This window comes from Salmo trutta, chromosome 13 (assembly GCF_901001165.1).
Source record: "Salmo trutta chromosome 13, fSalTru1.1, whole genome shotgun sequence".
Lineage (NCBI taxonomy): Eukaryota > Metazoa > Chordata > Actinopteri > Salmoniformes > Salmonidae > Salmo > Salmo trutta.
Genome location: NC_042969.1, coordinates 42,767,528 through 42,839,616, shown reverse-complemented (window position 1 = coordinate 42,839,616; position 72,089 = coordinate 42,767,528). Strand labels below are relative to the sequence as shown.

General features: G+C 40.2%; 1 protein-coding gene across 3 annotated transcripts; it reads left to right on the top strand.

Annotated features, from left to right (window-relative positions):
• The first annotated feature begins 48,687 nt into the window (after positions 1–48,687).
• LOC115205800 (cysteinyl leukotriene receptor 1) lies at positions 48,688–71,044 on the top strand. 3 transcript variants are annotated; one of them, XM_029772117.1, is made up of 4 exons: positions 48,688–48,848; positions 62,356–62,438; positions 69,770–69,955; positions 70,198–71,044. In XM_029772117.1, the coding sequence occupies exons 2-4, from the start codon at positions 62,358–62,360 to the stop codon at positions 71,029–71,031; spliced, it is 1,101 nt and encodes a 366-aa protein (XP_029627977.1). In that variant the 5' UTR covers positions 48,688–48,848; positions 62,356–62,357; the 3' UTR covers positions 71,032–71,044. The 3 variants fall into 3 exon arrangements, with proteins under 3 accessions (XP_029627977.1, XP_029627976.1, XP_029627975.1); XM_029772116.1 differs by lacking the exon at positions 48,688–48,848 and adding an exon at positions 48,892–49,058; XM_029772115.1 differs by lacking the exon at positions 48,688–48,848 and adding an exon at positions 49,515–49,800.
• Positions 71,045–72,089: the final 1,045 nt, after the last annotated feature.

Genomic DNA, 72,089 nt, shown 5'->3' with positions numbered 1-72,089 from the left:
TAACAGTGAAAAGAAGGTGTTTCCATCAAACAGTTTGCAATAATTTCTCTCACCATAGGAATACATTGCCTATTCCCCTTAATTAAACCTGAAGCCTATGTGGGTTATGAATGCCTTGTGAACCTGTCTTCTATGACAATCCATCAGGCTACTGTGAGGTCTACCTGTGTCGATTCTAAGCTTCCTGGAGCAACCGGAAGTTGTTAAAAACACCCTAAAGGTGTTTTGATATAACCAACCTGCAGATTTTGAAAATCACTCAATTCAACCCTGTGTAAATCAGTCAATTCTTAACGTAAATACTTAAAACTCAGGATTCTGTGAAAGCCTACCCCAATGACAACGTGTGTCGATTCTAAGCTTCCTGGAGCAACCGGAAGTGGTTAAAAACACCCTAAAGGTGTTTTTCTATAACCAGCATGCTGATTGTGAAAATCACTGCATTCAACCCTATGTAGATCTGTCAATAGCACTCAGGATTCTGTAATAGCATACCACAATCAGGATATGTGTTTACTTATAGCTTCCTGTGACAACTGGAAGAGCCTTAAATATGGGTCACAGTGGCTGTTTCGAAGGGTTAAAAAAGTCAGATCATTTCAAAACTTCATATGTGTGACTAGGTAACCCCCATGAACTGTAAATCAGTCATTTATCCCATCAGATTTGCAAAAAAACGAAAACACACACACACACAGCTAGGACATACTGACACAGTGTGGGGCTTAGAGACATACAGTGTCTGCAATAGTTACCTTTGTTCGAACGATCAAAGAACCGTCAGACCTAGAGCTCTGAAACTTTAGAAGCCTGTTCTAGAGGCACGGTGAGTTATGTGGCTCTAGAAGGTTCTATGACCGAGAAACAGCTTTGTACATTTGTAATATGTTCAATTCATTTTGACCATCATGAAAATGGTGACATTAAGAAATGTCCCAGAGTCGCAAGACTAGGTGCATTGAAACCGCCTCGGCCAATAGAGACAGACCCCAACGTTTCTGTCCGATAGCTCATTCAAGGACCCCGTAGCAATGCCCGGAAAAAGTGCATTTTCAGCACCAATTAAGGTCATTGCTCGGGCACCGAATGACCTATCGAGCCGAAACTTGGGATTCGGGGTCGCCTCACATAGGCCTACACATAATATCAGAGCTGGACAAACAGCTAGAACGTAACTACGTGTTTTACATTTTTAGTATGGTTTAATCTGAAGGCACTGTGAATTATGGGCCTGCTCTGATATATGTGATAGTTGGCTTCTAAACGAGTTGGAAAAAGTGGGTTTGGTGTCAGTTGGTATAAGTTTGGTGTCAGAATGATATCTAATTGACTAATGGAGTCCCACTTATCTCATGTCACCATAGAGTGATGTAGAGGAACCATTAGCACTGCCCGGCCATCTCGAGTTCATCAGTCCAGTGAATTTTGCATTTCTGCAGTATTTTTGAGCATGTCAAATTTATGATGGTAAATGCCCATTGAAAAATATTGCAAAAAATTGCAACATATTGTACATTTGCAATATGATTCAATAGTGAAAAACATCACCAAATGGACATGATGAAAACACCACAACGAGCAATGGAAAGGAACCACAGTCACTGCCTGGCCATCCCGAGTTCATCGGGCCAGTAAATTTTGCATTTCTGCAGTATTTTTGAGCATGTCAAATTCGTGATGGTAATGGTCATTTTGGACGTTTTTCAAAAAATTGTTAAAAAACAACAGTGTCCCACCTCTCCCTCATCATACATGACAAAAAGACCATCTAGGTTGATTCATGGCTTAACATAGGGCTATATATCATTTGGGCAGTATAAATGCCATTTGGACATGGTTCACTGACTTTTGGGTTTGGAAACCGACTTCCTATGATCGTACATGGCAAATGGACAAACATCCTGATTTGGCACATTCCATACTTTCATATATGTATAATTGACAAAAAAATAATTGGACATTTCATTTGGACATTTCTTATTGCATTTGGCAAAAAAATAAAAATTGTCACTTTTGACTTCCTATGAAATCATATTGCAAATATTATCGCTTTTTTTACGAGAAAAATGGCATAAAAATAGATTTTAAACAGCGGTTGACATGCTTCGAAGTACGGTAATGAAATATTTAGAAATCTTTTGTCACGAAATGCGCCGTGCGCGTGACCCTTATTTACCATTCGGATAGTGTCTTGAACGCACGAACAAAACGCCGCTGTTGGAACATAACTATGGATTATTTGGGACCAAACCAACATTTGTTATTGAAGTAGAAGTCCTGGGAGTGCATTCTGACGAAGAACAGGAAAGGTAATCAAACTTTTCTAATAGTAAATCGAAGTTTGGTGAAGGCTAAACTTGCTGGGTGTCTAAATAGCTAGCCCTGTGATGCCGAGCTATCTACTTAGAATATTGCAAAATGTGCTTTCACCGAAAATCTATTTTAAAATCGGACATATCGAGTGCATAGAGGAGTTCTGTATCTATAATTCTTAAAATAATTGTTATGCTTTTTGTGAACGTTTATCGTGAGTAATTTAGTAAATTGTTAGTAAATTCGCCGGAAGTTTGCGGGGGGTATGCTAGTTCTGAACGTCACATGCTAATGTAAAAAGCTGGTTTTTGATATAAATATGAACTTGATTGAACAAAACATGCATGTATTGTATAACATAATGTCCTAGGTGTGTCATCTGATGAAGATCATCAAAGGTTAGTGCTGCATTTAGCTGTCTTCTGGGTTTTTGTGACATTATATGCTAGCTTGAAAAATGGGTGTCTGATTATTTCTGGCTGGGTACTCTGCTGACATAATCTAATGTTTTGCTTTCGTTGTAAAGCCTTTTTGAAATCGGACAGTGTGGTTAGATTAACGAGAGTCTTGTCTATAAAATGTTGTAAAATAGTCATATGTTTGAGAAATTGAAGTAATAGCATTTCTAAGGTATTTGAATATCGCGCCACAGGATTCAACTGGCTGTTACGTAGGTGGGATGATTTGGTGCCACCTGCCCTAGAGAGGTTATGTACAAGCAAAAACAACTACAAAAATGATGTCAATAAAATGTCAAAAGTATGTTCATACAGCTCTTATACATGTGTAATTGACAAAAAAATTGAAAGAATTTTGAAAAACGGTCCAGAAAGCACTTTCAGGGGGTGTTGACTTGTGTTACATTTGCAATATGAAAATTCATGGTGGAACGCGCTCGCCATCTATAGGATTTTTGGGGTGTGACACTTGGCATTTGCCATATGAAATTTGCAATATGATTTGGATGAATGTGGACCAAATTGGGTGGTATTGTCCATTGGGTGTATGATTCGTACAGTGCCAATATGTTCCCATTCATTTTTGTCCATTTGGAGGGGGTCTTCCCTTACATACATGATTGAACATGTGTCTACGAATAAGTAAGAATAAGAAAGGGAATACCTTATTAGTACCTTATCAATTTATGATTTGTATCAATGTGGACGAGAGACAGGGGAGCAGGAACAGAGTATTTTTGCCGAGCAATGCAACGAAGCTGGATCATTCTGGCAATGATACCTGCACCATCTACACGCTGAAAAGACTCTTCTCCATTGTATACGATGACCCATTGTTCTGAGACTTCCTTTGACCATTCTAAAGCCCACATGGGGGCATCCTTGCCTTAATGGCCCTGACTTTCCGGTCTAACTCTTCATCTGACATATCAGAATAGTATTCCCTGACAGACATATTGTGTTCTTTCATCCTTCTGTAAAAAAAGATAACCGGTACACTGTAGTGAAATATGATTATATATCGACTATGAAACAAATAGGACATTGCCTGCTTATGAATTGTCATGAAAGAAGTTAGATGAATTCAACTGAAAATAGCGAGAACAGGCGTTCGTAGCTAAATGCTTTTGGTTAGATTGAGAATAATAATTGCATTATTTATCATTCTAGGGTATGTATGTTTGAAATATAATAGAATGTTATGAACCAACACTGAATCATAGAAGCTAACTACTAGCTATGTAAAAGTTGGATGGCAGAACGCCCAGTGCTGCTTACCTGAGATGTCATCATCACACAGTCCTTCTTCGTAGGTGTTGGACTGAAGAACGCCCAGTGCTGTTTACCTGAGATGCCATCACACAGTCCTTCTTCATAGGTGTTGGATGGAAGAACACCCAGTGCTGCTTACCTGATATGCCATCACCACACAGTCCTTCTTCGTAGGTGTTGGACGGAAGAACTCCCAGTGCTGCTTACCTGAGATGCCATCATCACACAGTCCTTCGTCGTAGGTGTCCGCTATGACTTCCTTTGTGTCGTAAAAAGTTGCTTTCAGATCAATTATTTTTGATTGAAAATAAAAAAGTTTTGCTCTTGACAAAAAGACACAAATGTACCTCCATAGCATATAAAAATATGCCTGTGAATAAACACACCTTCATACAAACTTGCTCTGCAGAATTATTGATGCACAACCGAAGATGCTGTCCTAACGAACCACATAACATATCATTACAGCAGTATGTACCGGTATGTTAGTTAGCTACCTAAAGTTAGTAGTTATATATCAAGCTTAGCTAAACGATATAGTCGTTGTGTGTTGTCAATGGACATTCGGGTGCTTTTGTAAATTCGCTCTGGCTATCTACACCGATTTCAGAGCACACTCGTCTGAGTGTACCAGAGTGCAGAATAAAGAATTTACAAGCGCTCAACACCCGTTGAATATGGCCGGTGTCAGTAAACATCAGCAAAAAAAGCATAATTAAATTGTTTCCAGCAGCACAGTTACAGTCCCCAACACAATAGTTAACACAAAAACTATCTAACCAGCTCTGCTAGGGTGAGTAAAATGGTCAGAGTGGTCTCATTTGTGTCTGGAAGTAGCTAGCAAGCTAGCCAATGTTAGCTTTGGTGCTTGACTGCCGTTGTAAGACCAGCACGCTCAAATCAAGTGTGCACTGCAAAAGCGAAACGGTCTGAATTTACAATCTGACAATCTGACAACGCTCTGAATTTATGAGCACAGGCACCCCAGATTGAATTTAAGAGCACACACAAAGTCGAGAAATGTCTAACTAGTCATTTGTTATGCTAACTAGCTAGCAAGCGGTTGCATACAGCAGCAACAGCATCAACTTCTGGTAGAGAAGGCAAAGAGCTTGAACGCTCAACTGAAAGTTTGGTTACACTGCAATTAGGGTGTGGAAATGTTATGCCCCTTAGATATTAATTTAGAATCTTTCAATCCACTGCTCCTGACCGTCACATTGTCCAGCACCATATTTGGACACATCTACTCATTCCAGGATTTTTCTTTATTTTTACTATTTTCTAATAGTGAAGACAGTGCAATATTTTCTGTTCCATCCTAATGGAAACCCAGAGGGTTTTTCATTTTCATGGAATAGGAACACCATAATATTTATCAAATCAAATAAGCAAGTTCCAGTCAAAAGTTTGGACACACCTGCTCATTCCAGGATAAAAAAAAAACTAATTTCTATATTGTAGAATAATAGTGAAGAAATCACAACTATGAAATAACACATACGGAATCAGTTAAGAACAAATTCTTATTTACAAGGACAGTCTACTCCTTCCTCCCCATCTGAGAATAGATTCCAGGTCTCCCGCGTGCCAAACCTGTCTCTGGTAATGCCAATATGGAATATTGAATGCTTCTCAAAGATGCCCTCTGGTGGTCAAACTAGCACTAAGTTGCCTGAACAGAAAAAATGGCTGACAATTAAATAAAATGTCTTTAGACAGTAATTTTCTGCTGTTGTCTTTAGACTTCAGTAATATTCTGCTGTTTTCTTTAGACTCCAGTAATATTCTGCTGTTTTCTTTAGACTCCAGTAATATTCTGCTGTTGTCTTTAGACTCCAGTAATATTCTGCTGTTGGCTTTAGAAAGTAACATTCTGCTGTTGTCTTTAGACTCCAGTAATATTCTGCTGTTGTCTATAGACTCCAGTAATATTCTGCTGTTGTCTTTAGACAGTAATATCCTGCTGTTGTCTTTAGACTCCAGTAATATTCTGCTGTTGCCTTTAGACAGTTATATTCTGCTGTTGTCTTCAGACAGTAATATTCTGCTGTTGTCTTTAGACAGTCATATTCTGATGTTGTCTTCAGACAGTATTATTCTGCTTTTGTCTTTAGACTCCAGTAATATTCTGCTGTTGTCTTTAGACAGTTATATTGTGCTGTTGTCTTCAGACAGTAATATTGTGCTGTTGTCTTCAGACAGTAATATTCTGCTGTTGTCTTTAGACTCCAGTATTATTCTGATGTTGTCTTTAGACAGTTATATTGTGCTGTTGTCTTTAGACTCCAGTAATATTCTGCTGTTGTCTTTAGACTCCAGTAATATTCTGCTGTTGTCTTTAGACTCCAGTAATATTCTGCTGTTGTCTTTAGACTCCAGTAAAATGCTTCTGTTGTCTTCAGACAGTAATATTCTTCTGTTGTCTTTACACAGTAACAATCTGCTGTTTTTAGTGAGTAATATTCTGCTGTTGTCTTTAGACAGTAATATTATGCTGTTGTCTTTAGACAGTAATATTCTGCTGTTTTCTTTAGACTCCAGTAATATTCTGCTGTTGTCTATAGACTCCAGTAATATTCTGCTGTTGTCTTTAGACTCCAGTAATGTTCTACTGTTGTCTTTAGACTCCAGTAATATTCTGCTGTTGTCTTTTTAGTCCAGTAAAATTCTGCTTTTGTCTTTAGACTCCAGTAATACTCTGCTGTTGTCTTTAGACATTAATATTCTGCTGTTGTCTTTAGACTCCAGTAATATTCTGCTGTTGTCTTTAGACTCCAGTAATATTCTGCTGTTTTCTTCAGACAGTCATATTCTGCTGTTGTCTATAGACTCCAGTAATATTCTGCTGTTGTCTTTAGACAGTACTATCCTGCTGTTGTCTTCAGACAGTCATATTCTGCTGTTGTCTTCAGACAGTATTATTCTGATATTGTCTTTAGACTCCAGTAATATGCTGCTGTTGTCTTTAGACAGTTATATTGTGCTGTTGTCTTCAGACAGTAATATTCTGCTGTTGTCTTTAGACTCCAGTATTATTCTGCTGTTGTCTTTAGACAGTTATATTGTGCTGTTGTCTTCAGACTCCAGTAATATTCTGCTGTTGTCTTTAGACAGTAATATTCTGCTGTTGTCTTTAGACTCCAGTAATATTCTGCTGTTGTCTTTAGACTCCAGTAATATTCTGCTATTGTCTTTAGACTCCAGTAATATTCTGCTGTTGTCTTTAGAATCCAGAAATATTCTGCTGTCGTCTTTAGACTCCAGTAATATTCTGCTGTTGTCTTTAGACTCCAGTAATACTCTGCTGTTGTCGTTAGACAGTAATATCCTGCTGTTGTCTTTAGACAGTTATATTCTGCTGTTGTCTTTAGACTCCAGCAATATTCTGCTGTTGTCTTTAGACAGTAATATTCTGCTGTTGTCTTTAGACACCAGTAATATTCTGCTATAGTCTTTAAACTCCAGTAATTTTCTGCTGTTTTCTTTAGACTCCAGTAATATTCTGCTGTTGTCTTTAGAATCCAGTAATATTCTGCTGTTGTCTTTAGACTCCAGTAATGTTCTGCTGTTGTCTTTAGACTCCAGTAATATTCTACTGTTGTCTTTTTAATCCAGTAATATTCTGCTTTTGTCTTTAGACTCCAGTAATATTCTGCTGTTGTCTTTAGACAGTAATATTCTGCTGTTGTCTTAGACTCCAGTAATATTCTTCTGTTGTCTTTAGTCTCCAGTAATACTCTGCTGTTGTCTTTAGACTCCAGTAATACTCTGCTGTTGTCTTTAGACAGATATATTCTGCTGTTGTATTTAGACATTAATATTCTGCTGTTGTCTTTAGACAGTAAAATTCTGCTGTTGTCTTTAGACAGTAACATTCTGCTGTTGTCTTTAGACTCCAGTAATATTCTGCTGTTGCCTTTAGACAGTTATATTCTGCTGTTGTCTTCAGACAGTAATATTCTGCTATTGTCTTTAGACAGTCATATTCTGATGTCTTCAGACAGTATTATTCTGCTTTTGTCTTTAGACTCCAGTAATATTCTGCTGTTGTCTTTAGACAGTTATATTGTGCTGTTGTCTTCAGACAGAAATATTCTGCTGTTGTCTTTAGACTCCAGTATTATTCTGCTGTTGTCTTTAGATAGTTATATTCTGCTGTTGTCTTTAGACTCCAGTAATATTCTGCTGTTGTTTTTAGACTCCAGTAATATTCTGCTGTTGTCTTTAGACTCCAGTAAAATGCTGCTGTTGTCTTCAGACAGTAATATTCTGCTGTTGTCTTTACACAGTAACAATCTGCTGTTTTTAGTCAGTAATATTCTGCTGTTGTCTTTAGACAGTAATATTCTGCTGTTGTCTTTAGACAGTAACATTCTGCTGTTTTCTTTAGACTCCAGTAATATTCTGCTGTTGTATTTAGACTCCAGTAATATTCTGCTGTTGTCTTTAGACAGTAATATTCTGCTGTTGTCTTTAGACTCCAGTAATATGCTGCTGTTGTCTTTAGACAGTTATATTGTGCTGTTGTCTTCAGACAGTAATATTCTGCTGTTGTCTTTAGACTCCAGTATTATTCTGCTGTTGTCTTTAGACAGTTATATTGTGCTGTTGTCTTCAGACTCCAGTAATATTCTGCTGTTGTCTTTAGACAGTAATATTCTGCTGTTGTCTTTAGACTCCAGTAATATTCTGCTGTTGTCTTTAGACTCCAGTAATATTCTGCTGTTGTCTTTAGACTCCAGTAATATTCTGCTGTTGTCTTTAGACTCCAGTAATATTCTGCTGTTGTCTTTAGAACACAGAAATATTCTGCTGTTGTCTTTAGACTCCAATAATATTCTGCTGTTGTCTTTAGACTCCAGTAATACTCTGCTGTTGGCTTTAGACAGTAATATCCTGCTGCTGTCTTTAGACAGTTATATTCTGCTGTTGTCTTTAGACTCCAGCAATATTCTGCTGTTGTCTTTAGACAGTAATATTCTGCTGTTGTCTTTAGACTCCAATGTTATTCTGCTGTTGTCTTTAGACAGTAATATTCTGCTGTTGTCTTTAGACTCCAGTAATATTCTGCTGTTGTCTTTAGACTCCAGTAATTTTCTGCTGTTTTCTTTAGACTCCAGTAATATTCTGCTGTTGTCTTTAGAATCCAGTAATATTCTGCTGTTGTCTTTAGACTCCAGTAATATTCTGCTGTTATCTTTAGACAGTAGTATTCTGCTGTTGTCTTTAGACTCCAGCAATATTCTGCTGTTGTCTTTAGACAGTGATATTCTGCTGTTGTCTTTAGACAGTAATATTCTGCTGTTGTCTTCAGACAGTCATATTCTGCTGTTGTCTTCAGGCAGTCATATTCTGCTGTTTTAGACTCCAGCAACAATCTGCTGTTGTCTTTAGACTCCAGTAATATTCTGCTGTTGTCTTTAGACACCAGTAATATTCTGCTATTGTCTTTAGACTCCAGTAATATTCTGCTGTTGTCTTCAGACAGTAATATTCTGCTGTTGTCTTTAGACAGTCATATTCTGATGTTGTCTTCAGACAGTATTATTCTGCTTTTGTCTTTAGACTCCAGTAATATTCTGCTGTTGTCTTTAGACAGTTATATTGTGCTGTTGTCTTCAGACAGTAATATTGTGCTGTTGTCTTCAGACAGTAATATTCTGCTGTTGTCTTTAGACTCCAGTATTATTCTGATGTTGTCTTTAGACAGTTATATTGTGCTGTTGTCTTTAGACTCCAGTAATATTCTGCTGTTGTCTTTAGACTCCAGTAATATTCTGCTGTTGTCTTTAGACTCCAGTAAAATGCTTCTGTTGTCTTCAGACAGTAATATTCTTCTGTTGTCTTTACACAGTAACAATCTGCTGTTTTTAGTGAGTAATATTCTGCTGTTGTCTTTAGACAGTAATATTATGCTGTTGTCTTTAGACAGTAATATTCTGCTGTTTTCTTTAGACTCCAGTAATATTCTGCTGTTGTCTATAGACTCCAGTAATATTCTGCTGTTGTCTTTAGACTCCAGTAATGTTCTACTGTTGTCTTTAGACTCCAGTAATATTCTGCTGTTGTCTTTTTAGTCCAGTAAAATTCTGCTTTTGTCTTTAGACTCCAGTAATACTCTGCTGTTGTCTTTAGACATTAATATTCTGCTGTTGTCTTTAGACTCCAGTAATATTCTGCTGTTGTCTTTAGACTCCAGTAATATTCTGCTGTTTTCTTCAGACAGTAATATTCTGCTGTTGTCTTTAGACTCCAGTATTATTCTGCTGTTGTCTTTAGACAGTTATATTGTGCTGTTGTCTTCAGACTCCAGTAATATTCTGCTGTTGTCTTTAGACAGTAATATTCTGCTGTTGTCTTTAGACTCCAGTAATATTCTGCTGTTGTCTTTAGACTCCAGTAATATTCTGCTATTGTCTTTAGACTCCAGTAATATTCTGCTGTTGTCTTTAGAATCCAGAAATATTCTGCTGTTGTCTTGAGACAGTCATATTCTACTGTTTTAGACTGCAGCAACATTCTGCTGTTGTCTTTTGACTCCAGTAATATTCTGCTGTTGTCTTTAGACACCAGTAATATTCTGCTATTGTCTTTAGACTCCAGTAATATTCTGCTGTTGTCTTTAGACTCCAGTAATATTCTGCTGTTGTCTTTAGACAGTAATATTCTGCTGTTGTCTTTAGACTCCAGCAATGTTCTGCTGTTGTCTTTTGACAGTACAATTCTGCTGTTGTCTTTAGACAGTAACATTCTGCTGTTGTCTTTAGACAGTAACATTCTGCTGTTGTCTTTAGTCTCCAGTAATATTCTGCTGTTGTCTTTAGACTCCAGTAATATTCTGCTGTTGTCTTTAGACTCCAGAAATGTTCTGCTGTTGTCTTTTTAATCCAGTAATATTCTGCTGTTGTCTTTAGACAGTAATATTCTGCTGTTGTCTTAGACTCCAGTAATATTCTTCTGTTGTCTTTAGACTCCAGTAATGTTCTGCTGTTGTCTTTAGACTCCAGTAATATTCTACTGTTGTCTTTTTAATCCAGTAATATTCTGCTTTTGTCTTTAGACTCCAGTAATATCCTGCTGTTGTCTTTAGACAGTAATATTCTGCTGTTGTCTTAGACTCCAGTAATATTCTTCTGTTGTCTTTAGACTCCAGTAATTTTCTGATGTTGTCTTTAGACTCCAGTAAAATTCTGATGTTGTCTTTAGACTCCAGTAATAATCTGCTGTTGTCTTTAGACTCCAGTAATACTGTGCTGTTGTCTTTAGACAGTTATATTCTGCTGTTGTATTTAGACAGTAATATTCTGCTGTTGTCTTTAGACAGTAAAATTCTGCTGTTGTCTTTAGACAGTAACATTCTGCTGTTGTCTTTAGACTCCAGTAATATTCTGCTGTTGTCTTTAGACTCCAGTAATATTCTGCTGTTGTCTTTAGACTCCAGTAATGTTCTGCTGTTGTCTTTAGACTCCAGTAATATTCTGATGTTGTCTTTAGACTCCATTAATATTATACTGTTGTCTTTTTAATCCAGTAATATTCTGCTGTTGTCTATAGACTCCAGTAATATTCTGCTGTTGTCTTTAGACAGTAATATCCTGCTGTTGTCTTTAGACTCCAGTATTATTCTGCTGTTGTCTTTAGACAGTTATATTGTGCTGTTGTCTTTAGACTCCAGTAATATTCTGCTGTTGTCTTTAGACTCCAGTAATATTCTGCTGTTGTCTTTAGACTCCAGTAATATTCTGCTGTTGTCTTTAGACTCCAGTAATATGCTGCTGTTGTCTTCAGACAGTAATATTCTGCTGTTGTCTTTACACAGTAACAATCTGCTGTTTTTAGTCAGTAATATTCTGCTGTTGTCTTTAGACAGTAATTTTCTGCTGTTGTCTTTAGACAGTAACATTCTGCTGTTTTCTTTAGACTTCAGTAATATTCTGCTGTTGTCTTTAGACTCCAGTAATATTCTGCTGTTGTCTTTAGACTCCAGTAATGTTCTACTGTTGTCTTTAGACTCCAGTAATATTCTGCTGTTGTCTTTTTAGTCCAGTAAAATTCTGCTTTTGTCTTTAGACTTCAGTAGTATTCTGCAGTTGTTTTTAGACAGTAATATTCTTCTGTTGTCTTTAGACTCCAGTAATATTCTTCTGTTGTCTTTAGACTCCAGTAATATTCTGCTGTTGTCTTTAGAATCCAGAAATATTCTGCTGTTGTCTTTAGACTCCAGTAATATTCTGCTGTTGTCTTTAGACTCCAGTAATACTCTGCTGTTGTCTTTAGACAGTAATATTCTGCTGTTGTCTTTAGACTCCAGTAATATTCTGCTGTTGTCTTTAGACTCCAGTAATATTCTGCTGTTGTCTTTAGACAGTAATATTCTGCTGTTGTCTTAGACTCCAGTAATATTCTTCTGTTGTCTTTAGACTCCAGTAATGTTCTGCTGTTGTCTTTAGACTCCAGTAATATTCTGCTGTTGTCTTTAGACAGTAATATTCTGCTGTTGTCTTAGACTCCAGTAATATTCTTCTGTTGTCTTTAGACTCCAGCAATATTCTGATGTTGTCTTTAGACTCCAGTAATACTCTGCTGTTGTCTTTAGACTCCAGTAATACTCTGCTGTTGTCTTTAGACAGTTATATTCTGCTGTTGTATTTAGACAGTAATATTCTGCTGTTGTCTTTAGACAGTAAAATTGTGCTGTTGTCTTTAGACAGTAACATTCTGCTGTTGTCTTTAGACTCCAGTAATATTCTGCTGTTGTCTTTAGACTCCAGTAATATTCTGCTGTTGTCTTTAGACTCCAGTAATGTTCTGCTGTTGTCTTTAGACTCCAGTAATATTCTGATGTTGTCTTTAGACTCCATTAATATTATACTGTTGTCTTTTTAATCCAGTATTATTCTGCTGTTGTCTTTAGACTCCAGTAATATTCTGATGTTGTCTTTAGACAGTAATATCCTGCTGTTGTCTTTAGACTCCAGTAATATTCTGCTGTTGCCTTTAGACAGTTATATTCTGCTGTTGTCTTCAGACAGTAATATTCTGCTGTTGTCTTTAGACAGTCATATTCTGATGTTGTCTTCAGACAGTATTATTCTGCTTTTGTCTTTAGACTCCAGTAATATTCTGCTGTTGTCTTTAGACAGTTATATTGTGCTGTTGTCTTCAGACAGTAATATTGTGCTGTTGTCTTCAGATAGTAATATTCTGCTGTTGTCTTTAGACTCCAGTATTATTCTGCTGTTGTCTTTAGATAGTTATATTCTGCTGTTGTCTTTAGACTCCAGTAATATTCTGCTGTTGTTTTTAGACTCCAGTAATATTCTGCTGTTGTCTTTAGACTCCAGTAAAATGCTGCTGTTGTCTTCAGACAGTAATATTCTGCTGTTGTCTTTACACAGTAACAATCTGCTGTTTTTAGTCAGTAATATTCTGCTGTTGTCTTTAGACAGTAATATTCTGCTGTTGTCTTTAGACAGTAACATTCTGCTGCTTTCTTTAGACTCCAGTAATATTCTGCTGTTGTCTTTAGACTCCAGTAATATTCTGCTGTTGTCTTTAGACTCCAGTAATGTTCTACTGTTGTCTTTAGACTCCAGTAATATTCTGCTGTTGTCTTTTTAGTCCAGTAAAATTCTGCTTTTGTCTTTAGACTCCAGTAATATTCTGCTGTTGTCTTTAGACAGTAATATTCTGCTGTTGTCTTTAGACTCCAGTAATATTCTGCTGTTGTCTTTAGACTCCAGTAATACTCTGCTGTTGTCTTTAGACAGTAATATTCTGCTGTTGTCTTTAGACTCCAGTAATATTCTGCTGTTGTCTTTAGACTCCAGTAATATTCTGCTGTTTTCTTTAGACTCCAGTAATATTCTGCTGTTTTCTTTAGACAGTAATATTCTGCTGTGTCTTTAGTCAGTACTATTCTGCTGTTGTGTATCAACAGGAATATTCTGCTTTTGTCTTTAGAAAGTAACATTCTGCTGTTGTCTTTAGACAGTACTATCCTGCTGTTGTCTTCAGACAGTCATATTCTGCTGTTGTCTTCAGACAGTATTATTCTGATATTGTCTTTAGACTCCAGTAATATGCTGCTGTTGTCTTTAGACAGTTATATTGTGCTGTTGTCTTCAGACAGTAATATTCTGCTGTTGTCTTTAGACTCCAGTATTATTCTGCTGTTGTCTTTAGACAGTTATATTGTGCTGTTGTCTTCAGACTCCAGTAATATTCTGCTGTTGTCTTTAGACAGTAATATTCTGCTGTTGTCTTTAGACTCCAGTAATATTCTGCTGTTGTCTTTAGACTCCAGTAATATTCTGCTGTTGTCTTTAGACTCCAGTAATATTCTGCTGTTGTCTTTAGACTCCAGTAATATTCTGCTGTTGTCTTTAGAATCCAGAAATATTCTGCTGTTGTCTTTAGACTCCAGTAATATTCTGCTGTTGTCTTTAGACTCCAGTAATACTCTGCTGTTGTCTTTAGACAGTAATATCCTGCTGTTGTCTTTAGACAGTAATATTCTGCTGTTGTCTTTAGACTCCAGTAATATTCTGCTGTTGTCTTTAGACTCCAGCAATATTCTGCTGTTGTCTTTAGACAGTAATATTCTGCTATTGTCTTTAGACAGTAATATTCTGCTGTTGTCTTCAGACAGTCATATTCTGCTGTTGTCTTCAGGCAGTCATATTCTGCTGTTTTAGACTCCAGCAACAATCTGCTGTTGTCTTTAGACTCCAGTAATATTCTGCTGTTGTCTTTAGACACCAGTAATATTCTGCTATTGTCTTTAGACTCCAGTAATATTCTGCTGTTGTCTTTAGACAGTAATATTCTGCTGTTGTCATTAGACTCCAGCAATATTCTGCTGTTGTCTTTAGACAGTAATATTCTGCTGTTGTCTTTAGACTCCAATGTTATTCTGCTGTTGTCTTTAGACAGTAATATTCTGCTGTTGTCTTTAGACTGTAATATTCTGCTGTTGTCTTGAGACAGTCATATTCTACTGTTTTAGACTGCAGCAACATTCTGCTGTTGTCTTTTGACTCCAGTAATATTCTGCTGTTTTCTTTAGACACCAGTAATATTCTGCTATTGTCTTTAGACTCCAGTAATATTCTGCTGTTGTCTTTAGACTCCAGTAATATTCTGCTGTTGTCTTTAGACAGTAATATTCTGCTGTTGTCTTTAGACTCCAGCAATATTCTGCTGTTGTCTTTTGACAGTAAAATTCTGCTGTTGTCTTTAGACAGTAACATTCTGCTGTTGTCTTTAGACAGTAACATTCTGCTGTTGTCTTTAGTCTCCAGTAATATTCTGCTGTTGTCTTTAGACTCCAGTAATATTCTGCTGTTGTCTTTAGACTCCAGTAATGTTCTGCTGTTGTCTTTTTAATCCAGTAATATTCTGCTTTTGTCTTTAGACTCCAGTAATATTCTGCTGTTGTCTTTAGACAGTAATATTCTGCTGTTGTCTTAGACTCCAGTAATATTCTTCTGTTGTCTTTAGACTCCAGTAATGTTCTGCTGTTGTCTTTAGACTCCAGTAATATTCTACTGTTGTCTTTTTAATCCAGTAATATTCTGCTTTTGTCTTTAGACTCCAGTAATATTCTGCTGATGTCTTTAGACAGTAATATTCTGCTGTTGTCTTAGACTCCAGTAATATTCTTCTGTTGTCTTTAGACTCCAGTAATATTCTGATGTTGTCTTTAGACTCCAGTAAAATTCTGATGTTGTCTTTAGACTCCAGTAATACTCTGCTGTTGTCTTTAGACTCCAGTAATACTGTGCTGTTGTCTTTAGACAGTTATATTCTGCTGTTGTATTTAGACAGTAATATTCTGCTGTTGTCTTTAGACAGTAAAATTCTGCTGTTGTATTTAGACAGTAACATTCTGCTGTTGTCTTTAGACTCCAGTAATATTCTGCTTTTGTCTTTAGACTCCAGTAATGTTCTGCTGTTGTCTTTAGACTCCAGTAATATTCTGATGTTGTCTTTAGACTCCATTAATATTATACTGTTGTCTTTTTAATCCAGTAATATTCTGCTGTTGTCTATAGACTCCAGTAATATTCTGCTGTTGTCTTTAGACAGTAATATCCTGCTGTTGTCTTTAGACTCCAGTATTATTCTGCTGTTGTCTTTAGACAGTTATATTGTGCTGTTGTCTTTAGACTCCAGTAATATTCTGCTGTTGTCTTTAGACTCCAGTAATATTCTGCTGTTGTCTTTAGACTCCAGTAATATTCTGCTGTTGTCTTTAGACTCCAGTAATATGCTGCTGTTGTCTTCAGACAGTAATATTCTGCTGTTGTCTTTACACAGTAACAATCTGCTGTTTTTAGTCAGTAATATTCTGCTGTTGTCTTTAGACAGTGATTTTCTGCTGTTGTCTTTAGACAGTAACATTCTGCTGTTTTCTTTAGACTTCAGTAATATTCTGCTGTTGTCTTTAGACTCCAGTAATATTCTGCTGTTGTCTTTAGCCTCCAGTAATATTCTGCTGTTGTCTTTTTAGTCCAGTAAAATTCTGCTTTTGTCTTTAGACTTCAGTATTATTCTGCTGTTGTCTTTAGACAGTAATATTCTGCTGTTGTCTTTAGACTCCAGTAATATTCTTCTGTTGTCTTTAGACTCCAGTAATATTCTGCTGTTGTCTTTAGAATCCAGAAATATTCTGCTGTTGTCTTTAGACTCCAGTAATATTCTGCTGTTGTCTTTAGACTCCAGTAATACTCTGCTGTTGTCTTTAGACAGTAATATTCTGCTGTTGTCTTTAGACTCCAGTAATATTCTGCTGTTGTCTTTAGACTCCAGTAATATTCTGCTGTTTTCTTTAGACTCCAGTAATATTCTGCTATTGTCTTTAAACTCCAGTAATTTTCTGCTGTTTTCTTTAGACTCCAGTAATATTCTGCTGTTGTCTTTAGAATCCAGTAATATTCTGCTGTTGTCTTTAGACAGTAATATTCTGCTGTTGTATTTAGACTCCAGCAATATTCTGCTGTTGTCTTTAGACAGTAATATTCTGCTGTTGTCTTTAGACAGTAATATTCTGCTGTTGTCTTCAGACAGTCATATTCTGCTGTTGTCTTCAGGCAGTCATATTCTGCTGTTTTAGACTCCAGCAACAATCTGCTGTTGTCTTTAGACTCCAGTAATATTCTGCTGTTGTCTTTAGACACCAGTAATATTCTGCTATTGTCTTTAGACTCCAGTAATATTCTGCTGTTGTCTTTAGACAGTAATATTCTGCTGTTGTCTTTAGAATCCAGCAATATTCTGCTGTTGTCTTTAGACAGTAATATTCTGCTGTTGTCTTTAGACTCCAATGTTATTCTGCTGTTTTCTTTAGACAGTAATATTCTGCTGTTGTCTTTAGACTGTAATATTCTGCTGTTGTCTTGAGACAGTCATATTCTACTGTTTTAGACTGCAGCAACATTCTGCTGTTGTCTTTTGACTCCAGTAATATTCTGCTGTTGTCTTTAGACACCAGTAATATTCTGCTATTGTCTTTAGACTCCAGTAATATTCTGCTGTTGTCTTTAGACTCCAGTAATATTCTGCTGTTGTCTTTTTAGTCCAGTAAAATTCTGCTTTTGTCTTTAGACTTCAGTAGTATTCTGCTGTTGTCTTTAGACAGTAATATTCTGCTGTTGTCTTTAGACTCCAGTAATATTCTTCTGTTGTCTTTAGACTCCAGTAATATTCTGCTGTTGTCTTTAGAATCCAGAAATATTCTGCTGTTGTCTTTAGACTCCAGTAATATTCTGCTGTTGTCTTTAGACTCCAGTAATACTCTGCTGTTGTCTTTAGACAGTAATATTCTGCTGTTGTCTTTAGACTCCAGTAATATTCTGCTGTTGTCTTTAGACTCCAGTAATATTCTGCTGTTTTCTTTAGACTCCAGTAATATTCTGCTATTGTCTTTAAACTCCAGTAATTTTCTGCTGTTTTCTTTAGACTCCAGTAATATTCTGCTGTTGTCTTTAGAATCCAGTAATATTCTGCTGTTGTCTTTAGACTCCAGTAATATTCTGCTGTTGTCTTTAGACAGTAATATTCTGCTGTTGTATTTAGACTCCAGCAATATTCTGCTGTTGTCTTTAGACAGTAATATTCTGCTGTTGTCTTTAGACAGTAATATTCTGCTGTTGTCTTCAGACAGTCATATTCTGCTGTTGTCTTCAGGCAGTCATATTCTGCTGTTTTAGACTCCAGCAACAATCTGCTGTTGTCTTTACACTCCAGTAATATTCTGCTGTTGTCTTTAGACACCAGTAATATTCTGCTATTGTCTTTAGACTCCAGTAATATTCTGCTGTTGTCTTTAGACAGTAATATTCTGCTGTTGTCTTTAGACTCCAGCAATATTCTGCTGTTGTCTTTAGACAGTAATATTCTGCTGTTGTCTTTAGACTCCAATGTTATTCTGCTGTTTTCTTTAGACAGTAATATTCTGCTGTTGTCTTTAGAATGTAATATTCTGCTGTTGTCTTGAGACAGTCATATTCTACTGTTTTAGACTGCAGCAACATTCTGTTGTTGTCTTTTGACTCCAGTAATATTCTGCTGTTGTCTTTAGACACCAGTAATGTTCTGCTATTGTCTTTAGACTCCAGTAATATTCTGCTGTTGTCTTTAGACTCCAGTAATATTCTGCTGTTGTCTTTAGACAGTAATATTCTGCTGTTGTCTTTAGACTCCAGCAATATTCTGCTGTTGTCTTTTGACAGTAAAATTCTGCTGTTGTCTTTAGACAGTAACATTCTGCTGTTGTCTTTAGTCTCCAGTAATATTCTGCTGTTGTCTTTAGACTCCAGTAATATTCTGCTGTTGTCTTTAGACTCCAGTAATGTTCTGCTGTTGTCTTTTTAATCCAGTAATATTCTGCTTTTGTCTTTAGACTCCAGTAATATTCTGCTGTTGTCTTTAGACAGTAATATTCTGCTGTTGTCTTAGACTCCAGTAATATTCTTCTGTTGTCTTTAGACTCCAGTAATGTTCTGCTGTTGTCTTTAGACTCCAGTAATATTCTACTGTTGTCTTTTTAATCCAGTAATATTCTGCTTTTGTCTTTAGACTCCAGTAATATTCTGCTGTTGTCTTTAGACAGTAATATTCTGCTGTTGTCTTAGACTCCAGTAATATTCTTCTGTTGTCTTTAGACTCCAGTAATATTCTGATGTTGTCTTTAGACTCCAGTAATATTCTGATGTTGTCTTTAGACTCCAGTAATACTCTGCTGTTGTCTTTAGACTCCAGTAATACTCTGCTGTTGTCTTTAGACAGTTATATTCTGCTGTTGTATTTAGACAGTAATATTCTGCTGTTGTCTTTAGACAGAAAAATTCTGCTGTTGTATTTAGACAGTAACATTCTGCTGTTGTCTTTAGACTCCAGTAATGTTCTGCTGTTGTCTTTAGACTCCAGTAATATTCTGATGTTGTTTTTAGACTCCATTAATATTATACTGTTGTCTTTTTAATCCAGTAATATTCTGCTGTTGTCTATAGACTCCAGTAATATTCTGCTGTTGTCTTTAGACAGTAATATCCTGCTGTTGTCTTTAGACTCCAGTATTATTCTGCTGTTGTCTTTAGACAGTTATATTGTGCTGTTGTCTTTAGACTCCAGTAATATTCTGCTGTTGTCTTTAGACTCCAGTAATATGCTGCTGTTGTCTTCAGACAGTAATATTCTGCTGTTGTCTTTACACAGTAACAATCTGCTGTTTTTAGTCAGTAATATTCTGCTGTTGTCTTTAGACAGTGATTTTCTGCTGTTGTCTTTAGACAGTAACATTCTGCTGTTTTCTTTAGACTCCAGTAATATTCTGCTGTTGTCTTTAGACTCCAGTAATGTTCTACTGTTGTCTTTAGACTCCAGTAATATTCTGCTGTTGTCTTTTTAGTCCAGTAAAATTCTGCTTTTGTATTTAGACTTCAGTAGTATTCTGCTATTGTCTTTAGACAGTAATATTCTGCTGTTGTCTTTAGACTCCAGTAATATTCTTCTGTTGTCTTTAGACTCCAGTAATATTCTGCTGTTGTCTTTAGAATCCAGAAATATTCTGCTGTTGTCTTTAGACTCCAGTAATATTCTGCTGTTGTCTTTAGACTCCAGTAATACTCTGCTGTTGTCTTTAGACAGTAATATTCTGCTGTTGTCTTTAGACTCCAGTAATTTTCTGCTGTTGTCTTTAGACTCCAGTAATATTCTGCTGTTTTCTTTAGACTCCAGTAATATTCTGCTGTTTTCTTTAGACAGTAATATTCTGCTGTGTCTTTAGTCAGTACTATTCTGCTGTTGTGTATCAACAGGAATATTCTGCTTTTGTCTTTAGAAAGTAACATTCTGCTGTTGTCTTTAGACTCCAGTAATATTCTGCTGTTGTCTATAGACTCCAGTAATATTCTGCTGTTGTCTTTAGACAGTACTATCCTGCTGTTGTCTTCAGACATTCATATTCTGCTGTTGTCTTCAGAATATTATTCCTGATATGTCCTTTTGACTCAGTAATATGGCTGCTGTTGTCTTTAGACATTTATATTGTGCTGATGTCTTCAACAGTAATATCACTGTTTGTCCTTTAGACGCCAGTATTATTAAGGCTGTTGTCTTAGCATTTATATTTGTGTCTGTTTGTCTTCAGACCCGTAATATTCTGCTGTTGTCTTTAGACGTAATATTCTGCGGTGTCTTAGACAGTTTATATTGTCTGTTGTCTTTAGACTCTTAATATTCTGGCTGTGTCTTTACACAGTGTCATTTGCCTGTTGTCCTTAGACAGTAACATTCTGCTGTTGTCTTTAGACAGTAACATTCTGCTGTGTCTTTAGACTCCAGTAATATTCCTTCTGTTGTCTTTAGACTCCAGTAATATTCTGCTGTTGTCTTAGACAGTAAATTCTGCTGTTGTCTTTAGACTCCAGTAATATTCTGCTGTTGTCTTTTGACAATAATATTCTGCTGTTGTCTTTAGACTCCAGTTATTTTCTTCTGTTGTCTTTAGACTCCAGTAATATTCTGCTGTTGTCTTCTGACTGTAATATTTTGCTGTTGTCATTATACAGTAACATTCTGCTGTTGTCTTTAGACTTCAGTAATATTCTGCTGTTGTCTTTAGACAGTAATATTCTGCTGTTGTCTTTACACAGTGACATTCTGCTGTTGTATTTAGACTCCAGTAATATTCTGCTGTTGTCTTTAGACAGTACTATTCTGCTGTTGTCTTTAGACTCCAGTAATATTCTGCTGTTGTCTTTAGACTCCAGTAATATTCTGCTGTTGTCTTTTGACAATAATATTCTGCTGTTGTCTTTAGACTCCAGTTATTTTCTTCTGTTGTCTTTAGACTCCAGTAATATTCTGCTGTTGTCTTCTGACTGTAATATTTTGCTGTTGTCATTATACAGTAACATTCTGCTGTTGTCTTTAGACAGTAATATTCTGCTGTTGTCTTCATACAGTAATATTCTGCTGTTGCCTTTAGACTCCAGTAATATTCTGCTGTTGTCTTTTGACAATAATATTCTGCTGTTGTCTTTAGACTCCAGTTATTTTCTTCTGTTGTCTTTAGACTCCAGTAATATTCTGCTGTTGTCTTCTGACTGTAATATTTTGCTGTTGTCATTATACAGTAACATTCTGCTGTTGTCTTAAGACAGTAATATTCTGCAGTTGTATTTAGACTCCAGTAATATTCTGCAGTTGTATTTAGACTCCAGTAATATTCTGCTGTTGTCTTTAGACTCCAGTAATATTCTGCTGTTGTCTTTAGACAGAAATATTCTGCTGTTGTCTTTAGACTCCAGTAATATTCTGCTGTTGTCTTTACACAGTAACATTCTGCTGTTGTATTTAGACTCCAGTAATATTCTGCTGTTGTCTTTAGACTCCAGTAATATTCTGCTGTTGTCTTAGACTCCAGTAATATTCTGCTGTTGTCTTTAGACTCCAGTAATATTCTGCTGTTGTCTTCAAACAGTCATATTCTGCTGTTGTCTTTAGACTCCAGTAATATTTTGCTGTTGTCTTTAGACAGAAACATTCTGCTGTTGTATTTTAGACTCCAGTAAAATTCTGCGTTGTCTTTAGACTCAAGTAATTTTCTTCTGTTGTCTTCTGACTGTAATATGTTGCTGTTGTCATTATACAGTAATATTCTGCTGTTGTCTTTAGACTCCAGTAATATTCTGCTGTTGTCTTTAGACAGTAATATTCTGCTGTTGTCTTCATACAGTCATATTCTGCTGTTGTCTTTAGACAGTAATATTCTGCTGTTGTAATCTGACTGTAATATTTTGCTGTTGTCTTTACACAGTAACATTCTGCTGTTGTATTTAGACAGTAACATTCTGCTGTTGTCTTTAGACTCCAGTAATATTCTGCTGTTGTCTTTACACAGTAATATTCTGCTGTTGTCTTTACACAGTGACATTCTGCTGTTGTATTTAGACTCCAGTAATATTCTGCTGTTGTCTTTACACAGTGTCATTCTGCTGTTGTCTTTAGACTCCAGTAATATTCTGCTGTTGTCTTTAGACTCCAGTAATATTCCTTCTGTTGTCTTTAGACTCCAGTAATATTCTGCTGTTGTCTTTAGACTCCAGTAATATTCTGCTTTTGTCTTTAGATTCCAGTAATATTCTGCTGTTGTTTTCAGACTCCAGTAAAATTCTGCTGTTGTCTTTAGACTCCTGTAATATTCTGCTGTTGTCTTTAGACTCCAGTAATATTATGCTGTTGTCTTTAGACTCCAGTAATATTCTGCTGTTGTCTTTAGACAGTAATATTCTGTTGTTGTCTTTGTTGTTGTCTTTAGACTCCAGTAATATCCTGCTATTGGCTTTAGACAGTAATATTCAGCTGTTGTCTTGAGACTCCAGTAACATTCTGCTGTTGTCTTTTGACAGTAATATTCTGCTGTTGTCTTTAGACACCAGTAATATTCTGATGTTGTCTTGAGACAGTAACATTCTGCTGTTGACTTTAGACAGTAATATTCTGCTGTTGTCTTTAGACTCCAGTAATATTCTGCTGTTGTCTTTAGACTCCAGTAATATTCTGCTGTTGTCTTTAGACAGTAATAGTCTGCTGTTGTCTTTAGACTTCAATAGTCTGCTGTTGTCTTTAGACTCCAGTAATATTCTGCCGTTGTCTTTAGACTCCAGTAATATTCTGCTGTTGTCTTTAGACTCCAGTAATATTCTGCTGTTGTCTTTAGACTCCAGTAATATTCTGCTGTTGTCTTTAGACTCCAGTAATATCCTGCTATTGGCTTTAGACAGTAATTTTCAGCTGTTGTCTTTAGACTCCAGTAATATTCTGCTGTTGTCTTTTTAGACTCCAGTAATATTCTGCTGTTGTCTTTAGACAGTAACATTCTGCTGTTGTCTTTAGACAGTAACATTCTGCTGTTGTCTTTAGACAGTAATATTCTGCTGTAGTCTTTAGACAGTAATTTTATGCTGTTGTCTTTAGACAGTAATAATCTGCTGTTGTCTTTAGACTCCAGTAATATTCTGCTGTTGTCTTTAGACTCCAGTAATATTCTGCTTTTGTCTTTTTAGATTCCAGTAATATTCTGCTGTTGTCTTCAGACTCCAGTAAAATTCTGCTGTTGTCTTTAGACTCCAGTAATATTCTGCTGTTGTCTTTAGACTCCAGTAATATTCTGCTGTTGTCTTTAGACTCCAGTAAAATTCTGCTGTTGTCTTAAAACAGTAATATTCTGCTGTTGTCTTTAGACTCCAGCAATATTCTGCTGTTGTCTTTATACAGTAATATTCTGCTGTTGTCTTTAGACAGTCATTTTATGCTGTTGTCTTTAGACTCCAGTAATATTCTGCTGTTGTCTTTAGACTCCAGTAATATTCTGCTGTTGTCTTTAGACTACAGTAATATTCTGCTGTTGTCTTTAGACAGTAATATTACTCTGCTGTTGTCTTTAGACTCCAGTAATATTCTGCTGTTATCTTTAGACTCCAGTAACATTCTGCTGTTGGCTTTAGACAGTAATATTCTGCTGTTGTCTTTAGACTCCAGTAATATCCTGCTATTGGCTTTAGACAGTAATATTCAGCTGTTGTCTTTAGACTCCAGTAATATTCTGCTGTTGTCTTTAGACTCCAGTAATATTCTGCTGTTGTCTTGAGACTCCAGTAACATTCTGCTGTTGTCTTTTCTCAGTAATATTCTGCTGTTGTCTTTAGACATCAGTAATATTCTGATGTTGTCTTGAGACAGTAACATTCCACTGTTGACTTTAGACAGTAATATTCTGCTGTTGTCTTTAGACTCCAGTAATATTCTGCTGTTGTCTTTAGACTCCAGTAATATTCTGCTGTTGTCTTTAGACAGTAATAGTCTGCTGTTGTCTTTAGACTTCAATAGTCTGCTGTTGTCTTTAGACTCCAGTAATATTCTGCCGTTGTCTTTAGACTCCAGTAATATTCTGCTGTTGTCTTTAGACTCCAGTAATATTCTGCTGTTGTCTTTAGACTCCAGTAATATTCTGCTGTTGTCTTTAGACAGTAATATTCTTTTGTTGTCTTTAGACTCCAGTAATATCCTGCTATTGGCTTTAGACAGTAATTTTCAGCTGTTGTCTTTAGACTCCAGTAATATTCTGCTGTTGTCTTTAGACTCCAGTAATATTCTGCTGTTGTCTTGAGACTCCAGTAACATTCTGCTGTTGTCTTTTGACAGTAATATTCTTCTGTTGTCTTTAGACACCAGTAATATTCTGATGTTGTCTTGAGACAGTAACATTCCACTGTTGACTTTAGACAGTAATATTCCGCTGTTGTCTTTAGACTCCAGTAATATTCTGCTGTTGTCTTTGGACTTTGTAATATTCTGCTGTTGTCTTTAGACAGTAACATTCTGCTGTTGTCTTTAGACAGTAACATTCTGCTGTTGTCTTTAGACAGTAACATTCTGCTGTTGTCTTTAGACAGTAATTTTATGCTGTTGTCTTTAGACAGTAATTTTATGCTGTTGTCTTTAGACAGTAATAATCTGCTGTTGTCTTTAGACTCCAGTAATATTCTACTTTTGTCTTTTAGATTCCAGTAATATTCTGCTGTTGTCTTCAGACTCCAGTAAAATTCTGCTGTTGTCTTTAGACTCCAGTAATATTCTGCTGTTGTCGTCTTTAGACTCCAGTAAAATTCTGCTGTTGTCTTAAAACAGTAATATTCTGCTGTTGTCTTTAGACTCCAGCAATATTCTGCTGTTGTCTTTATACAGTAATATTCTGCTGTTGTCTTTAGACAGTCATTTTATGCTGTTGTCTTTAGACTCCAGTAATATTCTGCTGTTGTCTTTAGACTCCAGTAATATTCTGCTGTTGTCTTTAGACTCCAGTAATATTCTGCTGTTGTCTTTAGACAGTAATATTCTGTTGTTTTCTTTAGACTCCAGTAATATCCTGCTATTGGCTTTAGACAGTAATATTACTCTGCTGTTGTCTTTAGACTCCAGTAATATTCTGCTGTTGTCTTTAGACTCCAGTAATATTCTGCTGTTGTCTTTAGACAGTAATATTCTGATGTTGTCTTTAGACTCCAGTAATATCCTGCTATTGGCTTTAGACAGTAATATTACTCTACTGTTGTCTTTAGACTCCAGTAATATTATGCTGTTGTCTTTAGCGTCCAGTAATATTCTGCTGTTGTCTTAAAACAGTAATATTCTGCTGTTGTCTTTAGACTCCAGTAATATTCTGCTGTTGTCTTTAGACTCCAGTAACATTCTGCTGTTGTCTTTAGACCCCAGGAACATTCTGCTGTTGTCTTTAGACTCTAGTAATATTCTGCTGTGGTCTTTAGACTCCAGTAATATTCTGCTGTTGTTTTTGACACCAGTAATATTCTAATGTTGTCTTGAGACAGTAACATTCTGCTGTTGTCTTTAGACTCCAGTAATATTATGCTGTTGTCTTTAGACTCCAGTAATATTCTGCTGTTGTCTTTAAACTCCAGTAAAATTCTGCTGTTGTCTCTAGACTCCAGTAATATTCTACTGTTGTCTTTAGACTCCAGTAATATTATGCTGTTGTCTTTAGCCTCCAGTAATATTCTGCTGTTGTCTTAAAACAGTAATATTCTGCTGTTGTCTTTAGACTCCAGCAATATTCTGCTGTTGTCTTTTTACAGTAATATTCTGCTGTTGTCTTTAGACAGTCATTTTATGCTGTTGTCTTTAGACTCCAGTAATATTCTGCTGTTGTCTTTAGACTCCAGTAATATTCTGCTGTTGTCTTTAGACTCCAGTAATATTATGCTATTGTCTTTAGCCTCCAGTAATATTCTGCTGTTGTCTTAAAACAGTAATATTCTGCTGTTGTCTTTATACAGTAATATTCTGCTGTTGTCTTTAGACAGTAATTTTCAGCGTTTGTCTTAAGACTCCAGTAATATTCTGCTGTTGTCTTTAGACTCCAGTAATATTCTGCTGTTGTCTTTAGACTCCAGTAATATTCTGCTGTTGTCTTAAAACAGTAATATTCTGCTGTTGTCTTTAAACTCCAGTAACATTCTGCTGTTGTCTTTAGACCCCAGTAACATTCTACTGTTGTCTTTAGACCCCAGGAACATTCTTCTGTTGTCTTTAGACTCCAGTAATATTCTGCTGTTGTCTTTAGACTCCAGTAATATTCTGCTGTTGTCTTTAGACTCCAGTAATATTCTGCTGTTGTCTTAAAACTGTAATATTCTGCTGTTGTCTTTAGACTCCAGTAATATTCTGCTGTTGTCTTAAAACAGTAATATTCTGCTGTTGTCTTTAAACTCCAGTAACATTCTGCTGTTGTCTTTAGACCCCAGTAACATTCTACTGTTGTCTTTAGACCCCAGGAACATTCTGCTGTTGTCTTTAGACTCCAGTAATATTCTGCTGTTGTCTTTAGACTCCAGTAATATTCTGCTGTTGTCTTTAGACACCAGTAATATTCTAATGTTGTCTTGAGACAGTAACATTCTGCTGTTGTCTTTAGACTCCAGTAATATTATGCTGTTGTCTTTAGACTCAAGTAATATTCTGCTGTTGTCTTTAAACTCCAGTAACATTCTGCTGTTGTCTCTAGACTCCAGTAATATTCTACTGTTGTCTTTAGACTCCAGTAATATTATGCTGTTGTCTTTAGCCTCCAGTAATATTCTGCTGTTGTCTTAAAACAGTAATATTCTGCTGTTGTCTTTAGACTCCAGCAATATTCTGCTGTTGTCTTTATACAGTAATATTCTGCTGTTGTCTTTAGACAGTCATTTTATGCTGTTGTCTTTAGACTCCAGTAATATTCTGCTGTTGTCTTTAGACTCCAGTAATATTCTGCTGTTGTCTTTAGACTCCAGTAATATTCTGCTGTTGTCTTTAGACAGTAATATTCTGATGTTGTCTATAGACTCCAGTAATATCCTGCTATTGGCTTTAGACAGTAATATTACTCTACTGTTGTCTTTAGACTCCAGTAATATTATGCTGTTGTCTTTAGCCTCCAGTAATATTCTGCTGTTGTCTTAAAACAGTAATATTCTGCTGTTGTCTTTAGACTCCAGCAATATTCTGCTGTTGTCTTTATACAGTAATATTCTGCTGTTGTCTTTAGACAGTAATTTTCAGCGTTTGTCTTAAGACTCCAGTAATATTCTGCTGTTGTCTTTAGACTCCAGTAATATTCTGCTGTTGTCTTTAGACTCCAGTAATATTCTGCTGTTGTCTTAAAACAGTAATATTCTGCTGTTGTCTTTAAACTCCAGTAACATTCTGCTGTTGTCTTTAGACCCCAGTAACATTCTACTGTTGTCTTTAGACCCCAGGAACATTCTGCTGTTGTCTTTAGACTCCAGTAATATTCTGCTGTTGTCTTTAGACTCCAGTAATATTCTGCTGTTGTCTTTAGACTCCAGTAATATTCTGCTGTTGTCTTAAAACTGTAATATTCTGCTGTTGTCTTTAGACTCCAGCAATATTCTGCTGTTGTCTTTAGACAGTCATATTCTGCTGCTGTCTTTAGACAGTAACATTCTGCTGTTGTCTTTAGACAGTAACATTCTGCTGTTGTCTTTAGACAGTAATATTCTGCTGTAGTCTTTAGACAGTAATTTTATGCTGTTGTCTTTAGACAGTAATAATCTGCTGTTGTCTTTAGACTCCAGTAATATTCTGCTGTTGTCTTTAGATTCCAGTAATATTCTGCTGTTGTTTTCAGACTCCAGTAAAATTCTGCTGTTGTCTTTAGACTCCTGTAATATTCTGCTGTTGTCTTTAGACTCCAGTAATATTCTGATGTTGTCTTTAGACTCCAGTAATATTCTGCTGTTGTCTTTAGACAGTAATATTCTGTTGTTGTCTTTAGACTCCAGTAATATCCTGCTATTGGCTTTAGACAGTAATATTACTCTGCTGTTGTCTTTAGACTCCAGTAATTTTCTGCTGTTATCTTTAGACTCCAGTAACATTCTGCTGTTGACTTTAGACAGTAATTTTCAGCTGTTGTCTTTAGACTCCAGTAATATTCTGCTGTTGTCTTTAGACTCCAGTAATATTCTGCTGTTGTCTTTAGACTCCAGTAACATTCTGCTGTTGTCTTTAGACCCCAGTAACATTCTACTGTTGTCTTTAGACCCCAGGAACATTCTGCTGTTGTCTTTAGACTCCAGTAATATTCTGCTGTTGTCTTTAGACTCCAGTAATATTCTGCTGTTGTCTTTAGACACCAGTAATATTCTAATGTTGTCTTGAGACAGTAACATTCTGCTGTTGATTTTAGACAGTAATATTCTGCTGTTGTCTTTAGACTCCAGTAATATTATGCTGTTGTCTTTAGACTCCAGTAATATTCTGCTGTTGTCTTAAAACAGTAATATTCTGCTGTTGTCTTTAAACTCCAGTAACATTCTGCTGTTGTCTTTAGACCCCAGTAACATTCTACTGTTGTCTTTAGACCCCAGGAACATTCTGCTGTTGTCTTTAGACTCCAGTAATATTCTGCTGTTGTCTTTAGACTCAAGTAATATTCTGCTGTTGTCTTTAGACACCAGTAATATTCTAATGTTGTCTTGAGACAGTAACATTCTGCTGTTGTCTTTAGACTCCAGTAATATTATGCTGTTGTCTTTAGACTCCAGTAATATTCTGCTGTTGTCTTTAAACTCCAGTAAAATTCTGCTGTTGTCTCTAGACTCCAGTAATATTCTACTGTTGTCTTTAGACTCCAGTAATATTATGCTGTTGTCTTTAGCCTCCAGTAATATTCTGCTGTTGTCTTAAAACAGTAATATTCTGCTGTTGTCTTTAGACTCCAGCAATATTCTGCTGTTGTCTTTATACAGTAATATTCTGCTGTTGTCTTTAGACAGTCATTTTATGCTGTTGTCTTTAGACTCCAGTAATATTCTGCTGTTGTCTTTAGACTCCAGTAATATTCTGCTGTTGTCTTTAGACTCCAGTAATATTCTGCTGTTGTCTTTAGACAGTAATATTCTGATGTTGTCTTTAGACTCCAGTAATATCCTGCTATTGGCTTTAGACAGTAATATTACTCTACTGTTGTCTTTAGACTCCAGTAATATTATGCTGTTGTCTTTAGCCTCCAGTAATATTCTGCTGTTGTCTTAAAACAGTAATATTCTACTGTTGTCTTTAGACTCCAGCAATATTCTGCTGTTGTCTTTATACAGTAATATTCTGCTGTTGTCTTTAGACAGTAATTTTCAGCGTTTGTCTTAAGACTCCAGTAATATTCTGCTGTTGTCTTTAGACTCCAGTAATATTCTGCTGTTGTCTTTAGACTCCAGTAATATTCTGCTGTTGTCTTAAAACAGTAATATTCTGCTGTTGTCTTTAAACTCCAGTAACATTCTGCTTTTGTCTTTAGACCCCAGTAACATTCTACTGTTGTCTTTAGACCCCAGGAACATTCTGCTGTTGTCTTTAGACTCCAGTAATATTCTGCTGTTGTCTTTAGACTCCAGTAATATTCTGCTGTTGTCTTTAGACTCCAGTAATATTCTGCTGTTGTCTTAAAACTGTAATATTCTGCTGTTGTCTTTAGACTCCAGCAATATTCTGCTGTTGTCTTTAGACAGTCATATTCTGCTGCTGTCTTTAGACAGTAACATTCTGCTGTTGTCTTTAGACAGTAACATTCTGCTGTTGTCTTTAGACAGTAATATTCTGCTGTAGTCTTTAGACAGTAATTTTATGCTGTTGTCTTTAGACAGTAATAATCTGCTGTTGTCTTTAGACTCCAGTAATATTCTGCTGTTGTCTTTAGACTCCAGTAATATTCTGCTTTTGTCTTTAGATTCCAGTAATATTCTGCTGTTGTTTTCAGACTCCAGTAAAATTCTGCTGTTGTCTTTAGACTCCTGTAATATTCTGCTGTTGTCTTTAGACTCCAGTAATATTCTGCTGTTGTCTTTAGACTCCAGTAATATTCTGCTGTTGTCTTTAGACTCCAGTAATATTCTGCTGTTGTCTTTAGACTCCAGTAATATTCTGCTGTTGTCTTTAGACTCCAGTAATATTCTGCTGTTGTCTTTAGACTCCAGTAATATTCTGCTGTTATCTTTAGACTCCAGTAACATTCTGCTGTTGGCTTTAGACAGTAATATTCTGCTGTTGTCTTTAGACTCCAGTAATATCCTGCTATTGGCTTTAGACAGTAATATTCTGCTGTTGTCTTTAGACTCCAGTAATATTCTGCTGTTGTCTTTAGACTCCAGTAATTTTCTGCTGTTGTCTTGAGACTCCAGTAACATTCTGCTGTTGTCTTTTGACAGTAATATTCTGCTGTTGTCTTTACACACCAGTAATATTCTGATGTTGTCTTGAGACAGTAACATTCTGCTGTTGACTTTAGACAGTAATATTCTGCTGTTGTCTTTAGACTCCAGTAATATTCTGCTGATGTCTTTAGACTCCAGTAATATTCTGCTGTTGTCTTTAGACAGTAATAGTCTGCTGTTGTCTTTAGACTTCAATAGTCTGCAGTTGTCTTTAGACTCCAGTAATATTCTGCCGTTGTCTTTAGACTCCAGTAATATTCTGCTATTGTCTTTAGACTCCAGTAATATTCTGCTGTTGTCTTTAGACAGTAATATTCTTTTGTTGTCTTTAGACTCCAGTAATATCCTGCTATTGGCTTTAGACAGTAATATACTGCTGTTGTCTTCAGACAGTAATATTCTTTTGTTGTCTTTAGACTCCAGTAATATCCTGCTATTGGCTTTAGACAGTAATTTTCAGCTGTTGTCTTTAGACTCTATTAATATTCTGCTGTTGTCTTGAGACTCCAGTAACATTCTGCTGTTGTCTTTTGACAGTAATATTCTTCTGTTGTCTTTAGACTCCAGTAATATTCTGCTGTTGTCTTTAGACTCCAGCAATATTCTGCTGTTGTCTTTAGACAGTCATATTCTGCTGCTGTCTTTAGACAGTAATATTCTGCTGCTGTCTTTAGACAGTAATTTTATGCTGTTGTCTTTAGACAGTAATAATCTGCTGTTGTCTTTAGACTCCAGTAATATTCTGCTGTTGTCTTTAGACTCCAGTAATATCCTGCTATTGGCTTTAGACAGTAATTTTCTGCTGTTGTCTTTAGACTCCAGTAATATTCTGCTGTTGTCTTTAGACTCCAGTAATATTCTGCTGTTGTCTTGAGACTCCAGTAATATTCTGCTGTTGTCTTTAGACTTTGTAATATTCTGCTGTTGTCTTTAGACAGTAACATTCTGCTGTTGTCTTTAGACTCCAGAAATATTCTGCTGTTGTCTTGAGCCTCCAGTAACATTCTGCTGTTGTCTTTTGACAGTAATATTCTGCTGTTGTCTTTAGACACCAGTAATATTCTGATGTTGTCTTGAGGCAGTAACATTCTGTAGTTGACTTTAGACAGTAATATTCTGCTGTTGTCTTTAGACTCCAGTAATATTCTGCTGTTGTCTTTGGACTTTGTAATATTCTGCTGTTGTCTTTAGACAGTAACATTCTGCAGTTGTCTTTAGACAGTAATATTCTGCTGTTGTCTTTAGACAGTAATATTCTGCTGTAGTCTTTTGACAGTAATTTTATGCTGTTGTCTTTAGACAGTAATAATCTGCTGTTGTCTTTAGACTCCAGTAATATTCTGCTGTTGTCTTTAGACTCCAGTAATATTCTGCTTTTGTCTTTAGATTCCAGTAATATTCTGCTGTTGTCTTCAGACTCCAGTAATATTCTGCTGTTGTCTTTAGACAGTAATATTCTGCTGCTGTCTTTAGACAGTAATATTCTGCTGTTGTCTTTAGACAGTAATTTTATGCTGTTGTCTTTAGACAGTAATTTTATGCTGTTGTCTTTAGACAGTAATTTTCAGCTGTTGTCTTCAGACTCCAGTAATATTCTGCTGTTGTCTTGAGACTCCAGTAATATTCTTCTGTTGTCTTTTGACAGTAATATTCTGCTGTTGTCTTCAGACTCCAGTAACATTCTGCTGTTGTCTTTAGACACCAGTAATATTCAGATGTTGTCTTTAGACACCAGTAATATTAAGATGTTGTCTTGAGACAGTAACATTCTGCTGTTGACTTTAGACAGTAATATTCTGCTGTTGTCTTTGGACTTTGCAATATTCTGCTGTTGTCTTTAGACTCCAGCAATATTCTACTGTTGTCTTTAGACTCCAGTAATATTCTGCTGTTGTCTTCAGACTCCAGTAATATTCTGCTGTTGTCTTTAGACTCCAGTAGTATTCTGCTGTTGTCTTTAGACAGTAATAATCTGCTGTTGTCTTTAGACTTCAGTAATATTCTGCTGTTGTCTTTTGACAGTAATATTCTGCTGTTGTCTTTAGACACCAGTAATATTCTGCTGTTGTCTTTGGACTTTGTAATATTCTGCTGTTGTCTTCAGACTCCAGTAATATTCTGCTGTTGTCTTTAGACTCCAGTAATATTCTGCTGTTGTCTTGAGACTCCAGTAATATTCTGCTGTTGTCTTTAGACTCCAGTAATATGCTGCTGTTGTCTTTAGACTCCAGCAATATTCTGCTGTTGTCTTTATACAGTAATATTCTGCGGTTGTCTTTAGACAGTCATGTTGTCTTTAGACAGCAATATTCTGCTGTTGTCTTTTCACTCCAGTAATATTCTGCTGTTGTCTTTAGACTCCAGATATATTCTGCTGTTTTCTTTAGACTCCAGTAATATTCTGCTGTTGTCTTCATACAGTCATATTCTACTGTTGTCTTTAGACTCCAGTAATATTCTGCTGTTGTCTTTAGACAGAAATATTCTGCTGTTGTATTTAGACTCCAGGAATTTTCTTCTGTTGTCTTTAGACTCCAGTAATATTCTGCTGTTGTCTTCTGACTGTAATATTTTGCTGTTGTCATTATACAGTAACATTCTGCTGTTGTCTTTAGACTTCAGTAATATTCTGCTGTTGTCTTTAGACAGTAATATTCTGCTGTTGTCTTTACACAGTGACATTCTGCTGTTGTATTTAGACTCCAGTAATATTCTGCTGTTGTCTTTACACAGTGTCATTCTGCTGTTGTCTTTAGACAGTAACATTCTGCTGTTGTCTTTAGACAGTAACATTCTGCTGTTGTCTTTAGACTCCAGTAATATTCCTTCTGTTGTCTTTAGACTCCAGTAATATTCTGCTGTTGTCTTTAGACAGTAACATTCTGCTGTTGTCTTTAGACTCCAGTAATATTCTGCTGTTGTCTTTTGACAATAATATTCTGCTGTTGTCTTTAGACTCCAGTTATTTTCTTCTGTTGTCTTTAGACTCCAGTAATATTCTGCTGTTGTCTTCTGACTGTAATATTTTGCTGTTGTCATTATACAGTAACATTCTGCTGTTGTCTTTAGACTTCAGTAATATTCTGCTGTTGTCTTTAGACAGTAATATTCTGCTGTTGTCTTTACACAGTGACATTCTGCTGTTGTATTTAGACTCCAGTAATATTCTGCTGTTGTCTTTAGACAGTACTATTCTGCTGTTGTCTTTAGACTCCAGTAATATTCTGCTGTTGTCTTTAGACTCCAGTAATATTCTGCTGTTGTCTTTTGACAATAATATTCTGCTGTTGTCTTTAGACTCCAGTTATTTTCTTCTGTTGTCTTTAGACTCCAGTAATATTCTGCTGTTGTCTTCTGACTGTAATATTTTGCTGTTGTCATTATACAGTAACATTCTGCTGTTGTCTTTAGACAGTAATATTCTGCTGTTGTCTTCATACAGTAATATTCTGCTGTTGCCTTTAGACTCCAGTAATATTCTGCTGTTGTCTTTTGACAATAATATTCTGCTGTTGTCTTTAGACTCCAGTTATTTTCTTCTGTTGTCTTTAGACTCCAGTAATATTCTGCTGTTGTCTTCTGACTGTAATATTTTGCTGTTGTCATTATACAGTAACATTCTGCTGTTGTCTTTAGACAGTAATATTCTGCAGTTGTATTTAGACTCCAGTAATATTCTGCAGTTGTATTTAGACTCCAGTAATATTCTGCTGTTGTCTTTAGACTCCAGTAATATTCTGCTGTTGTCTTTAGACAGAAATATTCTGCTGTTGTCTTTAGACTCCAGTAATATTCTGCTGTTGTCTTTACACAGTAACATTCTGCTGTTGTATTTAGACTCCAGTAATATTCTGCTGTTGTCTTTAGACTCCAGTAATATTCTGCTGTTGTCTTAGACTCCAGTAATATTCTGCTGTTGTCTTTAGACTCCAGTAATATTCTGCTGTTGTCTTCAAACAGTCATATTCTGCTGTTGTCTTTAGACTCCAGTAATATTTTGCTGTTGTCTTTAGACAGAAACATTCTGCTGTTGTATTTTAGACTCCAGTAAAATTCTGCGTTGTCTTTAGACTCAAGTAATTTTCTTCTGTTGTCTTCTGACTGTAATATGTTGCTGTTGTCATTATACAGTAATATTCTGCTGTTGTCTTTAGACTCCAGTAATATTCTGCTGTTGTCTTTAGACAGTAATATTCTGCTGTTGTCTTCATACAGTCATATTCTGCTGTTGTCTTTAGACAGTAATATTCTGCTGTTGTAATCTGACTGTAATATTTTGCTGTTGTCTTTACACAGTAACATTCTGCTGTTGTATTTAGACAGTAACATTCTGCTGTTGTCTTTAGACTCCAGTAATATTCTGCTGTTGTCTTTACACAGTAATATTCTGCTGTTGTCTTTACACAGTGACATTCTGCTGTTGTATTTAGACTCCAGTAATATTCTGCTGTTGTCTTTACACAGTGTCATTCTGCTGTTGTCTTTAGACTCCAGTAATATTCTGCTGTTGTCTTTAGACTCCAGTAATATTCCTTCTGTTGTCTTTAGACTCCAGTAATATTCTGCTGTTGTCTTTAGACAGTAATATTCTGCTGTTGTCTTTAGACAGTAATATTCTGCTTTTGTCTTTTTACTCCAGTAATATTCTGCTTTTGTCTTTAGACTCCAGTAATATTCTCCTGTTTTCTTTAGACAGTAATATTCTGCTGTTGTCTTTAGACTCCAGTAATATTCTGCTGTTGTCTTTAGACGACAGCAATATTCTACTGTTGTCTTTAGACTCCAGTAATATTCTGCTGTTGTCTTTAGACAGTAATATTCTGCTGTTGTAATCTGACTGTAATATTTTACTGTTGTCTTTACACAGTAACATTCTGCTGTTTTATTTAGACAGTAACATTCTGCTGTTGTGTTTAGACTCCAGTAATATTCTGCTGTTGTCTTTAGACTCCAGTAATATTCCTGCTGTTGTCTTTAGACTCCAGTAATATTCTGCTGTTGTCTTTAGACAGTAATATTCTGCTGTTGTCTTTAGACTCCAGTAATATTCTTGTCACGTCCTGGCCAGTGTAAGGGTTAATTCGTATTGTAGTTTGGTCAGGACGTGGCAGAGGGTATTTGTTTTATGTGGTTCAGGGTGGTGTGTTTGTTAAAAGGGTGTTTGATTTAGTATTTCTGGGGTTTTGGTTTATGATCTAGGTTTATGTATTTCTATGTGGAGTCTAGTGAGTGTATTTCTATGGTTGATTAATTGGGGTTGGGACTCTCAATTGAAGGCAGGTGTTTTCTCTTTGCCTTTGATTGAGAGTCCCATGTATCGGGGTGTGTTTGTGATTCGTGGGAGATTGTTCTGTGCTTAGCTTTGTGCCTAGCCAGACTGTTTTGTTGTTCGTGGTTTCGTTTTGTTGTTTTGGAATGTTCGTTTTGATTTAATAAAGGTTCAAAATGAACAACCGCATGCCTGCTGCGTTTTGGTCCTCCTTCACCGACGACAAGCGTGACAGAATCTCCCACCTAACCAGGACCAAGCAGCAGAGGAAGGAGCAGAGGCAATTCGAATTGGACAAACGAGAGAGATGGACTTGGGAGGAGATCTTGGAGGGAGAAGGCTCCTACACTTGGGAGGAGATCCAAGCAGGAAAAGATCGCCTTCCATGGAAACAGGTGGTACGCGAGAGAGAGGAAAGGAGTAAGGCTGGTATGGACCGGGAACGTTTCAGAGGGACAAGACTGGCGTTGAAGCACGAGGGGCACCCCCAATAATTTTTTTGGGGGTGCACACGGGTAGTTTGGCTAGGCCTAGGAAGAGCCGGAGGCCAGCTTCTCGTGGTTATATGGAGGAGAGTATGAGGTGGGGAGCGCCATAGTGCGATCCTCAGCGAAACATCTCACCCATACGCACGCACAGTCCGGTGAGCGTTATTCCAGCCCCTCGCAGGTGCCGTGCTAGAGCGGGCATCCAGCCTGGTAGGAGGATGCCTGCGCAGCACATCTGGTCGCCGGTACGCCTCCGAGGACCAGGCTACCCAACTCCCACTCTACGCACGGCTACCATCAGGCCCCTGCACAGCCCAGTCCGCACTGTACAAGCCCCCCGCTCGTACAGGGCTACTAGTTCCATCCAGCCAAGACGGGTTGTGCAGGAGGTAAGATCAAGACCGACTGTGCGCCTCCATAGCCCTGGGTTTCCAGCTCCTGTCTCTCGTGCGGACCCGGAAGTGCGTCAGCCCAGTCCGACTCATCCTGTTCCCGCTCCCCGCACTAGCCTGGAGGTGCGTGTTCCCAATCTGGTACGCCCAGTACCAGCACCACGCACCAGGCTTCAAGTGCGTAAACCCAGCCTCGCCAGTCAACAGTCACCAGAGCCGCCCGCCAGTCAACAGTAGCCAGAGCCGCCCGCCAGTCAACAGTCGCCAGAGCCGCCCGCCAGTCAACAGTCGCCAGAGCCGCCCGCCAGTCAACAGTCGCCAGAGCCGCCCGCCAGTCAACAGTCGCCAGAGCCGCCCGCCAGTCAACAGTCGCCAGAGCCGCCCGCCAGTCAACAGTCGCCAGAGCCGCCGGCCAGTCAACAGTCGCCAGAGCCGCCGGCCAGTCAACAGTCGCCAGAGCCGCCGGCCAGTCAACAGTCGCCAGAGCCGCCCGCCAGTCAACAGTCGCCAGAGCCGCCCGCCAGTCAACAGTCGCCAGAGCCGCCCGCCAGTCAACAGTCGCCAGAGCCGCCCGCCAGTCAACAGTCGCCAGAGCCGCCCGCCAGTCAACAGTCGCCAGAGCCGCCAGACTGCCCCGAGCTGCCAGAGCGGCCAGACTGCCCCGAGCTGCCAGAGCGGCCAGACTGCCCCGAGCTGCCAGAGCGGCCAGACTGCCCCGAGCTGCCAGAGCGGCCAGACTGCCCCGAGCTGCCAGAGCGGCCAGACTGCCCCGAGCTGCCAGAGCGGCCAGACTGCCCCGAGCTGCCAGAGCGGCCAGACTGCCCAGAGCGGCCAGAGCGGCCCGACTGCCCCGACTGCCTGGAACGGCCAGAGCCGGAGCCACCTCCAGATATAGGTGGGTTGGGGAGGGGGGGTGTAGCACAGTGCCGTCGTTGACGGCAGCCACCCTCCCTTCCCTCCCTTTAGTAGGAGGGAAGGGAGGGAAGGGAGGGTGGCTGCCGTTGTCTTTAGACAGTAATATTCTGCTGTTGCCTTTAGAATCCAGTAATGTTCTGCTGTTGTCTTTAGAATCCAGTAATGTTCTGCTGTTGTCTTTAGAATCCAGTAATGTTCTGCTGTTGTTTTCAGACAGTAATATTCTGTAATGGCTGTCTTCGTCGACAGACGAAACAGAGAAGTCATCGTCTGAGAAAGTGGACCAATATGCAGTGGAGTTAGTGTTCATCATTGAAGTGTAATTTACTAAAGAACACTACACAAAACAAGAAAACCGACAGCCAAACAGTCCTGTCAGGTGCAAAACACTTAACAGAAACAATTACCCACAAAACCCCAATGGAAAAACAGGCACTTATGTGTGACTCCCAATCAGCAACAACACTCTACAGCTGTGCCTGATTGGAAGCAACACAGCCAAAATCAACGAAACAAACCAACATAGAAAAATGCACATAGAACGCCCACCCAATGTAACACCCTGGCCTAACCAAAATAATGAACAAAAACCCCTCTCTATGGCCAAGGCGTTACATATTCTGCTGTTGTCTTTAGACAGTAATATTTTGCTGTTGTCTTTAGACAGTAATATTCTGCTGTTGTCTTTAGAGTAATATTCTGTTGTTGTCTTTAGACAGAATATTCTGTGGTTGTCTTTAGACAGAATTTTATGTGGTTGTCTTTAGACAGAATTTTATGTGGTTGTCTTTAGACAGAATTTTATGTGGTTGTCTTTAGACAGAATTTTATGTGGTTGTCTTTAGACAGAATTTTATGTGGTTGTCTTTAGACAGAATTTTATGTGGTTGTCTTTAGACAGAAGTTTCTGTGGTTGTCTTTAGACAGAAGTTTCTGTGGTTGTCTTTAGACAGAAGTTTCTGTGGTTGTCTTTAGACTCCAGTAATATTCTGCTGTTGTCTTTAGACTCCAGTTGTCACGTCCTGGCCAGTATAAGGGTTAATTGTTATTGTAGTTTGGTCAGGACGTGGCAGAGGGTATTTGTTTTATGTGGTTCAGGGTGGTGTGTTAGTTAGGAGGGTGTTTGATTTATTATTTCCGGGTTTTGAGTTATGGTCTATGTTTATGTATTTCTAGGTGTAGTCTAGTGAGTGTGTTTCTATGTTGAGTTAATTGGGGTGGACTTCCAATTGAAGGCAGCTGTTTGGTGTTGCCTTTGATTGGAAGTCCTATATTAGTTGGGTGTGTTTGTCTTGTATTTGTGGGAGATTGTTTTTGCATTGCGTGTTTTGTTAGCCTGCAAAACTGTCATTTGTCGTGCTTATTGTTTTCTTGTTTTTCTGTGTTCAACGTTTGTTACTAAATTAAGAAAATGAATACCAACTCTGCTGCATTTTGGTCCACCTTTTCGGGCGACGATTTCGCTATATCGTCCTCCGACGAAGAAAGACGTGACACAAGTAATATTCTGCTGTTGTCTTTAGACTCCAGTAATATTCTGCTGTTGTCTTTAGACAGAATTTTCTGTTGTCTTTAGACTCCAGGAATTTTCTGCTGTCTTTAGACTCCAGTAATATTCTGCTCTTGTCTTTAGACAGTACTATTATGTTGTTCTCTACTGACTCTGGAAATGTTCAGTTATTGTCTTTTGACTAAAGTAACTTGTTTTGTTGTTTTCTGAAAGTAATATTCTGCAGTTGTTTTTAGACAGTAACATTCTGCTGTGTTCTTTAGAGCCTGACACTCCTCTGCCACTAACATAACACACTGTCTGTCCGTCTGTCGCATCTAAGAAAGTGCTTTGTTGGTTTGTGTGTCCAGCCACAGGAAGTCAGTTAGCAGACAGATATACAGACTCGATCACATGTCTCTTATCTTAACAGCCATCTTTGATGTTTATATAGTTCTGCTCTGTTTGTGGCTCGTTCTGCATTCATTTTTGTCTGCACGTATGTCTTTCTGTTTCTCAATGTAATATGAATCCTGCTCAAGGCTGTTGCTTCCTTTATGGATAGATAGCTCCTCAGTCAATACCATGGAACTCCATTCATTCCACTGTTTAAACATGAAACATGTTAACTTACTAAATGTAATGAAGATGATAACTGTCAGTCCTGTTGGTTCACTCTAATTTGTACTGTACTGTCAACTCTGATGTTTTGTTTATGAATTAGGGGGAGAAAGACTTTAGACTCTCTGAAGTTGAGTACAACAGAACAAATATGTTGTGCTTAAAAGTGTACAGTGGGGGGAAAAAGTATTTGATCCCCTGCTGATTTTGTGTGTTTGCCCACTGACAAAGAAATGATCAGTCTATAATTTTAAAAGTAGGTTTATTTGAACAGTGAGACACAGAATAACAACAAAAATATCCAGATAAACGTACATGTCAAAAATGTTATAAAATGATTTGCATTTTAATGAGGGAAATAAGTATTTGACCACTCTGCAAAACATGACTTAGTACTTGGTGGCAAACCCTTGTTGGCAATCACAGAGGTCAGACATTTCTTGGAGTTGGCCACCAGGTTTGCACACATGTCAGGAGGGATTTTGTCCCACTCCTCTTTGCAGATCTTCTCCAAGTCATTAAGGTTTCGAGGCTGACGTTTGGCAACTCGAATCTTCAGCCCCCTCCACAGATTTTCTATGGGATTAAGGTCTGGAGACTGGCTAGGCCACTCCAGGACCTTAATGTGCTTCTTCTTGAGCCACTCCTTTGTTGCCTTGGCCGTGTGTTTTGGGTCATTGTCATGCTGGAATACCCATCCACGAGCCATTTTCAATGCCCTGGCTGAGAGGTTTTCACCCAAGATTTGACGGTACATGACCCCGTCCATCGTCCCTTTGATGCAGTGAAGTTGTCCTTTCCCCTTAGCAGAAAAACACTGCCAAAGCATAATGTTTCCACCTCCATGTTTGACGGTGGAGATGGTGTTATTGGGGTCATAGGCAGCATTCCTCCTCCAAACACGGCAAGTTGAGTTGATGTCAAAGAGCTCCATTTTGGTCTCATCTGACCACAACGCTTTCACCAGTTGTCCTCTGAGTCATTCAGATGTTCATTGGCAGACTTCAGATGGGCCTGTATATGTATTCTTGAGCAGGGGGACCTTGCCGGCGCTGCAGGATTTCAGTCCTTCACGGCGTAGTGTGTTACCAATTGTTTTCTTGGTGATTATGGTCCCAGCTGCCTTGAGATCATTGACAAGATCCTCCCGTGTAGTTCTGGGCTGATTCCTCACCGTTCTTATGATCATTGTAACTCCACGAGGTGAGATCTTGCATGGAGCCCCAGGCCGAGGGATATTGACAGTTCTTTTGTGTTTCTTCCATTTGCGAATAATCGCACCAAATGTTGTCACCTTGTCACCAAGCTGCTTGGCGATGGACTTGTAGCCCATTCCAGCCTTGTGTAGGTCTACAATCTTGTCCCTGACATCCTTGGAGAGCTCTTTGGTCTTGGCCATGGTGGAGAGTTTGGAATCTGATTGATTGATTGCTTCTGTGGACAGGTGTCTTTTTTACAGGTAACAAGCTGCGGTTAGGAGCACTCCCTTTAAGAGTGTGCTCATAATCTCAGCTCGTTACCTGTATAAAAGACACCTGGGAGCCAGAAATCTTTCTGATTGAGAGGGGGTCAAATACTTATTTCACTTATTAAAATGCATATCAATTTATAACATTTTTGACATGGGTTTTTCTGGATATTTTAGTTGTTATTCTGTCTCTCATTGTTCAAATAAACCTACCATTAAAATTATAGACTGATCCTTTCTTTGTCAGTGGGCAAACGTACAAAATAAGCAGGGGATCAAATACTTTTTCCCCCACTGTATATGATGTGACTATGTGTCTTGCATTAACATGATTCAGATTCATGTCCTCAATGTGGAAATTCATTTTCCAGCAATTACAATACTTACAGATTAAATCAAATATTAAAAAACAACATCACAATGCTTACAGAAGAAATCAAATATTAAAAAACATCACAATACTTACAGATGAAACCAAATATTAAAAAACAACACAATACTTACAGACGAAATCCAATATTAAAAAACATCACAATACTTACAGACAAAATCAAATATTAAACAACATCACAATACTTACAGACGAAATCAAATATTAAAAAACATCACAATAGCAAAGTCTATTTACAAGCAAGAAAGCTGAATAAGTGCAATTTCATACAAAATGTAAGGAGTGTATGATGGAGTGTATTAAGATTACAATATACATCTCTATCCTAACAGGGAGTGATGGGTAGGAGAGACCAGAGAGCTCTCAGCTCTATCCTAACAGTTAGTGATGGGGAGGAGAGACCAGAGAGGTACATCTCTATCCTAACAGGGAGTGATGGGGAGGAGAGACCAGAGAGCTCTCAGCTCTATCCTAACAAGGAGTGATGGGGAGGAGAGATCAGAGGTGCATCTCTATCCTAACAGGGAGTGATGGGTAGGAGAGACCAGAGAGGTACATCTCTATCCTAACAGGGAGTGATGGGTAAGAGAGACCAGAGAGGTACATCTCTATCTTAACAGGGAGTGATGGGTAGGAGAGACCAGAGAGGTACATCTCTATCCTAACAGGGAGTGATGGATAGGAGAGACCAGAGACCAGAGAGCTCTCAGCTCTATCCTTACAGAGAGCTACTGGAATGACAACAAAGATTTTCAGTAGAATCATGACTTCCAGTAAACAACGCTCTGTTGTGACCAGCTAGTCTGAACATGGAGAGGCTGGGCTAGGATTCAATTCATAGCACAGCGCACTGGACAATGACAATACGCATTTTAAAGGCATTTTCCCTGACTTTCGTGGAGATGGCTTTTACGATAAACATTGTGGATGTCGGCTCAATTCGAAATAGCCTTTTAATGTCAAGCACGCTGTAACATATTTAACTAACGCAAATGGTACTGAATCCCAGCCTAGGAGAGGTCATATTCAGAGATGATCAATAAATGACGGTACTGAATCCCAGCCTAGGAGAGGTCATATTCAGAGATGATAAATAAATGACGGTACTGAATCCCAGCCGAGGAGAGGTCATATTCAGAGATGATAAATAAATGATGGTACTGAATCCCAGCCTAGGAGAGGTCATTCAGGGATGGCATTTAATTAGACTTTCCTTCCTCACTCGCTCATCGTCATGTAAATTACAGTTACAGGGATGGAATCCCAAAATAAATTTGTTAAGTAGTCAAAAGAAATGTAGCTAGGTAAATATGTTCAGATAAAGGATACGTAGTGTATGGTTTAATATGTTTAGATAAAGGATAAGTAGTGGATGGTTTAATATGTTCAGATAAAGGATAAGTAGTGGATGATTTCAATAGGTATATGCTTTTCTCTTCCGAGTAATCAGCAGCTGATTCATAATGGGTTTTCAAAAACTCCACGGCGAAGGACTCATATTCTTGTGCTTCCTCACCAGGAGGAGGCAATAACACTCCTCTGTTTGCCTACTAACTAAATAAAACTCTCCTCGACCACTCGACCACGTTTCCAGGTAAGGGAGGAGAGAGGATGGAGGAGTCGAGAAGAGGACAGACTTTTGTACAATTGAGAATCTCCCATAGCTCCCGCTAGAGATCCACAGAGACCTATAACTACACACAGACTTCCGATGGAGTAAACCACTTATACACTAATGATGTTAGTATAATAATGCTCATTACTGTAATGTTGATGTTTGTCCTGGGTGCCAGTCAGCCTGAGTGTTAAGGCTCTCTCTCCCCACCTCCCCCTCCCTGGGGTGTATAACGGTATAATAGTCTCTCTGTAAAACTGAGTTGTAACTGAATTACACTTTTCCTCTACAGGAAACTTTAATCTGGTTTCTCATTTCCTCTGTTTCTGCTACTCCATTAGCTAACATCCTCTAACTACTGTAGCCAACACACAGCAACTCATTTAGAGAAAGAGACAAAGATGAAATGTCCTTCTAACCACTTGAATTCCAGGCCAGAAAGTTGTGTTGTACAAGGACCAGGCCAGAAGGTTGTGTTGTACCCGGACCAGGCCATAAGGTTGTGTTGTAACAGACCAGGCCAGAAGGTTGTGTTGTAAAAGACCAGTACAGAAGGTTGTGTTGTAACAGACCAGGCCAGAAGGTTATGCTGTACCCGGACCAGGCCAGAAGGTTGCGCTGTACCCGGACACGGCCAGAAGGTTGCGCTGTACCAGACCAGGCCAGAAAATTGTGCTGTACCAGAACAGGCCAGAAGGTTGTGTTGTACCAGGTCAGAAGGTTGTGTTGTACCAGGTCAGAAGATTATGTTATACCCGGACCAGGCCAGAACCAGGCCAGGTTGTGTTGTACCAAGCCCAGGCCAAAACGTTGTGCTCTACCTGGACCAGGCCAGAAGGTTGTGCTGTACCCAGGCCAGGACAGAAGGTTGCCCTGTACCCGGACCAGGCCAGAAGGTTGCGCTGTACCAGACCAGGCCAGAAGGTTGTGCTGTACCAGACCAGGTTAGAAGGTTCCCCTGTACCAGGTCAGAAGGTTGTGTTGTACCAGAAGTTTGTGTTGTAGAAGGCCAGAAGTTGTATTGAAGCAGGCCAGGAGGTTGTGTTGTACCCAGGCCAGAAGGTTGTGTTGAACACAGACAAGGCCAGAATGTTGTGTTTTACAAGGCCAGAATGTTGTGTTTTACAAGGCCAGAATGTTGTGTTTTACAAGGCCAGAAGGTTGTGTTTTACATGGACAGAAGGTTGTGTTGTACAAGGCCAGAAGGTTTTGTTGTACAAGGCCAGGCCAGAAGGTTATGTTGTACAAGGCCAGAAGGTTGTGTTGTACCCAGACCAGGCCAGAAGGTTGTGTTGTACCAGGCCAGGCCACAAGGTTCTGTTGTACCCAGACCAGGCCAGAAGGTTGTGTTGTACCCGGACCAGGCCAGAAGGTTGTGTTGTATCCGGACCATGCCAGAAGATTCTGTTGTACCCGGACCAGGCGAGAAGGTTGTGTTGTACCCGGACCAGGCCAGAAGGTTGTGTTGTACCCAGACCAGGCCAGAAGGTTGTGTTGTATTCGGACCATGCCAGAAGGTTGTGTTGAACCAGGCCAGAAGGTTGTGTCTGAACAGGTCAGAAGATTGTCTTATACCCGGACCAGGCCAGAAGGTTGTGTTGTACCAGGCCAGACCAAAAGTTTGTGTTGTACCCAGACCAGAAGATTGTGTTGTACCAGGTCAGAATGTTGTGCCTGAACAGGTCAGAAGATTGTCTTATACCCGTAACCAGGCCAGAAGGTTGTGTTGTACCCAGACAAGGCCAGCAGGTTGTGTTGTACCAGGTCAGAATGTTGTGTTGTACCCAGACCAGGACAGAAGGATGTGTTGTACCCAGACCAGGCCAGAAGGATGTGTTGTACCAGGCCATAAATTTGTGTTGTACCCAAACCAGGCCAGAAGGTTGTGTTTATCTCAGACCAGAAGGTTGTGTTCTATACAGACCAGGCCAGAATGTTGTGTTGTTCAAGGCCAGAAGTTTGTGTTGTACAAGGCCAGAAGGTTGTTGTACCCAGACCAGGCCAGAAGGTTGTTGTACCCAGACCAGGCCAGAAGGTTGTGTTGTACCCAGACCAGGCCAGAAGGTTGCATTGTACCAAGTCAGAAGGTTGTGTTGTACACAGACTAGGCCAGAAAGTTGTGTTGTACCAGGCCAGGCCAGAAGGTTGTGTTGTACCCGGACCAAGCCAAAAGGTTGTGTTGTACCCAGACCAGGCCAGAAAGTTGTGTTGTCCCAGGCCAGAAGTTTGTGTTGTACCTAAACCAGGCCAGAAGGTTTTGTTTCTCCAGGACCAGGCCAGAAGGTTGTGTTGTACCCGGACCAGGCCAGAATGTTGTGTTGTACCCGGACCAGGCCAGAATGTTGTGTTGTTCAAGGCCAGAAGGTTGTGTTGTACCTAAACCAGGCCAGAAGGTTTTGTTTCTCCAGGACCAGGCCAGAAGGTTGTGTTGTACCCGGACCAGGCCAGAATGTTGTGTTGTACCCGGACCAGGCCAGAATGTTGTGTTGTTCAAGGCCAGAAGGTTGTGTTGTACAAGGCCAGAAGGTTGTGTTGTATCAGGCCAAGCCAGAAGGTTGTGTTGTACCCGGACCAAGCCAAAAGGTTGTGTTGTACCCAGACCAGGCCAGAAAGTTGTGTTGTCCCAGGCCAGAAGTTTGTGTTGTACCTAAACCAGGCCAGAAGGTTTTGTTTCTCCAGGACCAGGCCAGAAGGTTGTGTTGTACCAGGCCAGGCCAGAAGGTTGTGTTGTATCCGGACACGGCCAGAAGGATGTGTTGTACCCGGACCAGGCCAGAAGGTAAGTAGGAGCACAACACCATGTCAACAACAACACTGTCTGACAAAGGCAAAGTGCATTAACTGCAAATCAAATCAAATTGTATTTGTCAAACCCAACAGGTATAGATCTTACCTAGAAATGATTAATTACAACCCCTTAACCAACAATGCAGTTCAAGAAATAGAGTTAAGAAAATATTTACTAAATAAGCTAAAGTAAAAAATGTACTTAAAAAGTAAGACAATAAAATAACAATAACTAAGCTCTACTGTATACAGGGGGTGCAGGTTAGTCAATGTGCACGTTACAGGTTAGTCGAGTTAATTTGAATATGTAGGTAGCGGTAAAGTGAGTAGCAGCAGTGTAAAAAGAAAGGGGGATGGGGTCAATGTAAATAGTCCGGGTGGCGATTTTAATTGTTCAGCAGTTCTTATGGCTTTGCAGTAGAAGCTGTGAAGGAGCCTTTTTGGACCTAGACTTGGCGCTCTGGTACCGCTTGCCATGTAGTAGCAGAGAGAATAGTCTATGACTTAGGTGGCTGGAGTATTTTATTATTTTTTTGGACCTTCCCGCTGACACCGCCTGGTATAGAGGTCCTGGATGGCAGTGTCAGTTCTTACTCTGCTTATTTAGAACTCAACGGACTACTGGTCAAATCTCAAACCAAGTTTATTCACCCACTCGGTCAAACAGCTGTTACTGGCCCAACGCTCTAACCACATCAATTATATTTATACCCTCTACTGGGCGGAGTCAACTCCTTGCAAATCTAGACAGCCAATACATCTCCGTTGCTAGGCAGAAACTTAAGTGATGTGTGTGTATGACACAATGTGATGTGTGTGTGTTCTTTCTCCCTTCATGTGATCTGACCTCGGCCCCCATTCCTCACTAATCCACAGCTATCCACCCTTATCTGTGACCTGACCTCGGCCCCCATTCCTCACTAATCCACAGCTATCCACCCTTATCAGTGACCTGACCTCGGCCCCCATTCCTCACTAATTCACAGCTATCCACCCTTATCAGTGACCTGACCTGACCTCGGCCCCCATTCCTCACTAATCCACAGCTATCCACCCTTATCAGTGACCTGACCTCGGTCCCCATTCCTCACTAATCCACAGCTATCCACGCTTATCAGTGACCTGACCTCGGCCCCCATTCCTCACTAATCCACAGCTATCCACCCTTATCAGTGACCTGACCTGACCTCGGCCCCCATTCCTCACTAATCCGCAGCTATCCACCCTTATCAGTGACCTGACCTCGGCCCCCATTCCTCACTAATCCACAGCTATCCACCCTTATCAGTGACCTGACCTGACCTCGGCCCCCATTCCTCACTAATCCACAGCTATCCTTATCTGTGACCTCAACCATGTGATTTCCTTTTCCCTTACTTAGTAACTTTTAGGCTCCTGGTTCTTTTCCAACCTCCATTGGCCCCAACATATATATTCCTCATAGAAGTATTTCAAACTAGAACCCAACATCAGGAAGCAGTGATCCACTGGGACATACGCACTAGCCTCTGTAGTACCTTACGGTTGGATGCCGAGCAGTTTCCATCTCTGTTCCAGTGTATTTATCCCTATGTTTCCTGTCTCTCTGTGCCAGTTCGTCTTGTATGTTAGTCAAGTCAACCAGCGTGTTTTTCCCGTACTCCTTTTGCTATTCTCTTTTTGATAGTCTTCCTGGTTTTGACCCCTGCCTGACTCTGGACTACTTTCCCATCTGCCTGGTCATCCTGCCTGCCCTGACCTTGATTCTGCCTGCCCTTCGGTACCTTTTTGATTCTGAACTGGTTTTGACCTTTCGCCTGTCCACGACCATTCTCTTGCCTTACCCCCATTGGATTAATAAATATTGTAAGACTCCAAACATCTGCCTCCCATGTCTGCATCTGGGTCTCACCTTGTGTCATGATACTGTTGGCTGCTGCTTCCATTTTATTTCCTTGTATTACTACTGCTGTATCATCAAATTAATTATCTAAGTGAGTCTCAGAAATGGCTAATATATGAATGTTATCTGATGTTAGCAAGTTATTGATTTCATGAACCTTATTTCTAAGGCTACATATATTAATATGGGCTAATTTCAACCCTTTCCTGGGTATCTTATCAGAGATAGACATAATATGGAAAAGAGCAAACAAAGCAAGAGAAAGACATACATTCAGCAGTCCATTAATCAGTTAGTGTGTGTGTGTGTGTGATGCAGGGGTTGAAGCTACAAATTCATAGAGAGGGAGGGAGAGAGAGAGAAAAGGTATGTGTAGGAGAGAGGGAGAGTCAGAGAGCGAGTAAGAGAGAGTAAGAGAGAGTAAGAGAAAGAGGGAGAGGGTAAGATAAATATTAAGAGAGTAAGAGAGCGAGAGAGAATAAGAGAGGGAGAAAGGGAAAGAGAGAGTAAGAGAGAGAAGGTGTATGTGAGAGAGAGAGTCCGAGAGAGGAAGTGGAAGAGAGAGAGACCTAGGAGGTGCAGCAGAAGTTGTCTGATTGTATCAGTGTGTCCCTCAGCAGCAGTACTCTGAGGCTGAAGCAGAGAAGCTGGTTCTATCATCTGTCAGGCAACAGTCTGCAGGTTACGGTAGGAAACTCGCTGTATATATGAACAAACCTCTGATTACTGAATGGTATTAAATTAGTTACTTTATAGTTACCCATTGATTGAGCTGCAGGGCTCCCTTTTGAAAGAGGTCTTCTGACTTCAATAGGAAACCCTTAGTCTACTGTTTGATAATGCCATCCCTCAGTCACTGTTTAAACTGGAACACAACTTCTTCCTCAGCAGCAGCAGGTAAAGTGTCTGAGCAGAGATCACATGTCTAAGGCTATAAATATGTCAACACCTAGGGAGCAATGCTTTTGGTTACTGGCCCACACAGTGTTAGTAAACCAATACGTTCGTATTTTTTTTATTTAACTAGGCAAGTCAGTTAAGAACAAATTCTTATTTACACTGACAGCCTACCGGGGAACTGCCTTGTTCAGGGGCAGAACAACAGATTGTTTTACCTTGTCAGCTCGGGATTCAATCCAGCAACCTTTCGGTTACTGGCCCAACGCTATAACCACTAGGCTACCTGCCACCCCAGGTGTTTGGCTGGGCAGAGTGTGAGATTAGAAAGGAAAGGTGTGTGAGTCTGACCTAGGACAGACAGACAGACAGACAGACAGACAGACAGGCAGGCAGGCAGATAGACAGATATAGGGATAGGCAGGCAAGCAGGCAGACAGACAGACAGACAGACTGCTGAGTTGCAGAACTGAGATGTGTTCAGATGATGTTATCTGATTGGTGGTTTTACAGCAGAGAGAAGAAGCCTGATTATATCTGATTGGTGGTTTTACAGCAGTGTAGCAACGTATAATTTTAATGTTATATGTTGAACAATGTTGAACATCCTTTTACTGTCTGTATATAATGCTGAACTGTTATGGACTATGGAGTTTCTCGAAGCTCTCAATTCGGGGCGGCATGATGACAAAGTTTCATGACAAAATTTGGCCACAAGGGACCGCCGCACCACCTTCACAAGGTGAGTCCAAAATGTATTTTATGATGTAATATGCCAGGGAGATATGTATACCGTAGCTAAGAAAGTAATACTAAGTGTATGTCGTGTAGTAAGCTGTTAGTAGCCCAAGTGCCTCACCCTAATAATTTGGTCTATTTTCACCAACACGGTATTGTAAACACATCGTTCGTGGCCGGTGTGTGCTTGTTTGCCAACTTTATTTTTACACTTTTGACAGTGCTACTGATAGCAGTGGTGGCGCTTGGCACGTGCAAATTCAGCACACACAACATTCTATAATAGAATTGTGTTATTTGACGTGTCAAATCAAACAGCATTCAATGTGCCTCACCTTAATAATATAGTCTATTTTCACCTCTTAATTTCGCATTCTTTTCTAACTTGGTAGTGCACATGTAGCCTATAACCTGTTTTAGAGAAATGTAATCATTGAATATTGTAAGAGCTTTCATTTTGTGTTTATATGCCCCCTTTATTTATTCTACGGTTCTGACTTGTTGTATAGAGAGAACACTGTAAGAATGGCCAATGTTCTGAATTCTGTCACTGTACATTTCAAAAGTGCTAAACAAATAGTTATATTGACTACGTCCGTTGTTGCTCGCTCATTAATGTCTTAATCGAAATTTCGGATTGCCTCTTATCCGCTTGTCGTAGCCTTATGCCATAGTTTTTACATCTCAATTTTCAGCAGAAACCACATTTGTTTAAGCAAGTCAGCCATATCAGGTATGTTTTTTTTAAAAGGCAGTAAATGAGGCTGAATGAAGTGCCAGACAAGGCTCCACTGAAAGCCAGGTGTAGCAGTGGTATGGTGTTGGGACTCTGCTGTTGGGACTTTAACAGTTTGTGGGCACCGTTTGTCACCGTTATAGTGCAATTCATGTATTGTTTAGTGTTGTGTGGTGTAGAGGCTTTGCTGGCATGCATCCCAAGGGCGCACCAAGATATACATGCTAAAATCGCCACGGCTCTGATCTCATATCTCCACATAAGTTTGCCAACAGGCGTGAGCACACTGGATTTGGTTTGATGCAGTTTACAATCAAAGTTACCTGCTGCAGTAAATCTCAGAGTTCTGTGCTCAGCTCTTTTGCCGCCAGTTGCTCTCAGTTTATCATACAATGCATCCATATGGCAGAGGGAGACAAATTGATAACTAGAGTGCAGAACAACACCACAAAATGATTTACTATAACACTACAGGTGTTCATTTCATCTTTTTGGGGCAGCAGGTAGCCTTGTGATTAGAGCGTTGGGCCATTAACCAGCAGGTAGCCTAGTGGTTAGAGTGTTGGGCCGCTAACCAAAAGGTTGCTGGATCGAATACCCCGAGCTGACAAGGTAAAAATCAGTCCTTCTGCCCCTGAACAAGGCAGTTAACCCACTGTTCCTAGGCTGTCATTGTAAATAAGAATTTATTCTTAACTGACTTGCCTAGTTAAATAAAACATTTAAAAATTCAAAGGACTTTATTGGCATGGTGAACATGTTTACATTGTCAAACCGTGAGAAAGTGTCATAAACCTTAATCTTCCTGCATTTGCTGTACATAGATTTTTCTATTGTGTTATTGATTATAATTTTTTTTATCCAACGTGTAACTCTGTTGTTTTTGTCGCACTGCTTTACTTTATCTTGGCCAGGTTGCAGTTGTAAATGAGAACTTGTTCTCAGCTGGCCTACATGGTTAAATAAAAAATAATCATAAAAGTGTCTCTTCAAACCTAGGTACGATACCATGTGACCTCACTGGACTAGAAAATCACTGCTCCCCCTTCTCTCCCTTTCTCTCTCTTAGCCTCTCTTATCCTGCTGGACCTCTCTCTCTCTTATCCTTCATGACCTCTCAAGCTGGAACTCTCTTATCCTGCTGGACCTCTCTCTCTCTCTCGCTCTCCCTCTCTCTCTCTCAGCCTCTCTTATCCTGCTGGACCTCTCTCTCTCTCTCTCTAACCCTCTCTTATCCTGCTGGACCTCTCTCTCTCATCCTCTCTTATCCTGCTGGACCTCTCTCTCTCTCTCTCATCCTGCTGAATCTCTCTCAGCCTCTCTTATCCTGCTGAACCTCTCTCTTAGCCTCTCTTATCCTGCTGGACCTCACTCTCTCTCTCTCTCTCTCTCTCTCTTAGCCTCTCTTATCCTGCTGGACCTCTCTGTCTCTCTCTTAGCCTCTTATCCTGCTGGACCTCTCTCTCTCTCTAAGCCTCTCTTATCCTGCTGGATATCTTTCTCATTTTTTACATTTTAGTCATTTAGCAGACACTCTTATCCAGAGCGACTTACAGTAGTGAATGCATACATTTCATTTCATGCATTTTTTTTGTGTACTGGCCCCCTTGGGAATCGAACCCACAACCCTGGTGTTGCACACACCATGCTCTACCAACTGAGCTTGCTCTCTCTCTCTCAATTCAATTCAAGGGCTTTATTGGAATGGGAAACATGTTAACATTGCCAAAGCAAGTGAAATAGATAATTAACAAAAGTGAAATAAACAATAAAAATGAACAGTATACATTACACTCACAGAAGTTCCAAAAGAACAAAGACATTTCAAATGTCATTATGTCTATACACCAAATCAAATCACATTTGATTGGTCACATACACATGGATAGCAGATGTTAATGCGAGTGTAGCGAAATCCTTGTGCTTCTAGTTCTGACAGTGCAGTAATATCTAACAAGTAATCTAACGATTTCACAACAACTACCTTATACACACAATGTAAGGGGATGGAATAGGAATATGTACATGTAAATATATGGATGAGCGATGGCTGTGCAGCATAGGCAAGATGCAGTAGATGGTATAGAACAGTATATACATATGAGATGAGTAATGTAGGATATGTAAACGTTATTAAAGTGGCGTTATTTAAAGTGACCAGTGATACCTTTATTAAGTCCATTTATTTAAGAGGCCAGAGATTTGAATCTGTATGTGGCAGCAGCCTCTCTATGTTAGTGATGGCTGTTTAACAGTCTGATGGCCTTGAGATAGAAGCTGTTTTTCAGTCTCTCTGTCCCAGCTTTGATGCACCTGTACTGAACACGCCTTCTGGATGATAGCGGGGTGAACAGGCAGTGGCTTGTCCTTGATGATCTTTTTGTCCTTCCTGTGACATCGGGTGCTGTTGGTGTCCTGGAGGGCAGGTAGTTTGCCCCCGGTGATGCATTGTGCAGACCACACTACCCTCTGGAAAGCCTTGCGGTTGAGGGCGGTGCAGTTGCCGTACCAGGCGGTGATACAGCCCGACAGTGTCATGGATCCCTCTGGAACTTTCATTATGCACATCTGGCCCCTATTCCGAGTGATTAGTAATTGTATAAGTGTGTCCTTGGTTTACCATTGTCCTGTCGAGTATTGTTACTTTGTCCGTTGGTCGTGTGAGTACCTGTGCTGTGTGTTTTGGCTTTCATGCCATTGTGGATTGCGCAGATGATTACAGGTCTCGTCCTGTGTGATAATCATTGTGCGATTATGTTATTTATTCGAGGTACTCCTCGCTCTTCTGTTTGGGTCTCAACCCTTTGTTTTGTAGAGGTGTTTATTTAGTCTTTGTCCCTGTGCCTTTACTCGGCACGCTGCAATTTGGTAAAATAAAAACTCCTATTACGCATTCCTGCGCCTGTCTTCCGAATAATTTATTTATATTTAATTGACAGGCAGGATGCTCTCGATTGTGCATCTGTAAAATTTTGTGAGGGTTTTAGGTGACAGGCCAAATTTCTTCAGCCTCCTGAGGTTGAAGAGGTGCTGTTGCGCCTTCTTCACCACGCTGTCTGTGTGGGTGGACCATTTCAGTTTGTCCGTGATGTGTACGCCAAGGAACTTAACTTTCCACCTTCTCCACTACTGTCCCGTCGATGTGGATAGGGGGGTGCTCCCTCTGCTGTTTTCTGACGTCCACGATCATCTCCGTTGTTTTGTTGACATTGGGTGAGAGGTTGTTTTCCTGACACCACTGTCTGAGGGCCCTCACCTCCTCCTGTCTCATTGTTGTTGGTAATCAAGCCTACCACTGTAGTGTTGTCTGCGAACTTGATGATTGAGTTGGAGGCGTGCATGGCCACATATTCATGGGTGAACAGGTATTACTGGAGAGGGCTGAGAATGCACCCTTGTGGGGCCCCAGTGTTAGGGATCAGCGGGGTGGTTTCCTACCTTCACCACCTGGGAGCGGTCTGTCAAAGTCCAGGACCCAGTTGCACAGGGCGGGGTTGAGACCCAGGGACTCAAGCTTAATGATGAGTTTGGAGGGTACTATGGTGTTGAATACAGAGCTGTAGTCAATGAACAGCATTCTTACATAGGTATTCCTCTTGTCCAGATGGGATAGTGCAGTGTGATGGCGATTGCATCGTCTGTGGACCAATTGGGGGCGGTAATCAAATTGAAGTGGGTCGAGGGTATCAGGTAGGGTGGAGGTGATATGATCCTTGACTAGTCTCTCAAAGCACTTCATGATGACAGAAGTGAGTGCAATGGGGCGATAGTCATTTAGTTCAGTTACCTTTGCTTTCTGGGAACAGGAACAATGGTGGCCCTCTTGAAGCATGTGGGGACAGCAGACCGGGATAGGGATTGATTGAAAATGTCTATAAACACACCAGCCAGCTGGTCTGCGCATGCTCTGAGGACGTGACTAGGGATGCAGCCTTGCGAGGGTTAACACGTTTAAATGTTTTACTCACGTCGGCCATGGAGAAGGAGAGCCCACAGTCTTTGGTAGCGGGCCATGTCGGTGGCACTGTATTGTCCTCAAAGCGTGCAAAGAGGTTGTTTAATTTGTCTGGGAGCAAGACGTCGGTGTCCGCGATGGGGATGGTTTTCTTTTTGTTATTTGTTTAGCAAAAGTTTTAGCTTTGCTAGTAAGATGTTAGGGGCCAAGCAGACAAGTCTGGAAGTCATGTGTGTTATAAAAGCCTTCACAAAAGCCCACAAGGTACCGATGGACCTCAGACATACTCTTTACCAAGAGGTCGAGCTATTCCCCTTGGGGGAACCAGGGCACAAATGAAATAGGGCCAAGCGATCAATTGTAGTTAAACCACCACGAGGACCAGTGTTCTGGCCTACAGCTAACATTGTAGTTAAACCACCAGTTGGACCAGTGTTCTGGCCTACAGCTAACATTATGTTTTCTTTTCTATCTTAATGTTTGTCCCAAATGGCACCCAATTCCCTATGGGCCCTGGAAAACACAAGTGCACTATAAAGAGAATAGGGTGCAGACAAGATGCCTGGAAACACATTCACTTCTCTGTCCTGCTGATATTTGCACAACTTCACTTTTTGGCAGAAACTTCAGTCAAACACACACACACACATACACACACACACACACTTCCCTGTACCTGAGCAGGATGTTTGTCTATGTCTTATATTTCCCAGCTGTTTACTGAAAAACTGTAATCTCAGAGGTAAATCAAAAAATGTTAATGAAAAGTGAAGTGTCAGGTGTTTAACATAGCTACTAGCAGGATGTCTGTCAGGTCAGGTGGTTAACATAGCTACTAACAGGATGTCTGTCAGGTGTTTAACATAGCTACTAGCAGGATGCCTGTCAGGTCAGGTGTTTAACATAGCTACTAGCAGGATGTCTGTCAGGTCAGGTGTTTAACATAGCTACTAACAGGATGTATGTCAGGTCAGGTGTTTAACGTAGTGTTAAGATGATTATTTTCTCAATGTTAACTTCAATTAAAATACTCAGTCTCCAACTCAGAGTTCGTAAAGTTCTGGTTTAAATAAAACAGACAGAATTCCCAGCTTACAATAGTTAAGAATGTTTATTCACGAGGGCGCTCTGCAGTTCATATACAAAAACATCTATTATATACCAGGCTCTTTATTTAAGCACACACATTACACACGAACATTAAGGCCCCAGATCTCTTAACACTGTAGATCATTACCCGGCCGACAGTTTCATTCCTCTGAGATTAGGGACCCCTTGAGGGGTACTCCCTTTCATATCTTAAACCCTCAGACGTCAAGCAAGGTTGAGTCAACCACAGTTTACTGATCCTCTATGTGTTCTTAAACACACACACCAAAATTCCTCTCTTCCCCAGTCCAAACTAGTTAGATTTATTCTTAACATTTTAGTTACTCATTCTACAGGCTACATAGACCATATCACTAATAGTTAGGTTTCAGGGTAAAATGATTTAATCATTATCTTTAAACATAGAAATTATTTTAACACATAGCTACTAGCAGGATGTCGCACAGGTCAGGTGTTTAACATAGCTACTAACATGATGTCTGTCAGGTGTTTAACATAGCTACTAACAGGATGTCTGTCAGGTCAGGTGTTTAACATAGCTACTAGCAGGATGTCTGTCAGGTGTTTAACATAGCTACTAACATGATGTCTGTCAGGTGTTTAACATAGCTACTAGCAGGATGTCTGTCAGGTCACGTGTTTAACATAGCTACTAACAGGATGTCTCTCAGGTCAGGTGTTTAACATGGCTACTAGCAGGATGTCTTTCAGGTGTTTAACAGGTACTAACGGGATGTCTGTCAGGTCAGGTGTTTAACATAGCTACGAACAGGATGTCTGTCAGGTGTTTAACATAGCTACTGGCAGGATGTCTGTCAGGTGTTTAACGTAGCTACTAACAGGATGTCTGTCAGGTGTTTAACATAGCTACTAACAGGATGTCTATCAGGTGTTTAACATTTATACTAACAGGATGTATGTCAGAAGTTTAACATAGCTACTAGCAGGATGTCTGTCAGGTGTTTAACATAGCTACTAACATGATGTCTGTCAGGTGTTTAACATAGCTACTAGCAGGATGTCTGTCAGGTGTTTAACATAGCTACTAACAGGATATCTGTCAGGTCAGGTGTTTAACATAGCTACTAGCAGGATGTCTGTCAGGTCAGGTGTTTAACAGGTACTAACAGGATGTCTGTCAGGTCAGGTGTTTAACATAGCTACTAACAGGATGTCTGTCAGGTGTTTAACATAGCTACTGGCAGGATGTCTGTCAGGTGTTTAACGTAGCTACTAACAGGATGTCTGTCAGGTGTTTAACATAGCTACTAACAGGATGTCTGTCAGGTGTTTAACATAGCTACTAGCAGGATGTCTATCAGCTGTTTAACATAGCTACTAGCAGGATGTCTGTCAGGTGTTTGACATAGCTACTAACAGGATGTCTGTCAGGTCAGGTGTTTAACATAGCTACTAACAGGATGTCTGTCAGGTGTTTAACATTTATACTAACAGGATGTATGTCAGAAGTTTAACATAGCTACTAACAGGATGTCTGTCAGGTGTTTAACATAGCTACTAACATGATGTCTGTCAGGTGTTTAACATAGCTACTAGCAGGATGTCTGTCAGGTCAGGTGTTTAACAGGTACTAACAGGATGTCTGTCAAGTCAGGTGTTTAACATAGCTACTAACAGGATGTCTGTCAGGTGTTTAACAAATATACTAACAGGATGTCTGTCAGAAGTTTAACATAGCTACTAGCAGGGTGTCTGTCAGGTGTTTAACATAGCTACTAACAGGATGTCTATCAGGTGGTTAACATAGCTACTAGCAGGATGTCTAGCAGGTGTTTAACATAGCTACTAACAGGATGTCTGTCAGGTCAGGTATTTAACATAGCTACTAACAGGATGTATATCAGGTGGTTAACATAGCTACTAGCAGGATGTCTAGCAGGTGTTTAACATAGCTGCTAGCAGGATGTCTGTCAGGTCAGGTGTTTAACATAGCTACTAGCAGGATGTCTGTCAGGTCCGGTGTTTAACATAACTACTAGCAGGATGTCTATCAGGTCAGGTATTTAACATAGCTACTAGCAGGATGTTTATCAGGTCAGGTGTTTAACATAGCTACTAGCAGGATGTCTATCAGGTGGTTAACATAACTACTAACAGGATGTCTGTCAGGTGTTTAACATAGCTACTAGCAGGATGTCTATCAGGTGTTTAACATAGCTACTAACAGGATGTCTATCAGGTCTTTAACATAGCTACTAACAGGATGTCTGTCAGGTGTTTAACATAGCTACTAACAGGATGTCTATCAGGTCTTTAACATAGCTACTAACAGGATGTCTGTCAGGTGTTTAACATAGCTATTAACAAGATGTCTCTCAGGTCAGGTGTTTAACATAGCTACTAACAGGATGTCTATCAGGTCTTTAACATAGCTACTAGCAGGATGTCTGGCAGGTCTTTATCATAGCTACTAACAGGATGTCTCTCAGGTGAGGTGTTTAACATAGCTACTAGCAGGATGTCTATCAGGTGTTTAACATTGCTGCTAGCAGGATGTCTGTCAGGTGAGGTGTTTAACATAGCTACTAACAGGATGTCTATCAGGTGTTTAACAGGTACTAACAGGATGTCCTTCAGGTCAGGTGTTTAACATAGCAACTAACAGGATGTCTATCAGGTGTTTAACATAGCTACTAACAGGATGTCTGTCAGGTGTTTAACAGAGCTACTAGCAGGATGTCTATCAGGTGTTTAACATAGTTACTAACAGGATATCTGTCAGGTCAGGTGTTTAACATAGCTACTAACAGGATGTCTGTTAGGTAAGGTGTTTACATTGCTACTAGCAGGATGTCTGTCAGGTGTTTAATGTAGCTGCATGGAGAATGGGCTGAGTTGTGCTTGTCAATGAAATATTATCCTTCTCAGATGCATTCTTCCTACATCAAAATCTCTTGCATAGTCCAATTTGTTTTGGTATGTTGCATTGAAAGTGGCTAATATTGCGTTTACTAGATCAAAATTGCCACAGTAAAGGGACACGTTGATTGTTTTAACAGGGAAAAATGTAGAACAGTGGTAACCAACCTTTAATGAGATCAAAATGCAAGCTGAGATCTACCCCTCAAATGTATTTTCAACATGACTTAAAATATGTAAGCCTATGCAACATTAACCAATTAAAAACAGATCTGTAGCAATGAGGTTTGAGCAGTAAGCTATAGGCCCAATACATTATCAGTGCCCCAACAACTGTTACTGTCTGAACAGAACAGTCCTGATCCAATAGATGTTACGGTCAGAACAGTCCTGATCCAATAGATGTTAGTCAGAACAGAACAGTCCTGATCCAATAGATGATACGGTCAGAACAGAACAGTCCTGATCCAATAGATGATACGGTCAGAACAGAACAGTCCTGATCCAATAGATGTTACTGTCAGAACAGAACAGTCCTGATCCAATAGATGTTACTGTCAGAACAGAACAGTCCTGATCCAATAGATGATACTGTCAGAACAGAACAGTCCTGATCCAATAGATGTTACTGTCAGAACAGAACAGTCCTGATCCAATAGATGATACTGTCAGAACAGAACAGTCCTGATCCAATAGATGATACTGTCAGAACAGAACAGTCCTGATCCAATAGATGAAACTGTCAGAACAGTCTTGATCCAATAGATGATACTGTCAGAACAGAACAGTACTGATCCAATAGATGTTACTGTCAGAACAGTCCTGATCCAATAGATGATACTGTCTGAACAGAACAGTCCTGATCCAATAGATGTTACTGTCAGAACGGAACAGTCCTGATCCAATAGATGTTACTGTCAGAACAGTCCTGATTCAATAGATGATGCTGTCAGAACAGAACAGTCCTGATCCAATAGATGTTAGTCAGAACAGAACAGTCCTGATCCAATAGATGATACGGTCAGAACAGAACAGTCCTGATCCAATAGATGATACGGTCAGAACAGAACAGTCCTGATCCAATAGATGTTACTGTCAGAACAGAACAGTCCTGATCCAATAGATGATACTGTCAGAACAGAACAGTCCTGATCCAATAGATGATACTGTCAGAACAGTCTTGATCCAATAGATGATACTGTCAGAACAGAACAGTACTGATCCAATAGATGATATGGTCAGAACAGGACAGCACTGATCCAATATATGATACTGTCAGAACAGAACAGTCCTGATCCAATAGATGTTACTGTCAGAACAGAACAGTCCTGATCCAATCGATGATACTGTCAGAACAGAACAGTCCTGATTCAAGATGTTACTGTCAGAACAGTCCTGATCCAATAGATTTTACTGTCAGAACAGTCCTGATCCAATAGATGATACTGTCAGAACAGTCCTGATCCAATAGATGATACTGTCAGAACAGTCCTGATCCAATAGATGATACTGTCAGAACAGTCCTGATCCAATAGATGATACTGTCAGAACAGAACAGTACTGATCCAATAGATGTTACTGTCAGAACAGTCCTGATCCAATAGATGATACTGTCTGAACAGAACGGTCCTGATCCAATAGATGTTACTGTCAGAACGGAACAGTCCTGATCCAATAGATGTTACTTTCAGAACAGTCCTGATCCAATAGATGTTACTGTCAGAACAGTCCTGATCCAATAGATGATACTGTCAGAACAGTCTTGATCCAATAGATGATACTGTCAGAACAGAACAGTCCTGATCCAATAGATGATACTGTCAGAACAGAACAGTCCTGATCCAATAGATGTTACTGTCAGAACAGTCCTGATCCAATAGATGTTAGTCAGAACAGAACAGTCCTGATCAAATAGATGATACTGTCAGAACAGAACAGTACTGATCAAATAGATGATACTGTCAGAACAGAACAGTCCTGATCCAATAGATGATACTGTCAGAACAGAACAGTCCTGATCCAATAGATGATACTGTCAGAACAGAACAGTCCTGATCCAATAGATGTTACTGTCAGAACAGCACTGATCCAATAGATGTTACTGTCAGAACAGTCCTGATCCAATAGATGTTACTGTCAGAACAGAACAGTCCTGATCCAATAGATGTTACTGTCAGAACAGTCCTGATCCAATAGATGATACTGTCAGAACAGTCCTGATCCAATAGATGATACTGTCAGAACAGTCCTGATCCAATAGATGTTACTGTCAGAACAGTCCTGATCCAATAGATGATACTGTCAGAACAGTCCTGATCCAATAGATGATACTGTCAGAACAGAACAGTCCTGATCCAATAGATGATACTGTCAGAACAGAACAGTCCTGATCCAATAGATGATACTGTCAGAACAGAACAGTCCTGATCCAATAGATGATACTGTCAGAACAGAACAGTCCTGATCCAATAGATGATACTGTCAGAACAGAACAGTCCTGATCCAATAGATGTTACTGTCAGAACAGAACAGTCCTGATCCAATAGATGATACTGTCAGAACAGAACAGTCCTGATCCAATAGATGATACTGTCAGAACAGTCTTGATCCAATAGATGATAGTCAGAACAGTCCTGATCCAATAGATGATACTGTCAGAACAGTCCTGATCCAATAGATGATAGTCAGAACAGAACTGTCCTGATCCAATAGATGATACTGTCAGAACAGAACAGTCCTGATCCAATAGATGATACTGTCAGAACAGTCCTGATCCAATAGATGTTAGTCAGAACAGAACAGTCCTGATCAAATAGATGATACTGTCAGAACAGAACAGTACTGATCCAATAGATGTTACTGTCAGTACAGTCTTGATCCAATAGATGATACTGTCTGAACAGAACAGTCCTTATCCAATAGATGTTCTCTTCTCCTCGGAACTGACACAATGCCAAGCATCGTCTGGTGTGGTGTAAAGCTTGCGTCATTGGACTCTGGAGCTGTGGAAACACATTCTCTGGTATGATGAATAAGGCTTCACCATCTGGCAATCCGACGGACAAATCTGAGTTTTGCGGATGCCAGGAGAAAGCTCCCTGCCCCAATGCATATTGCCAACTGTAAAGTTTGGTGGAGCAGGAATAATGTTCTGGGGTTGCTTTTCATGGTTTGGGCCCCTAAGTTCCAGTAAAGGGAAATATTAACACTAAAGCATACAATGACATTGTAAACAATTCTGTGCTTCCAACTTTGTGGCAACAGTTTGGATTAGGCCCTTTCCTGTTTCAGCATGACAATGCCCCTTTGTACGAAGCGAGGTCCATACAGATATAGTTTGTCAAGGTCAGTATGGAAGAACTTGACTGGTCAGCACAGAGCCCTGACCTCAACCTCATCAAACACCTTTTGGATGAATTGGAATGCCGACTGCGAGCCAGGCCTTATCAGTGCCCAACCTCACTAATGCTCATCGCTGAATGGAAGCAAGAGCCTGCAGCAATGTTCCAACAACTAGTGGAAAGCCTTCCCAAGACAGTGTGGGCTGTTATAGCAGCAAAGACCAAATCCATATTAATGCCTATGATTTTGGAATGAGATATTTGATGAGCAGGTGTCCACATACTTTTGGTCTTGTGTATCTACTTCAAAATCACCAGGCAGCAGAGCTTTTAAATAACATGTTTGGTCAAAGCAAACAAAACTACTCAATATAACTGGAAAACTGGAAGTGTTTCCTGGTTATGCCCTAGTACGGGATTCCTGTCATTGAAAACCCCTTCAACTTTCTTTCATGATGTGCGGAGGCCTACTTGAACTCTCTAGAAATGTGTTCTCATACTGTGTCTTCCTCTCTCTTTATGCTGTCTGTCTTACAGATATGGATCTAGAGGAGTTTGATAACGTGACTCTGAGGTACAACGTCACCAACTGTCCATCTATCGATGAATTCCGTAACCAGGTAGCCATGTCTCCCTATCTGTCCGCCCTCATGCAAAGGTCAGATGCCCACTCATTGATATGCTTCTATTCTATGGGAAAGCTGTGCAATGAGAGATACCACTAGCCAATCTAACAGAAGCAGCATGTTCAGAGTAATCATTGTAGGTGTGGGGGAAGGACGACAGAGGCAGAGATACCATTTACAGGGAATTTATTATTCCTAACACAGTATTGTGGTGAAAAGGGGCTGGAGTAAGAGTTAGAGTCCCCTCTCCTACCTTACCTGCCTACCCACCTAATCTTTTAGCACCACCTGGCAAGCTAACCAAAATACAGGGGGTGGTCCACCCAGGTCTTACCTAGTGTGCATAGACAGAGTAAACACTGCAGGTTACGTATGCCCGCATGCCTCTTGCCTAAACACTCCCAAGGTGCATTCCCCTTCCCCCTGGGAATAAATAAAATAATTACTAATTTAAAGTGAACAATTTCAATAATCACAAACACTAAGTCCTATTGGCATACACATACCTCAGGAGTAGCTGCTACAGAATACGTTCAACAAACTTTCACGGACTAACAACCAACACAGGACATCAAAGAAGCTCTCACATCCTGACAAAAGAACACTGGCTTTTATCCAGCTGTAGAAGGAGTTGGTAATTGAGGACAGCTGTTTCCCCTGACGAGAGGGAGGGTTCAGAGCTCCAATCATTGATGAGGCCGACCAATCAGCTGCTAGAAGAATCCAGGAATCCCTTTGCTGAAATACACACACACACAAACCCACAACAACACAGAAACTGTGGAACGTAACAATCTCTAAAACTAAGAACATTGTATTTGGTACAAATCATTCCCTAAAATAAACAAAAAATCCTCAATCAACACAAAATACCCCATAATGGCAAAGGTTTTTAGAAATTTGCCCAAAATTATACAAAAATAACTAACAGAAATACCTTATTTTTATTTAACCTTAATTTTAAAAAAAAGGGCTCATTGAGATTGGCCTGTCCAAGATAGGCAGCACCAATTTATTACTCAACTAAAGACAGACATGAAAAACTACAGGTAATCTAGTAAAAAAAACATAGAATTCATAAGAGTATAACAATCATAAAACAGCAAATTAAAAACATTGACTGGTCAGGGAATCAGTCTCAAAATCCTTCATCAATGATTTAAAAACACCAATCGGGATGAGTTCTTCAAGTTTAAAAGCATTTTGTAAGGCATTCCAAGCTGACAGCACAGAGTACATAAAAGCCCTTTTACCAAATTCAGTTTGGACATTTGAAACAGTTAGCAGGATAAAGTCCAGCGAACGAAGAGAGTACCCACCACATTTCTGAACAATAAAAATGGCCAAATAAAATGGTAGTAAACCCAAAATGGCTTTGAAAATAAACGTGTACCAGTGACTGAGCCTGCGATTGACTAGAGAAGGCTAGCCAACCCTGGTATATAAAGTGCAGTGGTGCGTAAGGGTTTTGCAGTTTATAATAAATCTCAATGCTCCATGGTAAAGGGTGTCAACTGATCTCCAACACTGCAGCGGAAACATTCATATATAAAATATCCCCATAGTCTAGTATAGGCATAAATGTAGCTGATACTAGCCTCCTTCTGGCTTCAAAAGAAAATTAGGAAAATTAGAAAATTAGGAAAATGATTCCTAAAAATAATCCCAACTTTTTTTGTAAATTCTTGAATATGCAATTTAAGAGGCTGTTGTTAATTCAAATTCCAAGATATTTACGAGGTTACAGTCTCAATCTCCTTGCAATGACAGGTAGTAATAGGTGAAAGGTTCAGAGGTCTATTTCTTGCTTTAGAAAACACCATTAGTTTAGTTTTATCAATTGACACAAGGTATGCTGAACAGTATAAAAAGCAGTTTGCAAGTTCTGGAAAGCTTATGTGAGAGACAAGACACACAATAAATAACAGTATCATCAGCATAAAAGTGAAGTTGCGCATTTTGCAAATTTCTGTATAAATTATTTATTTTAATAGTGAATAAGAGGGGAACAGGTACAGAGCCCTGGGGCACACCATTACAGATAGACAATTTAATAGACATGAGCCCATCAAATTGAGTGCACCATCAGACAGATAGTTAACAAACCATGCAACTGCATGCTCCGAAAGACCTACGCTCGACACTCTCTGCCTCAGTATAGTATGATCAACTGTAACAAAAGCCTTAGAGATCAATAAAAAGTGAGACATCATTCAATATTCTGAGTACAGAGCTCAACCATCAAAGCAAGCTATACAGTTACCCGCCAAGTTCTGGAGTCAACTAAACCCAGAATTAGTATTATAAATCTTCCCTTACCTTTGCTGATCTTCGTCGGAATGCACTCCCAGGACTCCCACTTCCACAATACATTTTATTTTTGTTCGAAATACTCCATATTTATGTCCAAATACCTCATAAATGCTATAACTTCAATTTCTCAAACATATGACTATTTTACATCATTTTATAGATACACCTCTCCTGAATCGAACCACGTTGTCCGATTTCAAAAAGGCTTTACAGCAAAAACAAAACATTAGATTAAGTTTGAGAGTACCCTGCCAAAAAAAATTACACTGCCATTTTCAAAGCAACTAGATGCATCACAAATACCCAAAACACAGCTAAATGCAGCACTAACCTTTGACAATCTTCATCAGATGACACTCCTAGGACATCATGTTAAACAATACATGCATTTTTTGTTCGATAAAGTTCATATTTATATATAAAAACAGCATTTTACATCGGCGTGTGACGTTCAGAAAATATTTTACCTCAAATGCTTCGGTGAATCAGCGCTACAATTTACAAAATTACTATTCGAAAACATTGTTAAAATCAAATCAGATTTCATTTGTCACTTGCTTCATAAACAGCAGGTGTAGACTAACAGTAAAATTCTTACTTATGGGTCCTTTACCAACAATGCAGAGAGATAAAAAATATAGAAAAGTAAAACATGTAATAACAAGTACAGAATGAGTAATGATGACTTGGCTATATACACGGGGTACCAGTACCGAGTTGATGTGCAGGGGTACGAGCTAATTGTGTCATGGGCGTCGTAAGGATTGGACCAAGGCGCAGCGGGTAAAGTGCTCATCTTCTTAATTTATTTCAAGAAAACACATAAACTGTCACGTTTGTCGTAAAGATGGGACCAAGGCGCAGCAGGAATGTGTATGCTCATCTTCTTGTTTATTGAGAAGAAAACAAAACAAAAACACTTAATAAAAACAACGACAAAAAAACAGTCCTGTGAGACATACAGCTACACATGGAACAACTACCCACAAAAACCCATGAAAAAACACCCCTACTAAATAGGACCTTCAATCAGAGGCAACGAGAAACAGCTGCCTCCAATTGAAGGTCAAACCAATAAACCAAGCATAGAAATAGATAAACTAGACAAAGACATAGAAATAGACTAACATAGAACATTGCCCAACAAACCCCGAAACACATTAAACAAACACCCCCTGCCACGTCCTGACCAAACTACAATAACAAAAACCTCTTTACTGGTCAGGACGTGACAAAATCAAAATAAACAAATGACGAAAAACAGTTCCATAAGGCTCCCAGGCTATACAGAAAATAACCACCCACAAAACACAAGTGAAAAACACAACTAAATCAGGCCTCCAATTAGAGACAATGACAACCAGCTGCCTCTAATTGGAGGTCATTGCCAAAACCTCAACATAGATATAGAAAACTAGATTTAAACATAGAAATAGAAAACATAGAACCTAAAACAAAAACACCGAAACACACAAAACAAACACCCCCCTGCCACGTCCTGACCAAACTACAATGACAAATAACCCCTTTTACTGGTCAGGACGTGACAGTACCCCCCCCCAAAGGTGCAGACCCCGAATGCACCTCAAAAACAAAAACCCCACAAAAACAACCCAAAACTTAAAGGGAGGGAAGGGAGGGTGGCCATCGTGTGCTACACCCCCCCTTCCCAATCCTCCCACTATGGAGGTGGCTCTGGCTCCGGGCGTAGCTCCCGTTCAGAAGACTCTGCGCGGCATCGCTGGAGACTCCGAGCTGAGGAGTGTCGCTGGAGACTCCTGGCTGAGGAGCGTCGCTGGAGACTCCTGGCTGAGGAGCGTCGCTGGAGACTCCTGTCTGAGGAGCGTCGCTGGAGACTCCTGGCTGAGGAGCGTCGCTGGAGGCGCCGGGCTGAGGAGCGTCGCTGGAGGCGCCGGGCTGAGGAACGTCGCAGGAGGCGCCGGGTTGAGGGGCGTCGCTGGAGGCGCCGGGCTGAGGAGCGTCGCTGGAGGCGCCGGGCTGAGGAGCGTCGCTGGAGGCTCCGGGCTGAGGAGCGTCGCAGGAGGCCCCGCGCTGAGGAGCGTCGCTGGAGGCTCCTGGCTGAGGAGCGTCGCTGGAGGCTCCGGGCTGAGGAGCGTCGCTGGAGGCTCCGGGCTGAGGAGCGTCGCTGGAGGCTCCGGGCTGAGGAGCGTCGCTGTAGGTTCCGGACTGGGGACCTTCGCTGCTGGCTCCGTGCCATGGGTCATCACTACTGGTTCCGCATCATCGATAATCACTGGAGCCTCCGGGCCATGGGTTATCACTGGAGGCTTCGTGCCATGGATCATCCCTACGGGCTTAGGGCCATGGATTAACACTACAGGCTCCGGGCCATGGATCATCACTGGAGGCTTCATGCCATGGATTATCGCTTCAGACGTCGGACCATTGACCATCATTAGAGGCTTCCTTCGGGGCACTGGAACTGGTCTCACCGGACTGGGGAGACGTACTTTGGACCGCGTGCTCACAGCAGGCACCGGCCTTACCGGGCTATGGTGGCGCACTGGAGGTAGAGTGCGCGGAGCAGGCACAGGGTACACTGGGCCTTGGAGGCACACTGGAGGTCAGGTGCGCATGGCCTGCACAACCCGACCTGGCTGGATGGGCACTGTAGCCCGGCACGGGCGGAGCGCTGGCACAGGGCGAACTGGGCTGTGCTGGGGAATGAGGGCTGCCGTGCGTAGAGCAGGCGCAAGGTAAACTGGGCCGAGGAGACGCACTGGAGACCAGATCCGTTGTGCCGGCACACTTCTTCCTGGCTGCCGGCCAACTCTCGCCTGGCAACGCTGCGGCGCCCTTGTTGGCCGCACCGGACTGTGCGTGCGTATGGGCGACACCGTGCACATTTCTGCGTAACAAGGTGCTTGCTTGATCCGTCGCTCCCCATAATAAGCACGGGGAGTTGGCTCAGGGTCCACCCTGACTCTGCCCAACTCCCCGTGTGCCCCTCCCCCCAAATAATTTTTGGGGCTGCCTCTCGCACTTGCCTTTGGGCCTATACAGTGCCTCATAGTAGCGTCGCTCTGCTTTTGCTGCCTCCAGTTCCTCCTTCGGTTGCCGTCTGCCCTTGCTGCCTCCACTTCTTCCCATGGACGGCGATTCAATCCCTTCTGGATCTCCTCCCATGTCCAGGATCCCTTGCCATCCAATATTTGTTCCCATGTCCATTTTTCTCCTCGGTGCTCCAATCCCTGCTGCTTGGTCCTTGTTTGGTGGGTGGTTCTGTCATGGGCGTCGTAAGGATTGGACCAAGGCGCAGCGGGTAAAGTGCTCATCTTCTTAATTTATTTCAAGAAAACACTTAAACAAAATAAACAAATGACAAAAAACAGTTCCATAAGGCTCCCAGGCTATACAGAAAATAACCACCCACAAAACACAAGTGAAACAAACACATCTAAATATGGTCTCCAATTAGAGACAAAGACAACCAGCTGCCTACAACCAGCTGCCTCTAATTGGAGGTCATTGCCAAAACCCCAACATAGAAATAGAAAACTAGATTTAAACATAGAAATAGAAAACATAGAACCTAAACCAAAAACACCAAAACACACAAAACAAACACCCCCTGCCATGCCCTGACCAAACTACAATGACAAATAACCCCTTTCACTGGTCAGGACATGACAAATTGAGGTAGATATATATATATATATATATATATATATATATACACTGAGTATACTAAAGATTAGGAACACCTTCCTAATATTGAGTAAACCCCCCCCCCAGAACCGCCTCAATTCGTCGAGGCATGGACTCTACAAGGAGTCGAAGCGTTCCACATGAATGTTGGCCCATGTTGACTCCAATGCTTCCCACAGTTGTGTCAAGTTGGCTGGATGTCCTTTGGGTGGTGGACCATTCTTGAACCACACTGGAATCTGTTGAGCATGAAAAGCCCAGCATAGTTGCAGTTCTTGACACAAACCAGTGCGCCTGGTACCTACTACCATTCCCCGTTCAAAAGGGTCTTAAATCTTTTGTCTTGCCGATTCACTCTCTGAATGTCACACATACACAATCCATGTTTCAATTCTCAATGCTTAAATATCCTTCTTTAACCTGTCTCCTCCCCTTCATTTACACTGATTTTAAGTGGATTTAACAGGTGACGTCCATAAGGGATCATATAGCTTTCACCTGGTCAGTCTCTCATAGAAAGAGAAGGTGTTCTACTACGGTGTAATACCAGGTGTATTTATGTTACCAGGATCTACTACGGTGTAATACCAGGTGTATCTATGTTACCAGGTGTATTTATGTTACCAGGTTTCTACTACACTGTAATACCAGGTGTATCTATTTGTTACCAGGTTTCTTCTACGGTGTAATACCATGTGTATCTATGTTACCATTTTTATTCTACAGTGTAATACCATGGGTATCTATTTGTAACCAGGTGCTTCTGTCTCTCCAGGTGTGTCTATTTGTTACCAGGTTTCTACTACGGTGTAATACCATGTGTATCTATTTGTTACCAGGTGCTTCTGTCTTTCCAGGTGTATCTATTTGTTACCAGATGTTTCGGTCTCTCCAGGTGTATCTATTTGTTATCAGGTGCTTCTGTCTCTCCAGGTGCATCTATTTGTTACCAGGTGCTTCTGTCTCTCCAGGTGTATCTATTTGTTACCAGGTGCTTCTGTCTCTCCAGGTGTATCTATTTGTTACCAGGTGTTTCGGTCTCTCCAGGTGTATATTTGTTACCAGGTGTTTCGGTCTCTCCAGGTGTATATTTGTTACCAGGTGCTTCTGTCTCTCCAGGTGTATTTATTTGTTACCAGGTGCTTCTGTCTCTCCAGGTGTATCTATTTGTTACCAGGTGCTTCTGTCACTCCAGGTGTATCTATTTGTTACCAGGTGTTTGTCTCTCCAGGGGTATCTATTTTTTACCAGGTGTTTGTCTCTCCAGGTGCATCTATTTGTTACCAGGTGTTTTGGTCTCTCCAGGTGTATCTATTTGTTACCAGGTGTTTTGGTCTCTCCAGGTGTACTCTACGGTGTACTCTATCATCACTGTGTTCGGCCTGGCTGGTAATGGTTTCGCCCTGCTGGTTCTGGTTAAAACGTTCCGTCAGCGTTCTGCGTTCCACATCTACATGTTGAATCTGGCTGTGTCCGACCTGCTGTGTGTCTCCACGCTGCCGCTACGGGTCCTCTACTACGTTAATAAGGTAGGACTATTTCTACTTCTTGTTTTCGGGGGGGTTGTGCTCTGGAACAGCGTTTTTGCCAAACTCAATCAAAGGTGAGTTGTCGACAAGCACATTTCACTTGACTTTTACAGGTAATTTACTTCGGGGGAAACTGCCTTTAACAAAAGGCACATTGTCGACAATGCACCTTTGAATGAATCCCGGTCTTAAGGATGCTATTAAAATAAATGATTGTTGTTGTTGTTGACCCTCTCCCTCAGGGTCATTGGAACCTGGGAGACTTCCTGTGCAGGCTTTCGTCCTATGCCCTCTACGTGAACCTCTACTGTAGCGTGTTCTTCATGACTGCCATGTCCGTCACACGCTTCCTCGCCATTGTGTTCCCCGTGCAGAACCTGCGCCTGGTCTCAGAGCGCCGCGCCCGTCTGGTGTGTGTCTGTATCTGGGTGTTCATCTGCGCTGTCTCCTCCCCCTTCCTCATGACTGGTCAACACCTCCACCCAGCCACCAATAAGACCAAGTGCTTCGAGCCTCCAGAGCGCAGAACAGGGGGCGGGCTTAACAAGCTCATCATGCTCAACTACTTATCATTGGCTGTGGGCTTCGTCCTTCCCTTCCTGGTCATCCTGCTGTGCTACGCTGGGATCATCCGGGCCCTGCTGTCACGGCAACATACTGCACAGCGCCAGAAGGGGGCGGGGTCTAAGGCTATCCGAATGATCATCATTGTGATGCTGGCGTTCCTGCTGTGCTTCATGCCGTACCACATCCAGCGCTCTGTCCACCTCAGCTTCCTGTCCCAGACTGCCACTTCCTGTTCGGAGCTGGTGTACATGCAGAAGAGTGTGGTGGTGACACTCTGTCTGGCTGCCTCCAACTCCTGCTTCGACCCCCTGCTCTACTTCTTCTCTGGAGAGGGCTTCAGACGACGCCTGTCAAGCTTCAGGTCCACTATCAGGACACAGAGACAATCACAGAGACAGGGGGCACAGCCACCGCTGGGGAGGGGAACAAAGAGAGAGAGAAAACTGGTCCTACCCAGCACAGCAGAGACAGAGGGCACAGCCACCACTGGGAAGGGGAACATGCTATAGGGGGAGAGAGAAAGAGAGTTAATCTGTTCAGTGTCTGTGTTCTTTTGCCCATCTTAATCTTTTATTCTTATTGGCCAGTCTGAGATATGGCTTTTTCTTTGCAACTCTGCCTAGAAGGCCAGCATCCCGGCGTCACCTCTTCACTGTTGACATTGAGACTGGTGTTTTGCGGATACTATTTAATGAAGCTGCCAGTTGAGGACTTGTGAGGCGTCTGTTTCTCAAACTAGACACTCTAGTGTACTTGTCCTCTTGCTCGGTTGTGCACCAGGGCCTCCCACTCCTCTTTCTATTCTGGTTAGAGCCAGATTGCACTGTTCTGTGAAGGGAGTAGTACACGGCGTTGTATGAGATCTTCAGTTTCTTGGCAATTTCTCGCAGGGAATAGCCTTACTTTCTCAGAACAAGAATAGACTGACAAGTTTCAGAAGAAAGGTCTTTGTTTCTGGCCATTTTGAGCCTGTAATCGAACCTACAAATGCTTATGCTCCAGATACTCAACTAGTCTAAAGAAGGCCAGTTTTATTACTTCTTTAATCAGCACAACAGTTTTCAGCTGTGCTAACATAATTGCAAAAGGGTTATCTAATGATCAATTAGCCTTTTAAAATGATAAACGTGGATTAGCTAACAGAACGTGCCATTGATGGTTGCTGATAATGGGCCTCTGTACGCCTATGTAGATATTCCATAGAAAATCTGCCATTTCCAGGTACAATAGTCATTTACAACATTAACAATGTCTACACTGTATTTCTGATCAATTTGACGTTATTTTAATGGTAAAAATTTTTTGCTTTTACTTCAAAAACAAGGACATTTCTAAGTGACCCCAAAATGTTGATCGGTGGTGTATTGTAACGTCTGCTTCCAACTCCTCAAACACCTAGATTCCATGAACGCAGCTCACTTTCCAGCCCACTTTCCAGCTCACACTCTCAAACACCTAGTTCCCCTGAACGCAGCTCACTCTCCAGATCCCAATCACGTGAATTCTAATCACCTGTTCACACACCTGTATGTCATTATCACACACTATTTAGTTCAGTTCTTTGCAC

Coding starts and splice junctions, on each gene's coding strand:
- LOC115205800 (XM_029772115.1), top strand. CDS start 49,686: ATGCTGAACTGTTATGGACTATGGAGTTTCTCGAAGCTCTCAATTCGG. Junction 49,801..62,355: donor CGCCGCACCACCTTCACAAG/GTGAGTCCAAAA, acceptor TCTGTCTTACAG/ATATGGATCTAGAGGAGTTT. Junction 69,956..70,197: donor TCCTCTACTACGTTAATAAG/GTAGGACTATTT, acceptor CCTCTCCCTCAG/GGTCATTGGAACCTGGGAGA.